Below are 72,089 nucleotides of genomic sequence, written 5' to 3'. Positions count from 1 at the left end.
CATTAGACCAAATAATAATTAGGGTAGGGTGTAAAGGAGGTATAAGAAGGATTGTTTTGCAAACAAATGTAAAATAAAAGACACTTACTAGAGCATTGCAAGAATGATAGTATCTGAGCAATACTCATTCTTATGAGCCAATGCTGCCAAGCATAGTTTTGTCAAGTCAAAATTATTCACTGAAGTTTCATCCTCAATATGGACAACTATGTTAGGGCCCAGCTCCTGCAACCTTCTCTATATCTACAGCTCCATCTATACAGTCTCCACATCTATAACAGATTTGGATTCTTTTATTTGTTGCTTCAATGACTCCTCATAAGCAGCTTTCCCTTTGGTGCTCTTTGAGTGGGTTACTTCAACAACCTTAACCTCATCTACCTTCAACTTTCTTGTAGGTGGAATTAATAATATGTCTCTCATTTTGATGTCCTGCCATTCCACAGGATGGACCAGCTTGTCATACCTCCATCTCACTCTGGACAAAGTGTTGAAGTCTTTGGCCATCAGAGTTACCTTGTGAGCATGGGCTGCTACCAGCATTGCATCTTCAAAATATTTCTCCAAGTAATCCTCTGCCATTTCCTGTAAGGAAAGAATGGCAGTCCTGTTCCACCTGAAACCAAGGTGCAAACTATCACATATGTCTCTCACTAGTCTCTGAAAAGGTGCCTTGGGGATTGCAAAGCCTATAGCTTTCTGTTGCTTCCTGATCTCCTTTAGCACACCTGCACCATGTTTCAATCTCTTGGCCTTTTGGTGGAGTAGGCTCATTGGCTTCCCCTTCCTGCCATGTGCAACTCTTCCCTTTGGAGGCACACTAAATTCCTTGATACTTGCCCCAGCTGCTGCTGCTGCTGCAAGCCCTGGCCCCTTGCCAGCCCTCCTTGTAGTTGACTTGGTTCTTGCCATCACTCTGACAAGCTGCATACAAAGCAATGGAAAGAAATTACAGCCATGGAGAACATGGAATGATACAAGAAGGCAACGACAGGGGTGGATGAAGCAACATTTATAAATTTGCAACAAAACGCGATTTCGACAGTTTGAAATTCCCAACAGCTCACTCTCGCGTTTTCCTGCAAATACGTGAAGTAATATGCTATTACATTCCTACAATGATTTCTCTGTCTTTACAACTAAAAACAATAAGGAGTGTACAACCTTGGATAGCTTAGAAAAACACAAAATCACAATGATAGGGGTGGATGAAGCAACAGTTTTATATTTGCAACAAAATGCGATTTGGGCTGTTTGAAATTTCTAAAGCCTTCTCCTCGTCTTTTCCTACAAATTCATGAGGCAGCATACTGGAACATGCCTTCAGTCATTTCACTGTGTTTGCAACTTGGTGCAAGATGGATTGAGTCTATGGAAGGCAAGAAGTGATCAATCTCTCACTGAACCAGCCCAATTCAAAAGGAATACATATAATATTTATCCTAATATCTAAGCTACATCACATCACTCAGTATCTTATCCTAATATACTATTAAACAAGAAGAAAAGGATATAGAGAGTCTTACTGACCTGGAAGCTATCTGTAGGTGTGCTGATGAGTACCTTGTGCTAGGGATGAACCTTTGCTGCTAGTCAGGATGCTAATGGTGCAGAGTAGGGAGGTAGAGAGGCAAGAGAGATGAGAGGGGAGGGCCTAGACAGGAGAGATTAAACAGGAGGGAAAAGATTAGTGCAAAATACAAACAAAGCAGCTAATACATACCACACGTGTGGAATGGAGTCATTTTTTCACACGTGTGGATGGGACCCAGATCTCTTGGAGTTTGAAACTTGGCACGTGTGAATGGCACTTTTTGCCTTGGAACTTGTGCCAATCATGATTTCATAATCAGATCCATAAACCCTCTTCCCTCCCCGTCTTTCATCCCTGCCAGCACCCTCCCATCATCCTCTTCCTTCCCCCTCTGATCCCTTGACAGTGAGTTGACTGATATCACTTTTACCTCTTGTGTAGAAACTTGGTGAGTGCTTAGTGATGATGATCTTTATGATGATCCAGCTTCTGTTTTAGAGGATCACATACATATAGAGTGTCATACACATGGAGATATTGTGCATGGGTCGGATCATATTCATTACATACATAGATATGGTGGATCATGCTTTTGACTTCTTGAGTGGTGCTACATACGACGGAGGCATGAGTTCACATTTGACTCTACCTGAGGCGGCCGACCTTGAGTTAAGTTCATATGGCTCCTTTAGATGTCGGCACGAACCTGTGTTCTTTGGAGTCAGGACATTTTTCTTTGGATGCATTCTTTGCCATTTGAGGAGCATAGTTTGTGGATATGTGGCTTGACATTCAGGTGCATCTATGGCATATTCTAGTCTTGGGGCAGACATGATGATTCTTTTGTGCCAAGACCACTTGACATTTTGGCTAGGAGTTTTGAGCTTCTTCGGCAGATACCTTTTATGCCAGATTCACAGTGTGGTCCATGAGGAGGAGCTTATGAGTTTTCCTTTTGATCCTCGTACTACTATCCCTTTGGAGTCGAGTTCTTCTTTTGATCCAGGAGCTACTACCATTCGAGCTTCGATAGTTCAGGGCATATTGTTGGAGCTCTATATATGGCTCACTCTACCTAACTTGGTCTCACCTATATATATGTATTTTGTCCTCAATATGAATCAGTCTTTGGGAGTATACATGATGTGTCTCTTGTCTCGACTCTTTCTCTCTACATTTCAACATGGTATCAGAGCATCTGTAAGGGAAGCATCTATGTCTTCTTGTTAAATTCATGATTATAATTTCATGTCTTATAAGATTGTTCTTTGATTATGTATTTTCTACATGATTTTATAGCTTAACTTGTTGTAATTAGAGTTGTTTCTTAATCGCATAGATTGTATTGTGCTGGTGAATCCTATCAAAAAAGTTTGTCAAACAGAGTTGTGAGTCAAAAGTTATGACAGTTCACGCAAACTGCATCTGTAACAGCAAAACAGGTTCCTTGAATAAGCAAACAGGTTTGTGCTGGTGAATCCTATCAAAAAAGTTTGTCAAACGGAGTTGTGAGTCAAAAGTTATGACAGTTCAGGCAAACTTTATCTGTAACAGTAAAACAGGTTCCTTGAATAAGCAAACAGGTTCTTTGTGTGAGCACACAGGTTTCGTCTTCGTCATGCATCTTTGTGAGCACACAGGCTTCGTCTTCGTCAAGTGTCTTTAGCAAACTGCCAAATCTAGCTTTTTCGTCAAGCGTCTTTTTTTTTGCTATTTTTAGCAAAACGACCAATCTAGCTTTTTCATCAAGCATCTATTAATGAATCTTGCATCCCACATCTCTCTATTTTGAGGACTCTTTTCTTATTGACGTCTCTTATCTCTTGCGGTTGTCCTTGTCTATGGTGTGCAGATTTTGTGATTTTATCTTATACGTCTTCTCGCAGATAGATATGGCTATGATTGTTCTCGTCAATGGTTTTCCTTCAGGCCAACGTTCTATTCCTTCTTTTCAAGGCCAAGGGTTTCTCGGTTGGAAAGCAAAGATGTTAATTCTTGAAGGCGATGAGCTCTCAGATGTTGTTATTGGCGATTCTCTATGTCTGTCTCAACCTACTATTCCGGATTCTGACAACGTTCTTATCACGGAAGGCCCTATTTTTTATGCATGGCGTCTTGCTTATATAGATTGGCAGAGGCATGATAAAGCAGCTCGTCGCGGTACATTCTTTCTGCTCTTAGTGATTCTCTCATGCTTGATGTGTATCACTTTCCTACTTCCCATGACGTATGGGAGTATCTTATAGCAAATTTTCAGAAAAAGTCTGTTTTACAGACTTTTTCTCTCATGCTTGATGTGTATCACTTTCCTACTTCCCATGATGTATGGGAGTATCGTATGGGAGTATCTTATAGCAAATTTTCAGAAAAAGTCTGTTACAAAAATACTTTATTTGAGAGGTTTGCTTTCAAAGTTATAGTATGAAGTTGGTACTGCTATGACGGGGCATATTGATTCTTTCAAATCTATTATTAATCAACTTGCTACTACGGGTGATCCTGTTCCACGAAAGCAACTTATTACAATTCTTCTTGATATGATAAAGGATCCGTCTTATGACAACATTGTTACCATTCTTTCTAACAAGGACGGTCTTGATTTTGACCAAACTTGCATATCTTTGATTGAGTATTCTCAACGTCAACAACGACGTAGCGTTGGTCATGATGCAGCTATGTTTTCACAACAAGAGGAGCCTGAGTCACAACAGTTGGAACGGGCCTTTTATGTGCGAAGGCGTCCTTTTCAACAAGGCAACCGCACAGGTGGTCGTGGTGGTGGTAGTTTCTCTTGTCTCAAATTTCCTAACTGTTGGCTATATATAGAATGTCTCTATATATATAGCCCTAGGATCTCCTCTATATATACTCATCTATTGTGTGTATTTCACACACCTTTGGGGATGCATATGACGTGTCTATCTCTCTCTCTCTCACGTTGCCACAACATGGTATCAGAGCTGTGGCAAGGAAAATCGAATTTTCGTCATAGCTGACAAGGGAAATCGAATTAGCAGATTTGGCCCGCGATGTCTTCTTGGAAACGACGATACGATCAATTTTCGTATTCAGAATTTTGTCATTCGGAGACCGTACGACCAAGTTACGATTGATTTTCTGCAGCTGTCCTGGAAGATGACGATTTCTGTCTGCTCCTGTTCTTTGGCTTCTTGGAGGGGAGGAGGAGGTAGAGGAGGCTCTTGTTGTTCCTCTTCTTCTCTTTTGGTGTGTGTATATGCATATGTATGCATACGGTTGTGTATTGCGAATAGAAGAAGAAGCGGTATATGTGTATTACGAATAGAAGAAGAAGCGGTATACTTCTCAGTGTCGGGAGCAGCGCTTTCACAGAGGTAAGTGCTTACGGCTTTCTTTTATGATGGAGATTGTGTGTATATGAGAGTGTGATTATGCTCAGCCTTTCTTCCCCTACCCATCTCTATCACTCCGTCTCCATGAAACATGCGGTCTAAGTACTATGCGGGCAGGAAGGGGAAGAGAGAGGAACAAAGGGCGGGCCGTCTCAAGGCCGAGTTTTGTGATGAGGATTCTTCTTCTACTCTCTTATGACGTTTTTAATACATATCCATACTCCTCTTACCTATCTACATCATCATCTGTGGCATATGAGAAGAATAGCAGTGAAAAGTGTTTTTTCGGCAGGCTCAGGGGGCTGTCTTGCAGAGGGCATAACTTTCAGTAGTAATGTTGGATTTCAAAGATATTTATATCAAAATGTAGCCCTGAATAAGCTCTACAACTCTTGTGTGATGCAAATTTTCTGGTTTGGTCATCTTCATGCTCAAAAATTCGCCGCAAAAACCAGCAGAGAGCGGTTTTGGCAGTTTTGCAGGGAAATCTGATTTTTTGCCATTTTGGGGGTGGATTTTGGAGGTCCTCCACTACTTTTTTGCAGGGGCTCCAAAGAGACAAAGTTGTTCATTTTGTTTCCCTCTACAACTTTGTAGTTTTGAGTTTTTTAAGATTTCTTCTATTTTGAGAGTTATGGCTCTCTGAAAGTGGCCGTCAAAACTGGCAGGCAGTTTGGCACTTAGAAAAATTTTGCCCAGTTTGTTCTGTTTTGACCCAACAGGGGGTAGAGGGTGGTTTTTGGTGTAAATTGAACAGGTTTATTTGTTGATGGCGATCGGCAGAGGTCCGATAGTGAGAATTGTATTCCTGATTGGCATGCATAAGGGTATATATGATTGATACGATCGGTAGAGGTCCGATAGAATTGTATTCCTGATTGGCATGCATAAGGGTATATATAATTGATATTGTGGTTGTGGGTAGAGACCCGTATGGTTATGATATGCTGATGGGTTGCAGGCTCATTTGTTTGTGATCGGCTGAGGTCCGATAGTGGAAATTGTATTCATGATTGCTATTGGTTGTACCCTGATTGTTGAGCACTTGTGGTATGCATGAGCATATGGTTGACTAGGCTGCAGAGTCCGAATTGCATTGTGGAACTCTTCTATGTCGATGTGGTTGTTGTCAAGCAATCACTGCCACGTTTCATTCTCGGTGTGGCTCTCCCGATACCGCACCGCCTCTCGAGTTGACCGCGACATGGTGATATTGTAAAACTTATCCTTCCATGCATCTTTTCCGCCGGACCCGTAGTACCCTGATTGTTGAGCACTTGTGGTATGCATGAGCATATGGTTGACTAGGCTGCAGAGTCCGAATTGCATTGTGGAACTCTTCTATGTCGATGTGGTTGTTGTCAAGCAATCACTGCCACGTTTCATTCTCGGTGTGGCTCTCCCGATACCGCACCGCCTCTCGAGTTGACCGCGACATGGTGATATTGTAAAACTTATCCTTCCATGCATCTTTTCCGCCGGACCCGTAGTGCATGGGTGTTTGGCGCGCCCTTGCATCCCTTTGTTGGGAGTGTGCTCGTTGCCCCGCCGCCTGCTCGTTCATCTTCTCTTCCATCGCCGTCTCCCACTCTATGTCGTGGACTTGGCCGGGGCGATGATTATGGTCAGGGTCTTCGATGGCCTTGCCTTACACTGATCGTGACTTATGCCTCTGTGCTAGCTACAAGAATCACATGATTAAGCTTAGACGTTCATAATGTATTTATTGACAATCCAAGGTATTATCACATGATGGTAATTATGCCTCTCTTTTCGATCGACTGCTGCTGATGATATGTATATGGTTTTTGTTCATCCTGCCTCGGTGATGATCTGATTGTTTTATCTTATGACTTCTAAATCGTTACAGTTACTTTCTCATGGTCATCTCGGTGATGATCTGATCATTTTAAATCTTATGACTTCAGAATCGTTACAGTTACTTTCTCATGGTCATCTCGGTGATGATCTGATCGTTTTAACTCATGACTTAGGAATCGTTATAGTTACTTGCTTATGGTCATCTCGGTGATGATCTGATTGTTTTATCTTATGACTTCAAAATCGTTATAGTTACTTGCTCATGGTCATCTCGGTGATGATCTGATCATTTTATCGTTTTATCTTGGCGGTGATGTTGATCTCTCGTTTGATTGTTCTCACAAGGAAGTTGTGTATTTGTTCTTTCTATGGCTTCGAGGAAGTTCGTCTTGTGCGTAAAGAGGACGTTATTGATGCTTAGCATGCTGTTACTACTAGTTAAAGGTGCCATGTGTTCTACCTTTGCTTGTTACATTACAACTAGTCTCACGGACTTGACAATTATTATTTTAAGCATGCAAGCCTTGGTGATTCTGACAGGTTTGGTGAGTTTGTAATTTTGGTGCCTTGGTATGATGCCATGGTGGTGATGGTTACACATTTTATAGATATATGTATATGTGTTCATTGCATTGATGTAATTCACTCACTACAATCCATGATGCCATGGTGTTGTTCCATGATGATGGTTACATGTTTCGTCGATGATGGTTGACTACGTTTCCATGGATTGTATCCATGATGCCATGGTGTTGTTCCAAATGATGGTTACATGTTTCGTGAATGATGGTTGACTACGTTTCCATGGATTGTATCCATGATGCCATGGTGTTGTTCCGTGATGATGGTTACATGTTTCGTCGATGATGGTTGACTACGTTTCCATGGATTGTATCCATGATGCCATGGTGTTGTTCCATGATGATGGTTATATGTTTCGTTGATGTTGGTCATTCCAAGCTATATGTTTTGTTGATGTTGGTCATTCCAAGCTACATGTTTCGTTGATGTTGGTTCACTTGGCTAGATTGTGTTTCCATGGATTTTATCCATGATGCCATGGTGTTGTTCCAAATGATGGTTACATGTTTCGTGAATGATGGTTGACTACGTTTCCATGGATTGTATCCATGATGCCATGGTCATTGGATGCACCGTGCCTTGGCTTTGGCTCATCAGATTGACTAGGTTTATTTAAGTCTATCAATGTCTTTTGTGGTCGACAATGCAACCATGCAGGTCTAAATGGCTATAATGGTGGTCAAGTCTTGGAATTCAATCTATGGCAACTAACAAGAAATTTCGTCGAGCATATTTCCCGAGAGGTTTAATTTCTCGTCCCGTCAGCTTATGAGGTTTATGTTCACGTCATGTCATCCTGACTACATGTCAGAGGTTTGATTTCTCTTCCCGTCTCAGAGGTTTGATTTCTCATCCTATCAGCTTATGAGGTTTATGTTCACATCATGTCATCCTGGTGGCTACATGCTGCCTGTGGGATGTCAAAGGTTTGATTTCTCGTTCCGTCATCTTATGAGGTTTACTATCCTGATTGTGAATGTCACACGTTTGATTTCTCGGCCTATCATCTTATGAGGTTTACTTTCAAGTACGTCATGTCAGAGGTTTGCTTTTTCATCCTGTCAGAGGTGTCTACATCCTAATTATTGGTTTGCTTTTTCATCATGTCTGGTCATCCTACCTATGGACATCAGAGGTTTGATTTCTCGTCCTGTCATCTTATGAGGTTTACTTTCATATCATGTCATCTTGGAGGTTTGATCCAAGTTATAGTTGTCTCATTATCTTGACTCATAATATTGGAGGTTTGATCTTATGTCGTAGATTTTTCCCATGGCAAAGATATGATTCTAGCTTTCCATGATATCCTTACTAACTAGAATGAGTGTCATTTTCTATTTTAGTGTTTATTTGACAGGTCAATCTTCCAAGTCAACTTCTCCAAGTAACCAGATTCTCTTACTTAATCTAGTTCATTTGCCATTGACTGGATGATCTTCCACAAGTTGACATTGCCATGCATGTCCTTGCGGATGGACTATATTCCTAAGCAACCATATAATAGATACCTTATGTCTATTTCTTTATGTACATCTTTTCGTGTACATCTCATATTTCTATAACAAAATTATGGTTTTCCATTTGTTATGGAGACTTCTTCCATATTACAGGGTTTATGGATCAAGATTGTATTTGGATATTGTTGAACTTCAATATAGAGAAGAGACTACAAAAATATTATTTGGCATTGTCACGAAGATAGACTCGCACCCAACCTACATGAATGGATCAAGACAACATGAAGATGGATGACCTTCAAAGCCTTCATGGCTATTGTACACATAAGAGTGATGAAGTATATATGGGAGTGATGTAGCTCCTTCATGGCTATTGTATATATGGGAGTGATGTAGCTCCTTCATGGATATTGTATATATGGGAGTGATGTAGCTCCTTCGCAGCCTTCATGGCTATTGTATATATGGGAGTGATGTAGCTCCTTTGAATAATACTTTGTAACTATAAAATAATTTAATATAGCGGTAGGTGTATATAGAGCTGTGGGTTTTTCCCTTGAGCCCCCAAGGGTTTTTTTCATCCACAGTTAGAGACCCTTCTTTGAGCGGGGGTGTTGGCTATATATAGAATGTCTCTATATATATAGCCCTAGGATCTCCTCTATATATACTCATCTATTGTGTGTATTCCACACACCTTTGGGGATGCATATGACGTGTCTATCTCTCTCTCTCTCACGTTGCCACAACACTAACAAGCATTGTTCTTGCTGCAATAGGAATGGTCATACTGAAGATGACTGTTGGGCACGTCAATATGATGAAGAACACAACATTACCACAAAACAACCACGTTTATCTAGAGATTCTTCTTGTGATTATTGTGGAAAATCTGATCATCCCTCTTCCATGTGCTTTAAGCGTCGATTTGATGTAGATCGAAATCGAGCATATGCAACCGAGCATCATGATAATGTTGCGCCTGAAACAAGTTGTGTTTTATGTTCAGTTCCCCCAGACAGAATACTTTATGTACGTGATGGTTCACTTTTCATTATTAATTCTGGTGCTACAGGAAATATGACATATGAATCTAAGTGGCTACATAACTATCATTCTTTACCTGTTAAGCGTGTTGTTTATCTTGCTGATGATACAACTTGCCAAGTCAAGGGCATCGGAGATTTATATCTTGGCACCTTATCTTCTTCAACTCGAGTTTTACGAGGGGTTTTACATGTCCCAAAACTTCAACGTAATCTTCTTTCAGTTGCAAGACTTGTTGATCTTGGTTTGTTTGTTGGATTCGACCACACCAAATGCCGCATTGAGAATGATGGATAGATTATTGCAACTGATTCTCATAAGGGCAATTTGTTTGAGCTCTCTCTTAATGATGCTGTAGCAAATGTTGTCACTGCTCCAGGTGATCATGATTGCAAGATATGGCATCATCGCTTTGTTCATGATGATTTCTCAAAGCTTCTTGATCTTCATCGTCAAGGTCTTGTACGTGGCATGGATCTTAAAGCTCATCCTCATATGGGAATCTGTGAGTTTTGTGCTCTTGGAAAACACAATCGTAAACCCTTTCCTCTCTCGAATTCAGTTCATTCTCATGATTTGTTGGATCTTGTTGATACTGACATTTGTGGACCTTTGCCTCCATCGAGAACACAACATCATTATTTCATTACGTTTATTGATGATTACTCACGGTATACAGTTGTTTTCTTGCTTCGACAAAAATTTGAGGTGTTATCTATTTTTAAGCAATTTCACAAGGCTGCCGAACTTCAAACTGGTCGTCGCCTCAAGAAGCTTCGCACAGCGATAATGGTGGAGAATATGTGTCTCCTGAGTTTGAGAGTTATTGTACGGACCATGGTATTCATCATGAACTCCATATTCACCTCAACGGAATGGTGTTGCTGAACGTAAGAATCGCACTATTATCAATGCTATATAATGTATGCTGATTCATTCTGGGTTATCTCGTGTTTTCTGGAGTGAAGCTCTCTTGACAGTAGTCTTTGTTCAGAATCATCTTCCTACTACTACTCCTTCTGGTAAGATACCCATCACAGCATGGACAGGTGAAATTCCTTCTGTATCTCATTTTCGAACCTTTGGATGTATTGCTTATATTCATGTTCCTAAAGGAACACGAGAAAAGCTTGATGCTCCTGGGCTTAAAGTTATTTTTATTGGGTATTCTAACACTTCCAAAGGCTACAAATTCTATGACCCGTCCTCCAAGAAAGTGCTTGTGAATCGTGATGCTATTTTCAATGAACAGCTTATGGGCGGTACATGGTCCATGGATGATTCCGATGATACTAAATCTTTGCTTCAAGCTTTTCCATTCTTGTGTGATGATGAATCTTCTTCTATAGAGCAACTTTCCTCTTCACAACCATCTAAAGAGCAACTTTCCTCTTCACAACCATTGATTCCGAATGTTGTCATTGATGATGTTGACATTTTTATGGATCTGCCTATTGATTTTGAGCATGGTTCTTGTCATGTTTATGATGAAGATTTTGAGGCTAATGTTTTCTCTACTTCTGAAGATCCTGCCACGTACAGTGATGCTATATGTTCTCCACAAAAGGATCAATGGCAAGAGGCTATGGAAGCAGAGTACGATTCTCTTATCTCTAAAGGTACATGGATACTCACTGAGCTGCCTCCTGGCCGTACTGCCATTAAGTGTCAGTGGGTATATAAGACAAAATTTAAAGCAGATGGATCCTTTGACAAAGTCAAGGCACGTTTAGTTGCCAAAGGTTATTCTCAAGTTGCTGGCGTTGATTATCATGAAACCTTTTCACCAGTTGTTCGCATTACTAGTATTCGGGTTTTATTGGCATTTGCTGTTCAATTTGACTTAGAAATTCATCAGATGGATGTGCGCACAGCTTTCTTGAATGGAGATTTGAATGAAGAAATTTACATGGAGGAACAGCCAGAAGGATTTGTTATTGCAGGTAAGGAAGATCTTGTTGCTCGTCTTCATAGGGCTTTATATGGTCTTAAACAAGCTTCACGGGCCTGGTACATCAAGTTTGATCTTTTTCTTACCTCTCATGGCTTTCTCTTGCTCTTCTGATCCCAACTTATTTACCAAACACCAAAATGGTAGTTTTGTAATCCTTGCCCTATGGTGGATCTTGGAGAGCTTCACTCGTGTCTTGGCATTCAGATTCAAAGGGATCGTAGCAAAGGTATTTTATTACTTTGACAGTCAAAGTTTATTGAAGATACTATTAAGAAGTTTGGTTTGGAATCTGCACATTCAGCAACTACTCCTTGTCTTGCGAGTTCCATGAAAAACACTTCTGATGGTGGTGGCCAGCTTGTTACAAATCAACCATATGCTAATTGTGGTTGGATGTCTTCAAGTTGTTGGTTTGAACACTCGTCCTGACATTTTGTTTATTGCTAACTATCTCGGGCAACACCTTGCATGTCCTTCTCTTAAGCATTGGTCTTCAGCAAAGCGCGTGTTGAAATACTTGAAAGGCACTACAGATTATGGTTTGGTTTATCAATGACAATTCACATCCGACTCCATTCCATCTCTTTCTCTTTTGGGTTACACAGATGCAGATTGGGCCAGCTCACATTTATCTATGCAATCTACTAGTGGCAATTGTTTCTTCATTAATGGTTGTCTTATTTCTTGGACCAACAAGAAACAACGTTGTGTTGCAGTTTCTACAACCGAATCTGAATAACTCATTTGGCTTCAACAAGTGTTGACAAATATTTGCCATTCTCCTCTTTCTAGTACACCCTTGCGGTGTGATAATCAGAGTGCTATTAGTCTTGCAAAAGACTATGTCCAACATAACAAGTCAAAACATATTGCTGTGCATTACCATTATGTTCGATACGAAGTACGAAAAGGCACTATCATGATTGAACATTGTCCAAGTGGCCAGATGATTGCAGATATTCTTACCAAAGGTCTCAATGAGTCACGCTTCATTCTCTTGTGCTCAGAGCTTGGAGTTGCCTCGGGTTCACTCTTTCTAGATTAGGCTCTTTACTCTTATGGTAGCTTTGTACATATATCGTTGTAATCTTCTAGACACCATGCACTTTGCACATTTCACAATTGCACACTATGACCTCTTGGTCCTTTTGTATATTTGTACATAGATGCACAATGCACTTTCACATCATTACTTCTGGTTCATATTTTCACATTTGTATAGGGGCTTGGGTTTTTCCCTTGTACTCCCCAAGGGTTTTTTCATCCATAGCTAGAGACCCTTGTTTGAGTGGGGGTGTTGGAGCTCTATATATGGCTCACTCTACCTAACTTGGTCTCACCTATATATATGTATCTTGTCCTCAATATGAATCAGTCTTTGGGAGCGTACATGATGTGTCTCTTGTCTCATCTCTTTCTCTCTACATTTCAACACATATACCATACATATCCCTTTGATCTTGGAGGATATTTGACTAGATTCATCATCGACGGTGGTTCTTTATCTACTCCACTTGCACCAGATCATCATGGCGATATTGCCTTGGATTTTGTATGCCTCGGATTTCCATTTGATCCAGGAGGTTGAATTTATAGCCTCATCATCGGCAGGAGTCCTCTATCCTTTCCATTTGATCCAGGGGCTCATATGATTCATGCACACGTCTACATTCACTCATCATGGATGTGAATTTTTATGGCTTTTCTACATAGCCACTTGTATATGTTTTCATTGGGCACGACCACCCTTCAATTTTGAGGACAAAATCATTGTAGGAGGGGATGGTTTGTAATGAAGTAGTAGGTTTGGGTGCACATGCACATGTGGAAATGGGGCCTAGGCACTTGGGCATAGGGACATTTACATGTGTACCTTTAGGGGACCCTATATGAGGTATATGGATGATGGACATTGTACCTTTTTTATTATTATAGTTTTTGATATCTTTCGATATTGGTCATCTCATGACTCTTGGAGCCTCATGGCTTTCAACCTAGGCCTATGGAAGGCTGTTTCCATCCTCTTGGTGTGGGAGGTTAACTCACTTAGGTATCATGGCCATTGTATAAGATTATCCTTAATCTTGTATTAATCCATGATGATTTGCTCTTAATCTGAGCTTTATGACTCACTCCATTCCATGCCTCTTCCATGAGTGGCGAGAGAGCTACCAAGTTCCCAACAACACAAGAAAGGTGACTACTCTTCACTTGATTAGCCTTGAGCTAGTGAGTGTGGAGGGTTTAGGCTTTCCACTCCTCCACTTTCTTTCACATGCATGTTTTAGCTATTTGCTCTTTTTTCTAACATGTACCTAAATAATAAAAATGCCTTCTTTTTCATATGTACATAAAGATAAAAAAGTGGAAAGAACAAGATTCATTTATTCTTCCATTCTATTTTTTTAACATATATGTACATAAGAAAAAGAGGCTTCTCTCCTTGACATTCAATTTTGTTTCTTCTTTACCTCAACCATTTAAGCAAGAAGAAAATGAAGAAGAAAGAAACCCATATGCATATGCATGTTTTTTGGATGACATGCATGTGAAGAGTAAGAAGAGGAAAATGAAGCATGCCTATATTTTGCTTAAGTATAAGATAAACAATTAGACCTTTCTCCATCTTTTCCTTGCATTTGAATAAGCATCTACATGGCTGTTTTTGTTATCTTCTATCCCTCTTCTCAAAATGCTTGTGAAAAAGAGAAACCCAATGAGAAAGTTGGCATGCTTATTCCTTGTCTTTTCTTTCTTCACATGCTTGAATATTATCCCATACATGTGAAGGAGCATGCCTAGAAACTAATTATTACTCTTTATCATTTTCACATGTCTAATTATTATCTCATACATGTGAACAAAAAGAGGAGGAACGAGAATCATGTCTATCTAACTCTTCTTTTTCACACTAATGTGAAGAAGAAAAGTAAAAATAATATGCATGTATGTTGTTCTTCTAGGTTTTCTTTTTTGCTTTCGCTCAACTAGTCACCTACACATGTATCCTTTTCTTGTTGAGCTAAAATGGTTATTAATTATCCAATAGGGCCAAACGATTAACGTGTATGGGTGTAGCTTTGTCAAATTGGTTAATGCCATGTATTTTCTATATATGTGGGTCGAGTTTAATACATGCTCTCTAGTTGTAAGGTACAATCTTGCTGGTGTTGTTGAGATAGAAACGTACTCTTGACAGGTCATGCTTTTAAAGAGTTTATGTTTCAATATAGCAAGGGTAGTTGTGCTATTGTCCTACTATGCTTATATGGTGTAATCTTTAATAGGAGAACACTATCGAAGTCAAAAAGGGTAGGAGCTTCCCTTAACCTTAGGCAAGTTGCCCTTAAAAAGTGAGAAGAATCGGATTTCACTATCAACTGAATGCATGCACTCTACTAGTGAGCTATACAATCCTTCTTCTTGTAGTTCAGCCAGAAAACTTCTCTTTATAGGTTATGTTTAGGCAAGTTGACTTTCAAATCAGGCCTAATGTTAGTGTTTCCTTTCATAAGAGCATGTGCTCTAGTTATAGGTAGGCAAGACCTTCCATTGTAAGGTTTTTTTTTTACTTAGAAGACTAAGGCAAAACCTTAGTTGCTTTTTGCAGTCACACCAATTCAATAACCATGGAGGTCGTGCACAACGTTATGATCCTTTATCCAATAACAAGAATTCAAAGTCACCACAGTAGGTGATGTAGGCTTGTACATGGCGTTGTGACTAGCTAACGAACAGCCTTAAAAACGGATAAACATGTTTGATGACTATATGAGATCCATACTGCTTCTATGTGGTTTTGCATTGTCCACCACGGGCCAGTGGGTGCCACAGAACCGCCTTTTGAAATGGCAGAAACCATCAACTTCTTTAGCTATTTCCGCATCACAACGATCAGCTTAAGATGACGTCTTGTCTATATAGGTTTTACTCCGGCTCCTGGCAGGCTCGCAAGCGTCACCAAATCAGCCTCTCTGGCCATCACCAACACCAGCGCGCTGCATTCATAAATACCGGTCAATATAGAGTGTATAGTATGCAGGTATTGTTTCAAAAGAAACCCATTTGTCCTTTGTTTTCTCCAATCATATCGTTGAAAACCTAATATTGAAAAGCACTTCAAATAGCCCAACGAATCACCAGGGGATCGCTGCTCGGACAATTGGGTTTCTTTAGAAACAAAGGACAATTGGGTTTCTTTAGAAACAAAACCTGCATACTAGAGCTGCTGCTGCTGCACACCCTATATTGAAGGGTATTCATGAATGCAGCGCGCTGGTGTTGGTGATGGCCCGAGGGGCTGATTTGGTGATGCTGTCGAGGCTGCCAGGAGGTGGAGTAGAAGCTATCCACTTCCAAGGCTACTCTCACATCACAACAATCATCTTGAGATTTCCTCAGCTTCTCAGTGCAGGCCTTATCCGTTACGTTGTTCATATTGCGGCTCCTCATCTCTTCCTTTACGTGAAGGCTACTTCTCCTATCTGTGCTGGCCCTTTCTCGTGAAACTCAATTATCTTCTTGGATTAAAGAAGCAGCCGCTTCACGAAGGGCATATTCGTTTTCTGGTGATGCTGGCTTTTGGTGCTGCATGCGAACCGCGAACGCACGTCGCAAAAGCTCTGCGTAGAGTCCATGCTTGTGCTCTGCATGTTCGTCGGAAGGTGCCACAGCTTCTGCCACAACGTCATGAACCAAACAGAACGTACTGTTTCCCGTTTGTTTATGCGGTATCAATAGACTCATGGTCACTCCCGCTCCAAAGGCCACACATTTATACGTTTTCTACGAGGACCCGACTGGTAACATTGCAGTGTGTCGGTACTTGATATATATTTCTTAATGTCGACTATTGTAGAACCTTTGAAGATATTTGGCGAATTTGGCTATATGTGTTACTAATTACTTGTGTATTGCCTTGAGTGAAGCGAAACAATTAACTTTAATGTCAAGATTCAATACCATTTTTTGTACATTGTAGATCTTGTGGTTATTGTTCCAAGTGTACCTCACCTCGTGAATAAAATCCAAACCAAACTTTCCATTTTCACACTTCCATCTACATTGAATCATATTTCGACCAAGCTAAATAAAACTCTACTTGAGAATTTTATTGTTTCTCAATAGTTTAAGTGCATGCACAATTGTCCAGGCAATTCCAAATCATGTGTGGCACAACTCTTCATTTGGGACTTGAGTTTACAAGACTTGTAAGCTATGGGTCTATTTTCTTGGATTAGGACACTTCTAATAGAAAAAACATTGGCATTAGTATCCACTTCAAAAAAAAATCCCATTCTACAAGTGCCTTGACCTTAAGAGTGTCAGTTGAAATCCCATCCTTGGTCACAAAATGAGGGCCACAATGAGACCCAACTACTCAATCATATCCCTGAAGAAGATACATTTACTCTTTTTGGAGAAGAGTTTGTGCCTCCTTTAAGATTCCAAGTGACTCTTGGACATGTTTCTCATGATCCCTTGCATTCTTAAAATGGACCAGCTTATCATCAAAGAAGATGAGAACACATACAACTGGGTTATGAAGATCTCTATCATCACATGATTGAAAATGGCAAGAGTGTTTGTTGATAACCTAAAAGGCATAATAATGAAGTCACAGTGCCCATCCCTCGAGTTAAACATTATCTGAGGGATATCTAGATCTCATAATATGTAGATTTAAGATTGGTCTTTGTGAATAGGTGGGCATCGTTAAAGTAGTCTAGGAGTGTGCCCTGTGTAAGTAGTTGAAGAGCTCATTGATTCTTGGAATGGGATACTTAGTCTTGATCCTCTGGTGCTACTGGTTGAGACCTCCATAGTCAAAACCAAGTCTCAAGGTCCCATCCTTCTTGTTTTAAAAAAGTATTGGCACATTCCCGGAGATACACTCGAATGAAACACCTTGATTTAAAAACTACTTAATTTTCTCCTTGAAAAGTTTAAAAGCACCACTAGCACAAGCCTAACCAAATGGAGTGCACTTACCTTTCTCTTATCATGGGGAACTAGGATGCTTATACGCCTTGTTGTAGCAAGCTAGCACATGAGAGGTGTTGTCACCATGTGAGTTATCTATGATGAGCTTCGTACGCCCATGGCTTGACGATCTCCAAAGTAGAATCAAGATAATAGCCCTCGCCTTACACACACCCTCTCCAAAGTAGAATCAAGATAATAGCCCTCTCCTTACACACACCCTCACACTCTCACTAGCATCCATGACGATGTTTACGGAGAAATAAAATGACACATACACTCTCACATTGTTAAGACTAGGTGCTAGCAAAGAGGGAACCACTCACCTCTACTCTCCCCAACATATCGTGGGGACCTTTTCGATGGATGAACTTGTGTAGTGTACTCATATGTACCTATTTTTGGGTCCATTTGACTCGGCGATTTTTAGCATCTACATTTAATGTTGAAAAGTGGAAAATACTTAGAGGATAAAGATTAATTTTGGTCACATCTTAGAAATATTAGAGATGTATATTTTTGGTCAAATTTGTAGCTTTTTATGCATGTTTTGTGGTGTCATTTGTAAGCGATTTCTACTCTATACTTAACCATGTTAGATAATTTATAAGAGGAACATAGTGATTAGTTTAGCCTAAAGAAAACTTGTATGGAGGTTTACAGAGTAAATATAACCGCAAACGGGTGCTCGGAACAGGGCCTGGACACCAAATTGACCGTTACTTTTCAGTAACGGTCTCGTATGAGGTAGTAGAAAACTTTATTTGTCAAAGAGAAGTATTAAATAAAGTTAGTTCATAAAAAGAAGAACAAAGTCCGTGTTCGGATAATTTGGAGATTCTGCACGGGGTGGCCGGTATTCGCACGAAACGAATCCGATGCCACTTTCGAGTGATTTGGTTTAAGATCGAGTTTTTAGAAGGGATTTCTTTCTTTATCCTTTTCGAGAGATTTGGTTTAAGATCGTGTTTTTAGAAGGGATTTCTTTCTTTATCCTTTTCGTGCATGATAATATACTAATTCTCGTTTATTGAAAATATCTTTGTTTTCTGACATATGATGTGACTTTTCTCTAAATCTAGAGAAATTTTATGCATAGATCATGGAATAGAATATTGGTATGTCTTAGTTGGTATTAGAGCCTAGGTTGGGCAATCCGCACTTGATTCCGGATATTGCAGGTCTTTGATGACTAATATTATTATCGATTTTTGTGATATAGCTTGGATTTTCTTTCTCTTGAGAATTATTTTGCAATTTGATGTATAGTCACAAGATGGCTGCACATCAAACAAATTTAGTAGTCAACACAAGGCAAGAAGAGGATCTTTTACAATGATTATTGCATGTGGGTGTAACTCCAGAGGAAGTAATTATACTTATAGACAGGAATCAAGAATTGGAGGAAAGAATGAGAGCCATGCGCACTCGAGCCTCCATGAATTTGAATGGAGAAGACAGAGATAACCAAGAAGATGGAGAGATGGAAGATCATCCTAATTTTGATGATAGATAGGGTCAACGAGAAGGGCAAGGATCAAGAAATTTTGATAAGCACAACAAGAAGAACCTGGTGAAGTTCCTCTAAGCTCTCAACCAAGAGTTGTTACTTAGGAGTTGCAGGTTACAGTACAGGCCATGAAAACTGCTATGGGCATAGGCTTTAAATCGAGACATGTAGATGATTTTGACCTCAAACAAGCTAGGAAGAAAAGTTCACTACCAACCTTAAATAGAAAGGGGAAGAGGAGTAAAGAAGTGGAAGCATGTATTGAGAAACTTGAAGATTGTTTTCGAACATGTAACTTGAGTGATGAAGGTAAGGCAAAGAGGAGAATACTTCTTCCTAATTTGGTCCAAGATTAGGTTTTTAGAAAGGACTTCTATCTTTATCATTTGTCGCATGTGGTAATTTACTAATTCTTGTAGGATTTTGTTTTTTGAATTCTTCCAGAGCCTTGAGGTGATTTCTGTGTAGGATAGAGCACGCGCGCGCGTGCACGTGTGAGAGAGAGAGAGAGAGAGAGATTTTGAGATTCGGGTCAGCCGTCCTTAGACAGGGAAAGCCCGATAGAGCATGCGAATTATGCCCTCTCGGAGCCATGTGGTAAAACCCACAGAGGACAAGATTTAGAAGAGGCATACCGAGGATAGCCGCGATGTCAGCGTGGAGGTTGGGGGTGGACGGGCGTTAGAGAAAATCCCTAGATTGGCTAGATCTTTTTGTTGGTGATTCTCTCTCTAATTTTGAGATTTTGTATTGGTGATTATTATGTTACTTTGGATTGTCAATGATTATGGTTTATTGAAAATCTCTTTGTTTTCTGAAGTATGATGTGATTTTTCTGCAAATCTTGAGAATTTTTTGTGCATAGATCATGGAACAAAATATGGGTACGTTTCACTTATAACACTTGAGGTCTCTAAATTCAATAGCACCATGGGTATCTTTCCATTCTCCTTCTCTTGCGAGCATTGTCACACCATTACATTTTACCATGTGCACTACTCCCTCCTCTCACATCAAATCACTCACACACACTTAGTAGGATACATTAAAGAGAAGATTAGAGAGAGAAGCAGTATGGATCTCATATATAGTCATCAAACATGTTTACCCATTTTTAAGCCTGTTCGTTAGCTAGTCACAACGCCATGTATAAGTGTACATCACCTAATGTGGTGACTTTGAATTCTCGTGATTGGATGAAGGATCATAACGTTGTGCGCGACCTCCATGTTTATTGAATTGGTGTGACTGCAAAAAGCAACTAAGGTTTTGCCTTCGTCTTCTAAGGTTAAAACAAAACCTTACAATGGAAGGTCTTGCCTACCTATAACTAGAGCACATGCTCTTATGAAGGGAAACACTAACATTAGGTATGATTTGAAGGTCAACTTGCCTAAAACATAACCTATAAAGAGAAGTTTTCTAGCTGCACTACGAGAAGAAGGATTGCATAGCTCACTAGTAGAGTGCATGCATTCAGTTGATTAGTGATAGTAGAAATCCGATTCTTCTCACTTTTTGAGGCCAACTTGCCTAAGGCTAATGGAATCTCTTACCCTTTTGGAACTTGATCGTGTTGTCCTATTAAAGAAAACACCATATAAGCATAGTAGGACAATAGCACAACTACCCTTGATATATTGAAACATATACTCTTTAAAAGCATGGCCTAGTAAGAGTATGCTTCTAGCTCAACAATACCAGCAAGATTGTACCTTACTACTAGAGAGCATGCATTAAACTTGACCCACATATAAAGAAAATACATGGCATTAACCAATTTGACAAAGCTACACCCATACATGTGTTAATCACCTGGCCCTATTGGATAATTAATAACCATTTTAGCTCAACAAGAGAAGGATACATGTGTAGGTGACTAGTTGACTGAAAGCAAAAAAGAAAACCTAGAAGAACAACATTCATATTATTTTTACTTTTCTTCTTCACATTAGTGTGAAAAAGAAGAGTTAGATAGACATGATTCTCGTTCCTCCTCTTTTTATTCACATGTATCAGATAATAAAGTAGACATGTGAAAATGATAAAGAATAATATTTAGGTTCTAGGCATGCTCCTTATTACTCCTCTTTTCCTTCACATGTATGGGATAATATTCAAGCATGTGAAGAAAGAAAAAACAAGGAATAAGCATGCCTACTTTCTCATTGGGTTTCTCTTTTTCACAAGCATTTTGAGAAGAGGGATAGAAGATAACAAAAATAGCCATGTAGATGCTTATTCCTATTCAAATTCAAGGAAAAGATGGAGAAAGGTCAAACTGTTTATCTTATACTTAAAAAAAATATAGGCATGCTTTATTTTCCTCTTCTTACTCTTCACATGCATGTCATTCAAAAAACATGCATATGCATATGGGTTTCTTTCTTCTTCGTTTCCTTGTTGCTTAAATGGTTGAGGTAAAGAAGAAACAAAATTGAATGTCAAGGAGAGAAGCCTCTTTTTCTTATGTACATATATGTTAAAAAAACAAAATGGATGAATAAATGAATTTAACATTGGTATTTTGTTAGTTTTCGTCGGGCCAATCGAGATTATGATTTTTCCTAGCATGCCCATGGAGAAACTATAAACTCCTAGCAGATTGTTATTCAAATCTATAAAGTTCCCAGATGGTGTTATATCTCATGTTTGAATAGTAGCGACATACTAGAGGGTGTTTCTTCTCCCGGACAGGCAACCCTTGTTTAGTTAGCTTGGTATGTGCTATCCTTGAGAAAATCCATGTGGTGCTTTTGGATTGGGCAATTAGTCCTATTATTTGACTATTTTGGCCCTTGACATAGACAACTCACCCCGCGTTTTTTGCCATTTAAAAATTTTGTCTTTATGTCAAAATATAATTCTAGACACATGTAAAGATACATGCTTTGCAAAACAGTCCCTAATGAAGGCTATACCTAAAGTTTAGTCACAAACTAGTCAAATATTCTATCTTCTAATTCTTTACCCCACCAAAAGTTTTTATTCTATGAGTCTATGAGTCTCATAGACCAGGATGATCATGTATAATTAAGAAAGTTAAGAATTACTATTCGTTGAGTATGTCCTATATCGGCTCAGATTCTCTCATATACACCTATCAATTTATTTATTTCATATCAAAAGAATTGGAAGAAAAACAATAAAAAGTGAGTTTGTGTACTTTCCTGATATATTTGTTGATGTCTTGATTTATTGGGAATCCATGTCTACTCTCTAGACGTTGTAGAAGAGCTTTTTGTAGATTTGGTAAGCCTCTCAGATTTGTTGTCAGGGTTGCAACTTGCAATAGGTATAACTTCATGCATAGCTATTAGAAGATAGTCATGTGGGTACTTAAAATTACCAAAACATGTGCGGTCTACAACCCCAAATGTTAACCTTCTGACCACATTACATTCTGCACTTTATACCGCAACCTAATTAAATATTTAATATGGCTCGAGCTCTTTCTTTCAAGAGTGCTTTATATCAAATTGTTATAAGAACTTTCTTGATTATATACAAAGTTGTTCTCTTTTTGTCTCAAAAATTTGTGCAAATTCTATTCTCTTTAAATTGTATTGTGATTTTTGAGCCAAAGGCTCACAATGGCACATTTACAACATGGGAAATTGAATAAGTAGTCTCATCCCTTGTTTCAACAAAACCTAGCTTTCCATGATTTTTCATATCCTTAAACCACTCACCACCATGATTGGTCATTTGGTTTGAAGCACCTGAATAAACATACCATACATCATCACTGCACATGCCACATAACAAACAACCTTTCGTTGTCCTCATTACTTTTGCTACAAGATGCATAGTTATTTTACTGCACTTTTCCATTTCTCATGTCATTTTTCTTCTTGTAGTAATCTGCCTGCAAATGCCTGGCTTTGCCACAATAAAAATAGCCTCATGTATTTTTTTTTACCTTTACCACTTTCCCACGAGCTCTTTGAGTCCCCTTGCCTCTCTCAACTGGCCTCTTCCACCTATGCGTTGTTGTGGTTCATGGGACTATTGTTGCTGTGACCATAATTTTGATTACCTATTGTAACATACCTCTGAGATTAACCAAGTTATGATTTAAGATAATCCTTAGCTTTGGATGATACATATTTCAATAATAAATTCTAGCAATTTTTAGCAAGAAAACATTCTAAGCGTTAAAATTAAGCGAAACTTCAAGATTGAGTTTTTAATTAGTTAGTATACTCAGAGGAAGCCTTTGAATGTGTAGATAGACATGAAAATCCAAATTTGATAAAAAAGTAAAACATGACCTATTTTTGGAGTCAACTCTCACATATAGATGATTTTGGGGTTGTAGACCGCACATGTTTTGGTAATTTTAAGTACCCACACGACTAGCTTCTAATATCTATGCATGAAGTTATACATGTTGCAGGTTGGAGCCCTGATAGGAGATCTGAGAGGCTTGCTAAATCTACAAACAGCTCTTCCACAACTTCTAGAGAGTAGACATGGATTTCCAATAAATCAAGACATCAGCAAATATATCATGAAAGTACACAAAATCACATTTTATTATTTTTCTTCAAATTCTTTTGTTATGAAATAATTAAATTGATGTGTATATGAGAGAATTTGAGCCAATATAGAACATGCTTAACAAATAGTAATTCTTATTTTTCTTAATTATACATGATCATCCTAGTCTATGAGACTCATAGACTCATAGAATAAACACTTTTGGTGGGGTAAAGAATTAGAAGATAGAATATTTGACTAGTTTGTGACTAAACTTTAGGTATAGCCTTCATTAGGGATTGTTTTGCGAAGCATTTATCTTTCCGTCTATTTAGAAGGTCTGTTTAGAAGCAGATTTTGACATAAAGACAAAAGTTTTAAATGGCAGAAAACTCTACAAGAGTGTAAGAGACGCTAGAAAGCCAAATCAAGCACAAGGTGTCTAATCTGTACACTATACTCTATATGGAAAACGCAGGGTGAGTTGTCTATGTCAAGGGTCAAAATAGTCAAATAATAGGTCAATCCAAAAGCACCACATGGATTTTCTCAGTGATTGCACCTACCCAAGCTACCTAAACAAGGGTTGCCTATCCAGGAGAAGAAGCACCCTCTAGTATGTTGCTACTATTCAAACATGAGATATGACACCATGTGGGAACTTTATAGATTTTAATAACAATCTGCTAGGCTTTTATAGTTTCTCCATGGGCCTGCTACTAGAAAAAAATCATAATCTCGATGGGCCTAGCAAAAACTAACAAAATCCCAATGGATTTCACATGACCTCCAAGTCAATTTTTTGAGAACGTTAATATAACATTATTAACATTAATTTCAAGAGCCATTATTAAGAGTTAGTATCTTATTAACACATTTGTAATTACATCTCTAAATCCTTAATTCTCTATCCTCAAAACTTTATTTAAGTTGATTGAGAGGATTTAATAAAAAAACAAGAAAACGAATTAAGGTAAATCATCTTCATCTTCATTTTCAAGATCATCCTCATCACCATAATCTTCCTCTCCACCACCAGCACCACCATGTGTACCACCACCTCCTTTAGCATGGTCTTCATGTATTTAATAATGAAACAATTCAAAAAAGTTAATGCTCAAGGAAAAACAACATAAGAATTTGAGACTTTAGTGATAATTGAATTTAGATTTCAAAGAGTCGACTAATTTTACAAAGTCATAGTTCCCTTAGGCTCATTAGATATCGGCATCAGTGGTGACCACTCCCAATTATTTCAACCACTTCCAAGTCTCAACTTAACTATGATGATTGGGTAAGATATGGAAATCCATGAGGAGAAATGAACTAGTTAAAATTAGAGATGCATAGGAAAGAAGAAACTTGCAAGTTGTGCAAGAAAATCATTACTTTTCCTCTGAAAGTCATCATCGATAAACAAATGGAGGATGTAGTGTCACTAGTCCTTATGTTTCATCTCAAATTGTGGGTCTTTAGGCATGGTTCTTACCATCGCTTCCACACACTAGGGCATCCGACTTCGCGTTGAATTTAAAACAAAATAGTTTTTTCACGTATTACAAACAATTTTCACATTCTAATCCGTATCTCACACAACCAGGCCATCAAGATATATCAACCATACCTCCTTAGAGATACGTTCACTACTATCACCACATATACAAAAATAACTAGCAACTATAGAAACACAACTATGTTGACCCTACAGTGAGCTAATAATCATTGAAATCGATAACCAAAATCATAACATCCAAAATCATAGGAATCCATAATGACAAGAGAAATCAAACAATATTTGCACCCACATATGTACCCTCAACATCGAATTTCTAATCACACACCACTAGCCTCGCCAAAAAATACATACATATAGATGCTATGTTATTCTATTGGACATCTATTTGGACCACTATTGGATGCTACTATTCTATCAAGATGCAAGATGGATGTTGCTATGTTATCGAGATGGACATCTACTATTTTGGATACACTCCCGTTCTTCGGATGATTTATACCATAAGATTATGATGTTCTTATGACCTTTGTCTGGTAGGAGTAACAATCTTATGACAGTCATTGTAGCTTTGTAAACATTATCAATACAATGATATATATGTATAGGGGCTATGGATTTTTCCCTTGACTCCCCAAGGGTGTTTTCATCTACAGCTAGGGGCCTTTGTTTGAGTGGGGGTGTTGGTGCTGTATATAGCATGCCTACCTAACCCCAGGCTCCAATCTATATATATCTATCTATAGTGTATATTCTATACACTTTTGGGAGCTATGTTTAGAGTCTCTCATCTCTCTCTTCTTCTCCACTTTAACAAGTATACCATCTTTGAATACATGATAATAAAAGTCGTAATTCTTTGCAATGCACATTCGATATACGATAGTGTCAGGGATATTATATTAACTCATACTAACATTATATTAAATCATCATATCATCTACAGTACTTGTATGTGCAATGAGCACAACGTGTGAGCCCAGCCAATGACTCTCTATAAAAAGTATTCAGTGGCAAACATGATCTCATGGACATAAGTGATGTTGATAAGTACTATTTAAAAGTGTATGATGCTTCATGTGTTTGTAAAACGGAATCTACCATGCTTTGCGGTAACCCTTAAGCTAAACACAAAATTTTGAGAGATCTTTAAATTAATATAAGTGGCTCTGCAAGCCATTTCCTACATGCTTTATACTAAGAGTAATTTTTTTCTCAAGTGTGCATTGATGGCATGTCCAGCTATAAAAAATACAATGGATGGTAGTCAAACATATCTATCTTGTGATGAAGTTGAACTATGTGAGTTTGGTGCCATTTCTTCTATCTAAGATATTTTCCTTCAAAAGGCCAAATTGGCCTATGAGACCAAACTGTTACAATGATATCAATGTTATATTTGGTCATGGAAAATACAAATAGCATAGATGAAATACAAATCTAGACTAAGTAGGTACAACATCTGATCTCGGTGATGTGTGATCACCTCAGTGTACTCCTTGTAGGAGAGGCCATGTAGAATGTGAGCCATGGGGTAATCTAAGGCCGCTAAGATGAGAACTCCTAGGTCCACCGGATCCACCGGTGGTTGAGAGAGGAAGGATTGGTATCATCTCGCAATATGTCTCTAATTTAGCTTTGTCACCTAGAGGGAGTCCTTTGTTGTGGTGGGGGGCTGTGGTGGGCATAAGAAAAGCTAGTGATCATGGCCTAATGGGGTGGCGTATAGGGGAGCGAGGATCTCTAAGAAGAAGCACCCTATATATGCCCACCTCCATAGCAATTCTCATGGCACGAGACATGTGAACATCCATGACTTAGGTGGGTCTGCAGCGGCAGATGAAGCCTTCGTTAGTGAGCCTAAGAAAGTGATCTCTATAGATGGCCTTCGTTAGTGAGCCTAAGAAAGTGATCTCTATAGATGGCCATCTTAGTGCCCATCTACTTTGGTGATGTGATCCAGGTATCCTATACGTGTTGTTTGAAGAGGTCTAACCGAGTTGCCCCGTTGATCTCCTCATGTGTATTGTGCAAAAGCGGGAAAATAAGATAATATTCCATAGGTGAAAGCCAGTGCATCTATAGACCATGTAATGTGAACCATTGAGAGACACTAGAAAACCAAGACTCATCTCCTGTCTCTGCCAATCGTTGGGACTCCATTGGTAATTTAACGTATCTATGTGCGCTCATCTCCTACTCACGTGATGTATGTGATGGTCTGAAAGAGAGCATCCACCAACATTGCATTAGAGAAAGGGTTTAGACTAAGAAAAGTACCTTGTTATCTTTCAGAACTATATTTCATGTCCTACTAGGCTAGAAAACTAGTGTTCATACATCATCTAGTAAAGAAAAGAGGTAGACCTTCCATATACCTTAGTCATGTTGCCCATAAAATTGGGAAGAATGGGGTTCATACCATCACCAACCAATTAAGTGCACGGACTTTACTAGTGATTTGGATACCCCTATTATATCATGTGTCATGGTAGTCATCTGCTTAATAGAGGAGTGTGCTCTAGTTTAAGGTGAGACCTTCCACCCTAGGTTTTGTTTTCACCTTAGAAGAATGTGCTCTAGTTAAAGGTGAGACCTTCCACCTTAGAGAAATGTTTTAACCTTAGAAGAATGTGCTCTAGTTAAAGGTGACACCTTCCACCCTAGGGTTTTTCTTTAACCATAGAAGACCAAGACAAAAACTTAGTTTCTTTTTTAAATGTTTAATTGAATAATCCAGAAAGGTTATACGCAAATTTATGATCCTTTATACAATGAAAATTGAATTAAAAATTTTAAAATTTTCAATTAATCATTAAGGCAATGCACAAAATTATGTTCCTTTATCCAATGAAGAGATGGAAGAGGCTTTATCCAATGAAAAATCAATTAAAAGCACTACAAATTTACTAGTAGATGATGTAGGCTTATTTGGGACTAGAGAATGACGATTTGGAAGAGCCTTCCAAACCGATAATCATGTTCGACTAGCTTTTTGAAGAGCTTTCACAACCGATAATCATGTTTGGTGACTATCTTATTAGGGAGTAGCTTTTTGAAGAGCCTTCAATACCGATAGTCATGTTTGATGTTTAGATTGGGTCCATATTCCTTCCATGTGGGGATGCATTGTCCACCAACGGGTAGTAGTTCTCTATGATGACCATGGGGTGCCATAGAACGGAGGTTGGAAATGGCACCTTGTCCACCAAGCAGAAACCATCCGCTTCTTTGGTTATTTCCACATCACAATAATCATCTTGACATGACACCTTGTCCACCCAGTAGAAGCCATCCACTTCTTCCGTCATTCTCACATCACAACAAGCATCTTGAGCTTCCGCCATCTCCTCTCCAATCTCAGACATGTCGATGATGAGACCTTCTTCCTCTGTATAATTATCACAACCATCGTTATAAGCTACATCGTTGATTGTATTCACGACGTAGTCTGTGCTGAACTCTTGTGCTTGAGCAGGCTCCTTCTCAATCCCACACATGTCTACACTGAGACCTCCTTCTTCTGTATGATTAACAAAACTGGGGCTATAAGCCGCATCCTTCATGATATTAACGACGCAATCTGCGCTGATCTCTTCAAGAGCACGGTCCGTAATTTCATCTACACCCATCTGATTTCTTTCATCCACTGATACAAGGCTGACTGTCCCACGTAGCACCTCATCGTCTGGGTTTCGTTGCTCGTCTGTACTAATAGCGGCATCGCTAGTTAGCATGGCTAGGCTCTCGAGAATGGAGACCTGGTTTGAGCTCGTCGTAGAGGACCTGGTCTCTTCATCTGCCAGATATAATGTTTCAGATGCATCACCCTTATTATATACACTATTACAGGTGGAGCCAGAGAGACAGTTATCTGGCGTTCCTTCAACTTGAGCGGGTAGTGCAAGCTGTGTTAAGAGGCTCTCAATACAGGCCTTATCCATCAAGCTGTTAATATTGCGACTGCTGATCTCTTCATTGCCGTGCAGACCATCCGACTTCGCCCCTTCTCCTGAAGCGCAACTATCCTCTTCGAGAAGAGAACTACACACTTCATTTACGTCATCGTACTGTGGTGACGATGTCTCATTTTCTGGCTTTTCATGCTTCGTGCTAAGGCTTTCAGAAGAGCCAGGCTCGCAAAGGTTCTCGGTACAGCCGGCCATGCCTGCGCTCAGTTCAGTAATGTGGATGTTCATCAAAAGGTCGCCTGAGGCCACAACTTCAACATGAACTGCAGAACACGTAGTGTTTTCCATGGTCGCTCCCTTGGACCGCAATATTATGGTCTCACATATTTATACGTTTTCAACGAGCATTTTTTTGAAATGTCAAGAGACCGACAATAGAGACATGCATGATGCGAGTGTGCATGTGATATATTTTTTCTATATGAACGATTTTATATTTCTTCGAATATAGCAATTGTCTTTGGTGCTATTCATGCATAGGAGCAAAAACATACATTCCCGCCTCGAGGGTGGCAGCATGCATGGCCGCTTGGTTTGCATGTTGCATCTCTGTGAACTGGGCAACAGGTGCCCCACCCAACAGGCCTAACATTGTTTAATCGTGCCTAACCACTTCCTCAAAAAAGAGTGAGCTGTCTCCAAGGCGGTAGCCTAGTGGATAGAGCTTGGATCTCTCATTCGAGAGGTTTCCAGTTAAAATCCCTTTGGGGATCAAACCCTAACTAGTGTGCGTTTGTGTGCATGTGATCTTGATGGTGGCCATTCCACACATTAGTCAAGTCATTGCTACGTCCGAGCATTTCCATGTCATTGTCGACCATCATCGATGATCCTATGACAACAATAGTTTTCTATGCTTGCCCCTGAAGCTCAACACTCTCGATCAAAGATGGCCACTTTGATCAACTCAAAGATTGTGACTTGATTGGGATGCCGAGTAACTGACGACTTCACTCCAATCACTCAAACGACTCACTCTTGATCAAAGATGGTGACTTTCTTGGACTTCAAAGATTGTGACTCGATTGAGACGTTGAGTAATTGATAACTTCACTCCAATCACTCAATTAAGCCACTTTCATGGCTCTTGTGGCTTGTCTTTTGCCTTCAAAAGTGGTCAATATTTGGCATGGTGGTACCCACATGTGTAGAAGTAGGGTAAAATTTAGTGTGCCCCTTGATTATAGGGCACGTTCTTCATCTGGTCTACATCTTTCCCTTTGTAAAAGATTTGTTCCTCCTCTTGTTGAATCTAATGTGCAAATTGATACCCATATTACAATAATTTGACTTGATTTCCCACAAAGTCATGATTTTCATGATAGCTTAAATGTAAAAGAGAATGTGATGATGTATATTGATGAATTTACACTCTAGGTTGTACACAACAAATCTAATAATGTTTTGGATAGTTATCTTCAGTCTAGAGGGTGTGCTAATACTCGGGGGGGTTCACTATATGTAAACTCTCTATATCATGTGCATTCAAAGCCCAATTTAAAAACCCCTTATCTGCATATTTTTCATGAATAAAACACACCCTTTTTCTTTTCAATCTGTAAATACGCCCTTCAAATGGTATCCTTCTGTATGTAAAAAATATGTTAAAATGGATTAAAAAAAACCCTTTTGTTGAACCCACGTGCTACGTTTCCATATTTATGAGTGCCCCCCCTCCCCCCGCCCCGTGCTAACATAATACTTTGCATGCAATGGGATATGTGATTATCAGAGACCCGAAAGTATGGCTATGAAGAGTGTGAGAAGGCTTGATCTTGTACTCAAAACTCTCTCTCTTTTGAGGTGGACCTAAGGGAGACAAGATGAGATTTGAACTTCTTGAAAAGAAGGAAAATGATTTTTTATGATGAATTTGGAATGTGGGTTTAAAGCCTTTTCTTGAGAGTGAGAGAGTGAGAGTTAGAGTGGGAGTGTTAATGAAGAGTGAGAGTGTGAAGAGTGTTAATGAAGAGTGAGAGTGAGAGTGTGACTCCATTATGAAAAAGAGTGAGAGTGTGACTCATTTATGAGTAAAAGTGAGAGTGACATTGAGAGTGAGAGTGACATGAATGAGAATACCTCAATGATGTCTAGGAAGTTCAAGATCCTACTATAAGATCAGTTGTTTTGCTACATATACTTTTTTCTATTTCCACTAATAAATAAGGTAGAAGACTCCTTTGAGAAGATTGATTAGCTATAATACCGAAAGATTGATTGCCTATTAATGAAAAATGATTCATTGCTTCTTGAGAAGATTCTTTATATGATTTATTAATTCTCAATTGATGCTAGAAGATTGATTCCTTCTTCATAAATGATATTATAAGGACTTGACTTGGTGTGATGAGATTTTCAAGCTTCCTAAAGATGCTCTAGAAGATGATTTGATAATTATGTAAACATGTTCTTTGTTATGATGTGATCCAAATCTCCTCTTGTGTGTGGTTATATTTCTTATATGTGGGCATTATAGTCCGGAGGCTCACATCAAGCTTGATGGCTATATTTTCCATATCACAAACTGTCTACCAAGGGGATGTCATTCTTAATAACAACTTATATTATGGGCTACCAAGGGGAATCACTTTCGAAATGATAGTCTTTCCTGTAAGAAAATTCCATTAACTTTTTTTTTCTATTATTGTGTTACAAAATTCACTTGAGATGGCATCTTAGTATAAGCCTTCCACTATTCTCACATGACAATAATACACTCAAGCTTGTACCATCTCCTCTTCATTCTCAAACATGTTAATAACAAGACTTCTTTTATAAAATCAAATTCTTTGATTAATATATGTATGCAAATAGGTGTGAGAATTAAGAAAATATATATAATTCTATACACATTATTTTGAAAGCATTAATATGTTTCCCAAAATTACCATGTTGTTTAAAGATTATAATAAATTAAAAGTAAATGTAATTTACTGCCTAAATCTATGCAGTTAAGTAATTAACCTAAATGGATAAAAAAATGAAAGATAATCTGTAAAAGATTTTTCTCAATGCTCCACCCCCTTGTTGTTAATACGGGTATAAATGTGCTCTATTGTGTAAGACCCCCTATATGAGGAGTATTCATTGTGGTGACCACTCGAGCACATGGCAAGTTCAAGTTTAGACATGGATGATGACCAAATGTTGCCAACAGATGGTAATTAGGATGACCTCTATAGATGTTGCACTTTTGCAACTAGGATGCATGCTTGTGTGGGGGCTACATGACAACATTAGTAAGCACTATATAGCAAACACATTGTCTCCCTGATGGTCTCTCAGATGGTCGTGGTGGGAGCACTGCACAGTCCATACAAGACTTTTCTCTAGTCAAGAATTTCACCAACGTGATCACATAAACATTAACATGTTATTAACATTTGTTAATAATTTTCTCAAAACCCATTATTAACGTTGATATAAACATTATTGATTTTCCACCACTTCAAATCTTGCACTAGCCTTACCCATCATCTTTCATTCTTACTATTAGACCATGTGCACTCCAGTCAGGGTGATTGATATTGAATTTAAGATGTTGGACAACGTGCTTTTGGCAAAATGTTTGCCATTCATTTTTTTTGTTATTAATGTTTGTTAATAACATAAAATTTTACATCATCACATAAATTTTAAATATGTGGCTTTAGTTCAATATGGTCTCAATCAAATGTTATGACGAGTTTGTCATTATGGACCAAGTCATGGGTTGATCAGCCGATGACTTGGGCAATTTATATAGACTAGTTTAAAACGATACTAGATCATCATTTTTTATGTACATTATATTTTTACTTATTTTGTAGGCTTATTTGGTGTTTTATGTTACACCAATATAAGTTCCAGTAAAAAGCACTTATATATAACTCTTGATATAAGTGTAACTTTATTGACATTTACATCCATGTTTATATTGTCCATATGGTGGCAGAAAAATAGAACATGTAAATTTTAATCATAAATAAAGCACAAAGAACTACATTACAAACCATCACTTTCCATAATGATTTTGTCCTCGAAATCCAAGGGTGGTCTTGTAGGCAAAGTATAGAAAGCCTCTATACAAAATCTAAAATTGGTTGTGTGATCCCATAGATGCACATATCCCACTTGAGAAATAATTTATAATGGGTAGCTATCATCCGTGATCCCGAGATAATAATCTATATCAACATCTAGATCAAACGGGAAACTGCATAGATGGATTGCCAACCTGAAAAGCATAATATCACCTTGATCACAAATGTAATGTAGTCATGCATCCCTTATCATCACCTAATCTCCTAGGTTAAGTGGGAATCCAAAGAGCTAGCCTTATTCATATGCACATCTGCATGACAAGATGTCTTGAAACAAAGTATGTGCCATGATTGACAGTCCACATGACCGTCAGAATCAAATGTGAAATGCAAAGAATCCTCATCTCGGACAAAGCTAGTCGTGTGTCCTCCATAGGAAATACAATCGAGGTGGTTAATGACACATACAAAAGTGAATGCCTAGACTACATAAGCCATCACATCATATTGGCGCCCACAAGACCTAAATATACACACCTCATAGATTACATCCACATGCGCATGGGTGTAATCATCATACAGATACACATGCTTAGTGTAAATGCAAACCCACAACTCATCGTAAGTTACATGTGCAACAAGAATACAAAAATATTCACCATCAAGTATAGAGCATGCAATGTTATAGTGGGTAACTCCATTATCAAGACTACCATCACATGCATCATCATAGGTATCCCCATCCTCACGATAAGTGGTAGTGTGACACAAAGTTGGGGTTTTGACTTCTGTCACTGCTTAGAATCAAGACACACTTGCATGAAACCTCACAGCCTCCTCACCTCCCTTTCTCTCCCTAGGTTAAGATAAAGATATACATATCAAAGGTGAGATCATAATTCATGGAAGGATAGATGAAAGGCTCACGAGCGCAGCAAGAATTTCTACCAGTCTTGTAGCTCCAAACAAGAGGGCAATTCTTTGTTGGAAGAAAATCTTCCGACTCAGGATTATGTGAACAGAAACATACGGGGAATGTTGGTAAGGTTCATCCGTTCAAATTGGATGATTTGGATGAAACATATTAAAGCAAAAGAATATACCAATCACTTACAAGAGGATAAGACACATGGGATTTGCCTTTTGATAAGAGATTAGGAGGAATTAATCATTATTAAGAAGAAAGAATGGCCAAAAGTCTATAAAAACAGAGATACACAGAGAATTGCAGTTTTAAATCCATATTGACTATGTAAAAGAGGATTACATAGGTACGTAGAGCTTGAAGAGAGCTTTGCGCCTATATAAAAACTTTCAAAAACAGGCAACCGAGCAAAAAGTTATGAGCATTTTACTACCTCAAGACTATAAAACTGCCAAAATTCACCTAAAAGTTAGCAACTTTGGGAGAAATTCTGATTATCAATGAAGTAAAGGATTAAGAAATTAGTTATATGAGTCAAAAGAGAATATAAAGAGCTTCCTAGCCATATGATCAATTTTAGAAACCAACACCCGAGTGATGAGTAATTACCAGTTGAAATTTAGGTATTGGACCACAAAAACTGCACTTTCCCTCTCTTTGCATGAAACCTCAATTTTCACATAGCCTCTTGCCTCTCATCTCCTTCATGATTCAAGATAGAGGGTAAGGGTTAACATTGCTCAGCGGACAATCATAAAGATTTACCTATGGTCCCCAAAGTCTTTCCACATGCTCATTACCGCTAAAACCATTGGTACCTTCAAAAGGACGGCGGCAATAAGGCAAGGGCTACCTTGAGAAGTCATAGGCCCGCCAAGATAATAACTCCTTATCCCACTTATCATGAATCATCAAAGAGGTCTAAAATTGGGCTGAGCATGAGGAGCCATTCACATGTAAAGAGAGTGTTTGAAATAAGGGTTTGAAGATAAGAGAATGGCAAACAATGACACAAAATGCTCAATTGAGGACACTCATTCATTGATTTGAAAGGGAGAGGAGGGCTCCTTTTATAGGTGGAGAATCACCCTCTCTTCCATTATTATAAATTACAACATAAAAATCTTCAACCCTTCAGTGACATAAGGGTAGATGTCACCATCAATTGTCCTCTTAGGCTAAGTCTTCTATTGATTATTAAATTGAAGACTTTTTTACTTTGAAAATGTGATGAGATAATAGCCAAGTCTAAGTGGCATGTAGGTGGAGATCCCACTTACACATGGCAGAATTCTCCTCTTCCATATAGGCATTCTAGAAGAATCTTTCCCAATTATGCACCTACACACACTCCTCCACATGCCTTCCACACTCCCCAACTTGTAGCCTTATGGTGAATACCATATTAATAATACAATAAAAATCCATATGAGCATGAAGGCCCACTTTTATTTTCCACATCACTAGCCTATCTACCATTCCAAAGTATTTATCAAGCACACTTGTGGCATTTACAATGTGTGCACCCTAAATCAAGTAAAACCATTATATTTGAAGATAGAATGTTGTTATCAAGGTAGCCGCCGCATCACCACGCCGTTATTCCATTGTGGGCGCCGCAATCTTCTTGGACAAGCTTCCACCTTATTACCATTGAGAAACCATCAAAATATGCACAAAATTGAAAATGAAAGATATCAATTTTTCATGTCACAGTAGTACGATGATAATCCTAAAAACTCTCCATAGATATGGCTCTCTCTCTACATCCTCTATGCAATGAGCATAGCACCTGTCAATGTCTCATGTACAGAGAGAGTTTCCATACACATCACAAAAGTGAGAAGCATCTCCAATATGTGTGTGTAAGGAATCACTATCATGCACAACACTTTGATCAACACATTACAAACCCTCATGTGCATACCCATCACCACATGTGTAATATGGTCACGTATCCAAAGTATGAACCTCAAGATCATCATAAGCATGGTCCTCATCAACAATGGACTTTGATAAGGCATCTATGCATGAAGTGGTCTCATAGAGCTCACAATCTTAAATTTTCCAATCCGAGCTCAAAAAACCCTCCATAGGCGAATCTAAAACATAGTTTTCCACACTATGAACATCAAATATGTGATATTAGATAAAGTGGGAAAATCTCAATTCCCAGCATGGCTCTGTTTTAACCTAATAACAACTTTTTGATTGAAATTGGGGAAAAAAAAGAAAAAGAAAAATTAGTGTGAATTTTCATGGACATTAGTAGAAAACATACTACCAGTTTTGATTTTCATGGTAAATATGACTCTGTAGATTAGGCATATGGCCATATCAATAGAAAACCATAAGACTCTTAGTTGAGTAGAATATACCCTCGCCTAAATATTTTAATTATTTCCTCTATAAATAATCATTACCTAATTAATGATGTATTTTTTATAGTACACCATCTCTAAATACATGATAATATAAGCCATAATGATTGGCAATGCACATATATTAACTCATACTATTATCTACGTTACTTGTATGTGCAATGAACACAGCATGTGAGCCTAGCTTGACTATTTTTTAAAAGTATTTAATTGGCGAATATGATCTCATGGACATAGGTGATATTAATAAACAAAATTTAAAAGATCATGAAGCTTCATTTGTTTCCAAAAAGGATTGTACTATACTTTGGACTAACCCTGAACCTAAAAAGAAAATTTTGAGGGGTCTTTCAATTAATATATTTGGCCGTGTAGGCCATTTTCGACATGCTTTCTACTGAGAGTAGTTTCGTTCTCAAGTGTACATTGATGGCATGTCTAGCTATAAAAAATACAATGGATGGTGGCCAATCAAATCTACATTGCTATGAGGTTCCACTATCACTACAATAGAATGAGGGTCTAGGAGCGTGAAAACAACAATGTTTTTATAACTAGAAGGGTAGCTAGGTGTGGAGCCATTTTGGCTGCTACAAAAACTAATATTTTTGCTGCAACAACGGGTTCGCTGCTCAGCAGAGAAAATAGCAGTGAAATATTGCTGCTCACCAAACGACATATCACTGTGGAACAACTAAATATCGTTGAGCAGCAATATTGTCACACTGAGGAGCGACTTCTATTTTTGCTGCTGAGAGCAGCGCTCTACACAACAAAAAAAGAGCTGGGGGGCAGACTGGGGAGTCTGCACAGGACTCCGTAGTCTGTCCCAATTATTTTTTTTATTAAATTAAAACAATCACAGTTGCAGATTTATAACACAAACACAAATATAAGAAACACATACATTGTGGAGTCTGCAAAGGACTCCGCAGTCTATCCCAATTTTTTTATTAAATTAAAACAATCACAGTTGCAGATTTATAACACAAACAAAAATATAAGAAACACATACATTCTGGAGAATGCAATTAAGCCAAAAAAATAATTATATTTCAGAAATTGTTGGGTCTTTGGCCATATATACATAAAGTTTTTACAATGAAGAGGTGTCTCTCGAATCCTCATTGGATTTTGAGTGATCTTCATCATCCGATTCCTCGTCCTCTTCACTTGTTTCAAACTGATAATCTAGATCCTCCTCTTCTTCTTCCCCCTAATTCTACATACATGCCATCAAGCGTAAGGTAAGCAAGAGCATTAAAATACAATTAGATCTAGAAGAGAGAATGGTTTAGGCTCACTTACCTCATCTTCTTGAGCTCCCAAAATGGACTCGTCCAAGCATACACCTCACGTATGCATCCACGCCCACAATTGCGGATGGGGGCTCTATACCCATGGTCATAGTCCTCCTTTGTTGGGTCATGCCCAAGCATACACCTCGTGTATGCATCCACGCCCACAATTGCGGATGGGGGGCTCTATACCCATAGTCATAGTCCTCCTTTGTTGGGTCATGCCCAACAACCTCCCTCTACAACAAAATGGAAGAAGAGAAGAAATGTTTACTTATGAAACGAGCAAGAAAGAAGGATTTCCCGTAGGAGCCAAAGTGCGAAGCCCCTCACTTTTTTAGTCGAAAAGCACTCGCCGCCGCCACTTGTTGTTGAAAATAAATTCATGAAGCCACGTGCGTGCCTCCACTCCTCGGTCGTACACATGCTAGCCTTCTCCAAATTATTATTTGCTGCTCTCTTGATATTTTCTCTCCTATTCTAGAGATAAAGCTTGATGCACCTCTTCATCCACTCCTCAAAGAAGCAAAGACCTGCATGTGGCATGGGGAACTTTGACATAAGCACATCAATAACATATTCCTTACAAAGTTCATCTTGTGCTTTCCACTTTTTGAAGGAGTTCACGAACTCTAGGTTTGCAAATACATGCATACAATTCATGACTTTCTTTCGTCGTGCATCCATCATGAGGGCATTATCTGCATCCCCGTTGTATGGTAGGAGGCGTGGATCGAATGGTGGAATGGGTCTCTTGGGGGGATAGCTCATAATGTGTAGATAAAGACCCCTTGTTGGGGAGACGCATCGAGAGACATAGTGCTTCTTTTGCCAAAGATATTGCCAAAGCAAAAGCAACCTACTCCCCCCTCGCTAGCACGTCTACCCCCAGAATCCCTACTATGTCGTGGTTGTGGTGAAGACGAACGTGAGGGAGTAGGGGTGGGTCTAGTAGTAGAGGAAGGTAATGTAGGCTCATCGCAACCATATCGTGATGGGCCTGCACCACTCGGCCCTGTGCCACTCGGCCCCGCGCCTATCAAAGCCGTGGTTTGCCCTAACTGAGCAAGTGGGGTAGATTTCCCCCATGGCATCGACAGGCCAAGTGGGGTAGTCTGCCCCCATGGCATCCATTCGTTTGATTGTAAGCCCGCCTGCATATAAGATTAAAATATAAGAATTATAGAATGCATAAAAGATTAACTTTGTTTATGTGAAAAGGTCTGATGGAACCATACATGTGTCAGTGTAAACTGTGACCAAACTTGTTTCCCATATCGTTCGTTTATAATGGACATCAGATTGGCTACATTGGGATCTTGTGTGATAGGTCGATCCACATTGCTGCTACATACATGCATAGGTAACAAAACACGATTGCTCTAACCCAAGCCATACTTAAAGCTTAGATAAATAATACAACATGTGATATTAGCATATTGTTAAGACCTCTTACAATACTGCTTAGACAAGTAGGGTGGATAGTGCCCCTTTTCGATAATAGCTTTTGAGGACTTTCCACATGCTCCCCACTATTAAATCCAAAGGAAACTCCTCTTTTAAAAGAGAAGGATAGTGAGAAGATCCAGGGATCCTCCTCCACTATAACCACCTACTCACGAATAACCACTCCTACCTTGACATAAGCAGCATTCTAGATGGTATATAACAATGCCTCATATCTCTATGCATAAGTCCATCTCCTAAACCCGACCACCAAGGGTGCAATAAACATGAGGTTGAATGAATAAGGCCACTTACCTCGACAATGTCAAGCCAACCAAGAGAAAACAACAACACAGCTTAGAGAAAAAATACAACCTATCATATCAGGACATTGTTACCACCTCCTACAATACTGCTTAGATAAGTAGGGTGGATAGTGCCCCTTTTGAGTGATAGCTTCTAAGGACTTTCCACACACTCCCCACTATTAAAGCCAAAAGCACCTCCTCTTGTACAAGAGAAGTATAGTGAGAAGATCGAGGACTCCTATGCATAGTGTATGCATAGCGTATGCATACCCTATGCATAAACATTAGGAAAAAAGGAAGCTCATTTTGGGGCCTTTTACGGTTTGGAAAAATAAGCTCTCAACCAATCAACAGAGGGCCAACGTAGCATTGGAAATTCAAAAAAATAAGAGAAAATAGATAAAAGAAACAATACTTTATGTAGGTACAAGCGTGCTACATTAATGTGGACATTGGTTTTTTATTCTCACAAGATCTTTGGACATGAAGATAGAATCTAGTCTGACATTTTCTCTGACAAGGGCCTTCCCGCTTCCACCTTCCTTTGAACTTTGAAATGTTGTGCTGCCTTTCCTTAGAAAGGTCTACCATTCTACACCATTTCCTCATTGTGCAGCAGCCTCTTCTTTTCGAAAACTGCTCCCTTGATCCTGTTTGGCTTAGAGTAAGATGTTTCTTGTCAACTGTCTGTTTGCCCACTTTCTCTTTCTTGAAACTTCACTTTGTTATCTTGTTTACATTACTTTGCTGTTGTTACAGATTCACAAGGTCTCCCCATGGTGAATAAAAACTATGTTCGTTCTTGTGGAAGACGCTCTGTGGATGATAATGCTATGAAGGCAGAATTATACCACACATCCTTACCCCGTCAACCTGCTTCTTCTATTTCTTCAGTAGAGAATTCAAGTACAGTCAAAACGGAAGGAACTTGGGAAAGGTTTAGTGTTTCGAAAGGAGCATGGGTGCTCATGCAACCTAGCAAAAGAAAGATACCCCAGACAAAAAACATTTTCTTGGCGTCATGGAAGGGAAGAGTACGAGATTTTAAAATCACCAGAGGGAAGATATCGGTGAAAGAAGTTTTGATTCAGCATGTGTACATGCATAAAGAACTTGTCTTGCGAGACTATCCAAATGATGATCTTCCGCAACACAGGCCTAATTGTATATTTTTCTATTGTGGTTTTGTTCTTTATGAGGTGTATGGATTTTTAAGATGAAGCTTTCTTTCTTTGCTTATTGACATTCTTGTGTTATTTTATTTCAGATTTATACCCTTCATCATATGAGACATAGCAAAACATCGATTGTATTCTGGGATTTATAGATGTTCTGCATGGATCGATAGTTTTAGGAGAACAATAATACCAAGGTCGATGTGCAACAGAGATAGCTCAATCAGGTATATTTTTTACTGATCATTGGTGTGTTAAGAAAACAAGACCTTCCGGCATGGAATTCAGTGGATTGGCTTCTCCCACATTTTAGTGTTACAGAGGCATATAGGGCCAAGCTTTTCAAAGAAGTACAGAAAGCTCTGAGGCCCAATATTGCCACAAGGATAATAAAAATTTCTTTATGCATGCCTCTCATAGTTTTTGTAGACTTGTTTAATACCTTTCCAGTGAAGGTTTCAAAAACAATGTTCACAGTTAAAGCAACAAGTCTGGCATGCATGCCACAATTTTTGGATAAAGGTTGGGATAAGAAGACATGAAGTTCAGTGTTTTGTGAGGTTGTCCAACCTTCTACGCAACTGAAGTACATGGTTGCATCATAAAATTTTATTTTTTCTTCTTATTATAAGCGCAGTCAAATGCTAGGTACAAAACTAGTCCCAATGGACCAAGATGAAGATTCTTTTGGTGCAAAAAATAAACTTCTTGATATTGATGTTGTTGAGAATGGTGATGTGCTAGTCAATATCTCATTAAGACAATGTTGCTCCCTAGCTCAATTGTGCAATGACATTCTGTTTGAGACAGAAGGTTCTATTTCAAAGGACTTTTTATTTATCTACAACAATAAGAAGGTACACCATCTGACTTATCCTAGTCTCATTAAGCACTGCTATTAGTTTACTTTACCCTATTGTTTCATATTGCTTTTTTGCAGGTGCTCAAAAGAAGAGAGAGTTCAATAAAATGCAAAGACATTGAAAATTTGAAAATTGAGATAACACAGACTCCATAAACAAAGGTATTATATTCAATAAAGTAAAATTTTATACAAAAGTGTTTAATTATATATGTAGAATATATTCTTGACAACCATTTTCTATTTATCTACAGGCTGATCCAGAGGCTGCTCTACATGGTCCAAGCTCACCGTATCATCTTTTTTTGGAGAATCTGTTTTCTGCTACTCCATCTTGTCGTGTACAGTCTCTTGGTGCTGCTCCATTATCTCCTCTACTGCCCCTGGAGCATTTGTTTGCTACTGCTCCATCTTCTCCTCAATAACATCAGCAGGTCCTTGTTCTTGTTGCTTCTCCTCATAACCACTAGGTCCTTGTTCCTGTGGCACCACATCAGCATCATCTGTGTCATCAAGGTGTATGACACCTTCTCGGACTTTAGAGCTCTCACCCAACTCGACAGTAGAGCTGGTACAATAGGTTTGGGGGAGGCATACTTCGAAAAATTCCAACTTGTATCAGCTCAAAAACTATATACATAGTTCGAGCTGAAGCTATCTTCTCTCATCTGCAATGAGATATGATGATTTAGAACACTTTGTACCAATATCAATTATTTTGAAGCTAAATGAAAATTATTTTTTCTTACAAGCTCTGGCTGTCCTATCTCAAAATAGCTTGAAAATATATATTTGGCAGCACTGATCAGCACTCTCCAGCCGCGCAGCTACTTGAATCATCTTGTTGTGGTGTCTGTACACTTGGAAAGATATGTTAGAAACTGTTAATATCTGAACAAAACAAAATTATTCAATAAGTTCAAAGGCATAGCATGAAATGGACATCAGTAGAGGGAACAACTTTCTACCTCTAAATCTAATGGCTCTATTGAATCCAAAAGATTGACATTAGGAGAACAGTGATCCAATGCATCTAGAAGCCTTCTAATACAACTGCAACATATAATTCAGTTATTTTTAGTGTGCATTAAATCAAAATAATGAAGTTTAAAGTTAAAAATAGCACACACACCACTTACAATTTCAGCTCTCTATGTGTGTTTTTAAGAGAGTTGAATAAAAAGGATTGCTTTTGCTGGATGTCAATAGAAGCAAAGCTCTAGTGGTCACTGCGTAAGGAAAAAAGCATTAAGAAATCAAAGGCTACAAGAGTTCTCAATCTTGAAGAAAAATCCTAAAAGAAGCAGTCACCGACATACTTGTTATGGTATGGAAGTAGCAAAATATCGACAACATCAAAATCGTAGTGTCTGAACCAATTGGAAATATCCATGGGAGTTTCCTTTGGATCTCTTAACTTGAAGGAAATGGCAGGATCAATAATATGAACTGTATGCTGTAGAGCGTGGTTAAGCCAGCTTCTCATCATGCTGCATTGGACCAAATAATAACTAGGGTAGAGTGTAAGAAGGATTGTTTTGCAAACAAATGTAAAATAAAAGACACTTACTAGAGCATTGCAAGAATGATAGTATCTGAGCAATACTCATTCTTATGAGCCAATGCTGCCAAGCATGGTTTTGTCAAGTCAAAATTATTCACTGAAGTTTCATCCTCAATATGGACAACTATGTTAGGGCCCAGCTCTTGCAACCTTCTCTATATCTACAGCTCCATCTATACAGTCTCCACATCTATAACAGATTTGGATTCTTTTATTTGCTGCTTCGGTGACTCCTCATAAGCAGCTTTCCCTCTGGTGCTCTTTGAGTGGGTTACTTCAACAACCTTAACCTCATCTACCTTCAACTTTCTTGTAGGTGGAATTAATAATATGTCTCTCATTTTGATGTCCTGCCATTCCACAGGATGGACCAGCTTGTCATACCTCCATCTCACTCTGGACAAAGCGTTGAAGTCTTTGGCCATCAGAGTTACCCTGTGAGCATGGGCTGCTACCAGCATTGCATCTTCAAAATATTTCTCCAAGTAATCCTCTGCCATTTCCTGTAAGGAAAGAATGGCAGTCCTGTTCCACCTGAAACCAAGGTGCAAACTATCACATATGTCTCTCACTAGTCTCTGAAAAGGTGCCTTGGGGATTGCAAAGCCTATAGCTTTCTGTTGCTTCCTAATCTCGTTTAGCACACCTGCACCATGTTTCAATCTCTTGGCCTTTTTCTGGAGTAGGCTCATTGGCTTCCCCTTCCTGCCATGTGCAACTCTTCCCTTTGGAGGCACACTAAATTCCTTGATACTTGCCCCAGCTGCTGCTGCTGCAAGCCCTGGCCCCTTGCCAGCCCTCCTTGTAGTTGACTTGGTTCTTGCCATCACTCTGACAAGCTGCATACAAAGCAATGGAAAGAGATTACAGCCATGGAGAACATGGAATGATACAAGAAGGCAATGACAGGGGTGGATGAAGCAACATTTATAAATTTGCAACAAAACGCGATTTCGACAGTTTGAAATTCCTAACAGCTCACTCTCGCGTTTTCCTGCAAATACGTGAAGTAATATGCTATTACATTCCTACAGTGATTTCTCTGTCTTTACAACTAAAAACAATGAGTGTACAGCCTTGGATAGCTTAGAAAGACACAAAATCACAATGATAGGGGTGGATGAAGCAACAGTTTTATATTTGCAACAAAATGCGATTTGGGCTGTTTGAAATTTCTAAAGCCTTCTCCTCGTGTTTTCCTGCAAATTCATGAGGCAGCATACTGGAACATGCCTTCAGTCATTTCACTGGGTTTGCAACTTGGTGCAAGATGGATTGAGTCTATGGAAGGCAAGAAGTGATCAATCTCTCACTGAACCAGCCCAATTCAAAAGTCTTCCTGCTTGTGGTTGCAGTGGATAAAGCTAAGGAATACATATAATATTTATCCTAATATCTAAGCTACATCACATCACTCAGTATCTTATCCTAATATACTATTAAACAAGAAGAAAAGGATATAGAGAGTCTTACTGACCTGGAAGCTATCTGTAGGTGTGCTGTGCTGGTGATGAGTACCTTGTGCTGGGGATGAACCTTTGCTGCTAGTCAGGATGCTAATGGTGCAGAGTAGGGAGGTAGAGAGGTAAGAGAGATGAGAGGGGAGGGCCTAGACAGGAGAGATTAAACAGGAGGGAAAAGATTAGTGCAAAATACAAACAAAGCAGCTAATAAATACCACACGTGTGGAATGGAGTCATTTTTTCACACGTGTGGATGGGACCCAGATCTCTTGGAGTTTGAAACTTGGCACGTGTGAATGGCACTTTTTGCCTTGGAACTTGTGCCAATCATGATTTCATAATCAGATCCATAAACCCTCTTCCCTCCCCATCTTTCATCCCTGCCAGCACCCTCCCATCATCCTCTTCCTTCCCCCTCTGATCCCTTGACAGTGAGTTGACTGATATCACTTTTACCTCTTGTGTAGAAACTTGGTGAGTGCTTAGTGATGATGATCTTTATGATGATCCAGCTTCTGTTTTAGAGGGTCACATACATATAGAGTGTCATACACATGGAGATATTGTGCATGGGTCGGATCATATTCAAAAAATCATAATCTTGATGGGCCTAGCAAAAACTAACAAAATCCCAATGGGTTTCACATGACCTCTAAGTCAATTTTTTGAGAACATTAATATAACATTATTAACATTAATTTCAAGAGCCATTATTAAGAGTTAGTATCTTATTAACACATTTGTAATTACATCTCTAAATCCTTAATTCTCTATCCTCAAAACTTTATTTAAGTTGATTGAGAGGATTTAATAAAAAAACAAGAAAACGAATTAAGGTAAATCATCTTCATCTTCATTTTCAAGATCATCCTCATCACCATAATCTTCCTCTCCACCACCAGCACCACCATGTGTTCCACCACCTCCTTTAGCATGGTCTTCATGTATTTAATAATGAAACAATTCAAAAAAGTTAATGCTCAAGAAAAAACAACATAAGAATTTGAGACTTTAGTGATAATTGAATTTAGATTTCAAAGAATCGACTACTTTTACAAAGTCATAGTTCCCTTAGGCTCATTAGATATCGGCATCAGTGGGTGGTGACCACTCCCAATTATTTCAACCACTCTTCCAAGTCTCAACTTAACTATGATGATTGGGTAAGATATGAAATCCATGAGGAGAAATGAACTAGTTAAAATTAGAGATGCATAGGAAAGAAGAAACTTACAAGTTGTGCAAGAAAATTTACTTTTCCTCTGAAAGTCATCATCGATAAACAAATGGAGGATGGAGTGTCACTCCTTATGTTTCATCTCAAATTGTGGGTCTTTAGGCATGGTTCTTACCATCGCTTCCACACACTAGGGCATCCGACTTCGCGTTGAATTTAAAACAAAATAGTTTTTTCACGTATTACAAACAAGTTTCACATTCTAATCTGTATCTCACACAACCGGGCCATCAAGATATATCAACCATACCTCCTTAGAGATACGTTCACTACTATCACCACATATACAAAAATAACTAGCAACTATAGAAACACAACTATGTTGACCTTACAGTGAGCTAATAATCATTGAAATCGATAACCAAAATCATAACATCCAAAATCATAGGAATCCATAATGACAAGAGAAAGCAAACAATATTTGCACCTACATATGTACCCTCAACATCGAATTTCTAATCACACACCACTAGCCTCGCCAAAAAATGACATGTCTTGTAACTTTGCCACCAAAAACCTCTCAAATTAGTTTCCACTCAAGACTCACAACACAACCATTAGCTCCCTAGATTTGAGGATGGACCTAGAATGAGGAGGGGGGAATGTTACCTCGAGGTTAACAAAAACATCGACATGTATCAACAACATTCACACGCGCATCTATGACAACTTAGTGGAAGTGTGCGTTGGTCACAAGTGGACATGAGACATCTAAAACAAGCCAGAGGAGCATGAACAAGTAGTGCAAAGTCACTAGAGGAGGATGTACACACATAATGGGCACCACCTAAAAGATCCTTATTCACCCTCACTTATGTGTTGTGTGACTAAGTGGGAATTAGAAACTTATTTCAATCTGATTATATTTCACGAATAATTTCTCTTAATGATGTACTTAAGGGATATTTTCCAAGAAAAGTGAAAGAGTCGACATCCACTAGCCTGGACAATGTGTGGACACCCAAACTTATATGTCCCTTGTATATAAGTGAATTTCTCTAATGAAGAGACATTCCCTTGAGGGTTGATTGAGAGTGTGCTCTTGCTCCTTGTGCTCTAGCTCTCTACCCTATCATCTTTTACTTTTGGTAGTGCAATGCTTGTTGTGAGTGTGTGTGTTGTGAGTTTTTTCCTCTTTCCCTCTTGGTCTTGCCATGTCCTTCTAGGGAGAAAATGAAAGTGGGCTATTGTCTTTGTGCGGTGAAGTATAGTCTTGCAATAACAGGGAGCACCAAGCTCAACATAGACATCTCCTATTGATGACTATTCTCAAGTGGGCTATTGTCTTTGTGCGGTGGAGCATAGTCTTGCAATAACAGGGAGCACCAAGCTCAACATAGACATCTCCTATTGATGACAATGGGAGGTGGGTATTCTCAAGTGCTAGCTTGCATTCGTGCAGTTTCCTTGTAATGAGGTAGTAGGTTTGGGTGCACATGCACATGGGGAAATGGGGCCTAGGCACTTGGGCTTAGGGACATTTGCATGTGTACCTTTAGGGGACCCCATGAGGTATAGGGATGATGGACATTTTACCTTTTTATACTTTTTGATATCTTTTGATATTGGTCATCTCATGACTCTTGGAGTCTCATGGCTTTCAACCTAGGCCTATAGAAGGCTGTTTCCATCCTCTTGGTGGGAGGTTAACTCACTTAGGCATCATGGCCATTGTATCAGATTATCCTTAATCTTGTATTAATCCATGATGATTTGTCTCTAATCTGAGCTTTATGAATCACTCTATTCCAATTAGTATCAGAGCTCTTGGCTTAGATCCGTAGGATTAGAGCCTTCGTCTAAGGTCCTTGCTGAGGGAGTGATTAGAGTTAATCATTTTCAAAATTGATTTTGACATAATTTTCAGATTTACTAATTTCTTGTTTGATAAGATTAGCAAAGAGATTTTTGTTAATCATTTTTGAATTTGTATTAAACAATGTTTTTTTAACCCTAATCTAGTTTACTGTTTTGGTGCTTGAACTTCTCGATCTTAATTTTCTTGATCTTGATTTTCTTAATTTTTGAATTAGAGTTTACAGAGATTTTAGCCAAAATTGAGAGATTTTCTTGCATTATCTTGCTTAAAGAGCTTACAGTTTCAATTATTAATCCATTAAGCCTCTATTTCTATTCTATTTTCCAAAATCTTGAAGTTCTTGGAACAGATTTATAAGAAGTTGGTTTCTTAAGTAGTTTTGCAGAAAATTCCATTGCAGTTTCAAAGATTGCTATGCAGTTTTGAGATTTCTGCGCACATTATTGTACAAAGTGCAGATTGCTATGTAGTTTTCAGATTCCTATGCAGATTATTATGCAGAGTGCAAATTGCTGTGCAGTTTTTAGATTTTTGTGCAGATTATTGTGTGTAGAGTGCAGATTGCTATGCAGTTTTTAGATTTCTATGTAGATTATTGCGCAGAGTGCAGATTACTGTGCAGAATAGAATCTAGGTGCGGATTATTATAACAGTTCCAGATTCTATGCAGAAAATTAAAGATTACTCCAGTTCATTGAAGTTTGTGTAGTTTCTTGAAGTTTGTGCAAAGTTTTATGTAACTGTGCAGAGTTCCTTGAAACAATGACAGTTAGTGCAAAGATTATGAAGAAATTCCATAAAGATTATCACGAAAACAGTGTAGAGTGAAGAACTTAAGTGTTTAAAGCAAGGTTGGTGTAAAACTTTACATCAGTAAGTGATCTTTACCCTAAACTTCATTCTATTATTGATTTTTCTTGTTTCTATGAAAAAAAAAGTGTTTAGCAAGTTGATCTTAGCAAGAAAAGTCAAAGACATAAAAATCCCTCTCACAATTGAACTGAGATAATTGGCAAGCCAATGTAATACAATTTACACCAAGGGATTCTATTGCTATAAAAGAATGGACAGATCTTGCTAGATATCCAATAAACAAGTCAAACAGTTATACATCTTTATGCAATCAAGGCAGTTGCAAGCAAATCTTGATGAATGCTTAGCAAAAATGGTATGAATCAGTCCAAGATTGACAAAGTTACAGAGACAATTGAATGTGTGCATGAAGAAACCAGTGGCATCTATGCAGATAGTTTTTGCAAGCCATCGATTGGATGTATGCTTGTGTGTCACTGATTGACATTAACAAAAAGCAACACAGAGTATAGATTTCTGAAGTTGTGCACAATTATCACTCATAACATGAACTGAATCAAGAAATTTACAAGCATTTAATAGAGTACATGCATAGTGATTAAAGTTCTCTGCAGAAAGATACTACCAAACAATCTCATGCTTTATTATTTATACAAGGATTCATACCAATTAACTAGTAGCAAGATATCAAACCCAAAGTGCAAGCCAACAACCACACAATAAAACAGTTCCCACCACTACATGAGCCTTGGTGTGTTTTGATTGAGATTCTTTGGTTCAAGAACCTAGAACAAATATTTAGAGAAGCTGCCTCTCGTGTGATTGGGAATGCAATCTAGGCTAATGCTGGTACAGTCAATGCAAGGTCATGTGCTCAAGGGTCTGAGGGAGCTGAAAGACAAAAGGCATTGAGGGACGCTAAAATTGTACTTCGCAAGGAGCAGGAAATGCAACACATCTCGCTTCATCACCTTGCTTAAAAGGCTCAACCAACTCCTTAACATCCATTTAATGTATTTCCAAATCAAAGTGAGTTGCAAAAGCTAGTAGTACTCGAATGCTTGTACTACGAACTATGGGTGAAAAAGTGTCATGATAGTCAATCCCTGCAATTTGTGAATATCCCTTTGCAACTAAACGAGCTTTGAATTTATCAAAGGATCCATTTGCCTTTGTTTTAGTCTTGTAAACCCACTTACATTTGATAGGAGTATGATCAGAAGGTAGATTGGTAAGAACCCATGTTCCTTTCGAGATCAAAGACTCATATTCAGCTTTCATGGCTTCCTTCCATTGTTCCTTTTTGTGGAGAGGACATAGCTTCTGTATAAGTTGAAGGATCTTCACAAACAGCCAATACGTGATTAAAGGTTTCAAGATCATCATCATATACATGATTTGCACCGTACTCAAGTTCAGTAGGGAGATCAACTTAGATATCAAGATCATCATCATATACATGATTTGCATCGTGCTCAAGTTCAATAGGGAGATCAACATAGATATCAAGATCTATAGCAGTCTCCTTTGAAACTGTAGGATGAACATCAATAGACTTGTCTCCAATGTCCATCAAAAGAGTGTTGTCATCATGCAAATCACTGTCCAAAAGTAGAAAAGGAAAAGAAGTGAGTAATGTTTTTGTATCATCAGCATCATCTATGGACCACGAACCTCCCATCAATTGCTCATTGAATATAGCATTTCGACTAACAATTACCTTTTGAGAACTTGGATCGTAAAACTTGTAACCCTTTGAGTTGTCAAAATAACCAATAAAAATAACCTTCAAACCTGAAGGTTCTAGCTTGTGTCGTGTCTCTTTTGGGACATGAATATATGCAATACACCCAAAGACTTTGAAATGTGCAACGAAGGAGTTTGGCCTGTCCAAGCTCTGATTGGAATCTTACCAGAAGGTGCAGTAGAGCTAGAAGATGATTTTGAACAAAAACAGCTGTCATCTCAATACTGCTTCTGCCCAAAAAGAGCGAGATAATCTAGAATGAATAAGCATGCATCTGATTGCATTCAAAATTGTACGATTCTTTCGCTCTGTAACTCCATTCTGTTGGGGAGAATATGGAATGGTATACTCATGGTAGATGCCGTGGTTGATGCAATGATCATGAAATAAGTTGGAAATATATTCACCACCATTATCACTTCCAAGAATTTTGACTCTTCAACCAGTGTGATTCTCCACAGATATTTGGTACCTCTTAAATGTGTCCAATGCTTCTGATTTTTGTCATAGCAAAAAGACATTTGTATATCATTAATAATCATCAATAAAAGTAATGAAGTAATGATAGCAAGAATTGGATGGAGAAAAGGGTCCACAAATATCAGTATGAATGAGATCCAAAAGATTATGTGAATGAATATTTGTAGACATTGAAAATGGCTTACGATGATGTTTACCTAGAGCACAATATTCACATATCCCCATATGCGGGTGAGATTTGAGGTCCATACCTCTCACAAGATGATGATGATGAATATCAAGAAGCTTTGAGAAATTTGAGTTAGCAAACCGATGATACCATAGCTTACAATCTAGATCTCCTAGAGCTGTAACAACATTTGCAACATCCTCATTTAATGAAAGTTTAAAGAGATTACCATGTCGAGGAGCAACCGCAATAGTGGTGCCATCCTTTTCAATGCAACACTTTATATTATCAAATCCAACAAATAGACCAAGATCCACAAGCCGCGCAACAAAAAGTAAGTTTCTTTGTAAATCAGGAACATATAAAACTCCTCGCAGTATTTTGGTTGAGGAAGAAGTTCCCAAATACAAGTCACCAATACCCATTACTTGGCAAGTTGTATTATCAGCAAGATAAACCACTTTCTTGATAGGAATTGGATGATAATTGTGTAACCATTGCAATTGATGTCATGTTGCCAGTAGCACCAGAATCAACAATAAAGAGAGAACCATCACGAACATGTAGTACCTTTTCTGGAGAGACATTATAATGAAGTAAATTAGCCTCTTGATGAACATTGTCTTCATCATGAGGATTTTGTTGAGTAGCATAAGCTTGATTTTGAGCATAATGCCTCTTGAATCATCGACTGGATGAATGCCTTGTGCTCCCACAATATTCTTAGGTTGCAAAAGAGGAAGAAACCCTTGATAAACGAGGTTGCTTATTTGTAATACCGTGTTCTTTATTGTACTCTCATGCCCAACATTCAGATACCAAGTGACCAGTTTTATCACAATAAGAACAACGCTTTTGAGGAAATCTCAAACGAGAAGAATTACCTCTTCTTTGGAGGCCACAAGATGTAAATTGGGAGGAGGAGGAAGGGCGTTGCTAAAGGGACGTCTTCGGACAGCAAAGGCTTTCTCTAATTCTGTGTACTCTTGGGCAATCATGACTGTTTCATGAGTTACCGACGTCTGACGATCATGACGTTGAGAATATTCAATCAAAGAAATACATGTATGCTCAAAGTCAATTCCATCCTTGTTAGATAATATAGTGACAATATTGTCATACAAAGGATCCTTCACTGTATCAAGAAGGTGTGTAACCAATTGAGTTCAAGGAATAGGATCCCCTGAGCAGAAAGTTGATTCATAATATCTTTGAATGATTTAATGTGATGATGTACCTGCCTTGAATTGAAGCTTGCCCCCAAAAGATTACGGAGATACAGAATCTCTGTAACAGTTTTCTTCTCAAACATAGTTATAAGATAGTCCTATATAGCATATGACGTGGATAACGGATAAACATCTAGCATGAGTGAACCGTTAAGGGCAGAAAGTATATACTGAGCAGCCTTATCATCACGACGAATCCAGTGTGCATGATCAATTTTCCACTGTTCAAAAATAGGACCTTCGGTAATAATAACATCATTCTAAAGTGCATCAATAGGTTGAGGAGGGCATGCAAGAATACCAAGAACAATATCTGCCAATTCGTCTCCTTCCAAAATTAATAGCATCTTGTATTTCCAACGAGGAAATACTTGGCCTTGGCAAAGAGGAACAGAATGCTGCCCAGAAGGAAATCCGTTAACAAGTATGGTGTTTGCCATGTCGGGTTGTGAAAACACGTACAAGATAAGATCGCAGAACTTGCAGACCATGTACGAGATATGAGAAACGTAGCCAAATTAGGCATGCACCAGATGACGAGCATAAAGTAATCATGTAAATAATAGAACATGAACCAAAATTAGAACTCTAAAAGAGGAGACCCGTGTCTCATGCACGTAAGCAAACTTAGAGGTCCATAAAAGACAAAACTAATAATAAGAAAAAGCACCGCATTAAGAAAAAGCACCACGTTATGACGCAACTTGCACGGTAAGTTTTGTATCTAATTGTAGCTTGTACAACAAGCATCCGTCTGAAGCTTTCATGGAAATCTTTGACGATCAAATCCTACTTAACGACTCAAAGACAACTACCTGTTTGCTCTCACAAAGAACCTATTTTATTGTTTTACTTTTGACTCAGAACTCCGATTGACAAACCATTTTGATAGGATTCACTAGCACTGCACCATATACGCACCAGCACCTGGTTTTGGTTTTAAGGACACGATTAAGAAACAATTCTAATTACAACAAGCGGAGCTATAAAATCATGTAGGCAACATATAGTCAAAGAACCAATCAACCCTACACAAAATTGCTACCAAAGATCAATCTTGTAAGACATGAAATCATAATCATAAATTGAACAAGAAGACGTAGATGCCTCCCTTATGATTAGAATCACTCTAATACCATGTTGAGAGAGGGAGAGAGACAAGACAGGAGACGTAGATGCTTCCCTTATGATTAGAATCACTCTAATACCATGTTGAGAGAGGGAGAGAGACGAGACAGGAGACACCACGTACGCTCCACAAGAATGAATCATATTAGTCACAAGTCACATATATATAGGCAAGACCTAGATTGAGTTAGGGCTAGCTATATATAGCCACTTCAGAATCAGCACGTTTTTTTCAACATCAACGCAAACATTTTCAAGCAGCACGTACTAAGTGCTATGCTATTACTGGACACACACTTCAGCATGAGAGTGAAAATTTCAGTACTTGACTCTAACACAAGAAGGCATGCTACTACTGCTGAGCATTCTTTGCACACCATAGCACAAGCAGCTCATATCTCAGGCGCAGCGCTGTTGTTGGCGTATCACAGGCGGCACGGCATCGCATCAGTGTTTCATTTTAGCACAAGCAGCTCGTATCTCAGGCGCAGCGCTGCTGCTCGTGTATCACAAGCAGTAGGGATTTGCTTAAACATGTAAAGACCACCACACTTCTTAGCGCATGTTGCTACGCAGCCTTGAGCTGGGTGTTTGCAGAACAACACGACTAGAGCAACTAGTTAAACTGGCTACACGATCAGAGCAGTCGCATACATAATACCTAGCACACAAAGAAAAAGGCATTAAAAAAAGAAGAAGAGAAGATGGTGATTATACTAGCATCATGGAGCTTTGCGGCTCTCAACCTTCCTCAGAAAATTGTAGCTTTCAGCCAACAATTGTGAGTGTTGTGTGAGATGAATAAGTGTGAGAGGGAGAAAGAACAACGTTCAGTCACCTTTTAAGTAAACCCTATTCTCATCTACATCTCCACCCTCCATCTACTTTACATCTTAACCCTTCATTCCTTTTTCACATTAGCCCATCCTGCCCATACATTTCCCATTAGATCCCCTTGGCCATTTACACTCCAACCCTTGATCTTTTGACCATTCCACACCCCCAACCTTTGGATTCTTTGGCCATTCTACATTTTGACCCTTGCCACACCTTGTTTGTGCTAGTGGTAGTTCCCACACATGTTAGTATACCATTGAGTTAGAGGTGTTCACATGCGGTGATGGAGTTCATCATCATGCCTTGAGTTTGTGGGTATAGTTTGTGTGTAGTGTGGGCATATTGGTGGGTGATTATTCACAAGTGTGAGGTGTATTACACACTTTAATGATTTTATTTGGGGTTGTTCACATGTTTTGAGCCTCATGGAGGTGGTTTGTGTGCCGTGTGATCGATTTGGTGTATTTTTTTGGCGTTCACGTGCACACTTTGGGTTGTTTTCGTGCATTTTGGGCATTCACGTGCATACTTTGGGCCATTGTAGTGTATTTTGGGCGTTCACGTGCACATTTGAGGCTATTTGGTGTATTTTGGACTTTCACACATGCATCTTACCCCTTTTTCATGCACGGTTGGTCATTTTGAACACATTAGTGCTTTTCCACACGTAGTGTGGGATTCTTGAGCACATTTAGTGGTGTTTCCACACTTTCGGGCTTTGGTGGGATGACATGAGTTTCCATTACTACTACCCCACCTATGATCATCATGCTACCCACCATCTTCATCGTCGACATCATTATGTTTCCATCCCAGATCTTGTATCGTGCGATATCTGCTTATACCCTATTACTCTGGCTTTATGACCGTTATCTTGATTTGCCATTTAAGGTGAGGAGTTACATATCATTTGCCGAGTTCATACATAAATTTGGCACATCGCAGCTTTGACCACTGGATCCTTCTTCACCGACATCACGCTATGATGACACAATATATTCATGTCACATATGGAGGTTTGAGCTTCAAATGTTATTGCCTAGCCAGTGTAGACATTTATTTGATGATGAGGATGTTTGTGCTAGATGGTATGGTGATTTGTTGGGGATCTATGTGGATATTTTTAGATAGTTCGACATTGATTGCATGGGATGTGTATATGGGGATTTGATTGAGTTCCCTACAATTGTGAGCAGAGATGATTATATACCTGAGGATGGGTATCATTATGACGTGCATTCAGTGGATGATAAGGAGGATGGTGATTATCATCATCATGTTGATGATGATATTGATGTTGATACTTGTACACATGGTCATGGCCATACACATACATGTGATGACATTGATGTATCACACCCACATACCTATGATGATGTATCGTGCACACACACACATGATGATATTGATGTATCACACACATATACACATGATGATAGTGATACACGTGTACATCATGCCACTGACACATATGTACATGATGTATGTGATAGTGATAGTGAGAGTGATTTGTGTGAGTCAGATCATGTGGGCATGATCTTGATGGGAGAGATGGCAACGAGCACATTGACTGTTATGAGCATCATAGAGCTACCTATCTCTATTTCTAATGATCGTAGGGATACATTAGATGACCATAGTAATGCATTCCATGATCTTGATGGGCATTTGACTAGTCATCATCATGATTATTTGGCTAGTCATACATCTTTAGTCACATATGGGATTGACACTTCACATGTCGTTGAGCACATCATAGACCATGAGGATCATAACCCGAGGTTCTAGTATTAGATGTGTTGGGATACTCCTCTAGAGTTGTTTTATGTGGAGAGATTTTGGATGTGACCACTACTCCTAGTTTTCATAGCATTCTTGGCAGCATTCGAGTGGATCCAGTTGTGGTGATTGAGCACTCCGGCATAGTGCATGAGAGTAGTGATGAGTTCATAGAGGTGAAACATCGTAGGAGTATGCATATCGATCATATTTTTAGCATACCACTTTTACCTCTTGTGTAGACACTTGGTCAGGCTTAGTGATGACAATCTTTATGATGATCCAGCTTCTGTTTTAGAGGGTCACATACATATAGAGTGTCATACACATGGAGATATTGCGCATGGGTCAGATCATATTCATAAATACATAGATATGGTGGATCATGCTTTTCACTTCTTGAGTGGTGCTACATACGACGGAGGCATGAGTTCACATTTGACTCTACTTGAGGCCGACCTTGAGTTATGTTCATTTGGCTCCTTCGGATGTCGGCGATCCTGTGTTCTTTGGAGTCACGACATTTTTGTTTGGATGCATTCTTTGGCATTTGATGAGCATAGTTTGTGGATATGTGGCTTGACATTCAAGTGCATCTACGGCATATTCTAGTCTTGGCAGACATGATGATTCTTTTGTGCCAGGACCACTCGACATTTTGGCCAAAAGTTTTAAGCTTCTTCGGCGGATACCTTTCATGCTAGATTCATAGTGTGGTCATGAGGAGGAGCTTATGAGTTTTCCTTTTGATCCTGGTACTACTATCTCTTTGGAGGGGTGGTTGCAAGATGAGGGTACTCACTTTCGTTCACTCTCTCTAAAATTGGGACATCCATGCATCTCGTGCGGAGTACCTCGATCGTAATAGTGCCGCGAATTAAAAGACGACACGTGCCTCCCGAGCCTAAATCAACATATCTCGATCGAGATGCCAGCTAATGCCACGCTAGCAGGTCCGGGTTTCCAGGCGTCATCCATGTCACCAATACATGTCACCGCCACCACATTATCTCGATCGAGATATCTATGCCACTCGGATCCACATCAGGGCCACGCTGTATCCCCCTAGGCATATTTGACCAGCACATCTCCATCGTCCACGTATCTCGAACGAGAAATTAACATCAAATCGCGACCATTCATTGTTCGAGGTAATGGGATACAATCTCCACCATCCCCATATCTCGATCGAGATACTGAGATCAAATCTCAACCGTCCAAATATCTCGATCGAGATACAGAGATACAATCTGCACCGTCCAAATATCTCGATCGAGATACGTAGATGCAATATCCACCGTCCAATTATCTCGATCGAGATACGTAAACGCAATCTATACCGTCCATTCACGTACGTTGGAAGATGCGATCTCGGCCGTTTAAATATCTCGATCGAGGTATATAATGAATCTTGACCGTCGACGTACCTTGTCGTGGTAATGACTTTAAATCGTGGCCGTCCATGTACCTCGAATGAGATAGTAATATCAAATCTCAGCCGTCGATCCTTCCCCAACCCTAAAATTAGGTGTGTATCTTGGTCGTATGTTGCACTAACCCTAATATCCAAAGCGTTAATCTTGCAAACCCAAAATTGCATGATGTTACCGAACCTCGATCGAGGTTATAAAACCGGAAAACTTTTTTTTTTGCCTCATTGTCACAAGTCGTTTTCACTCTCCTTGCTCTCTTGATTTGGATTAGCATTAGTGAGCCCATTACCATTGTTTTATAGCTTCATTAGTGCTACTTAGCACTAAGCATTAGACCCTTCACATTAGACCCTTCACATTGGACCTTTGTGTTTGGCTTAGGTTTTAGCATGGAGTCACACGAGGAGGGCCACGAGGAGGGCCGCTCATCTATTGCAGACCTCATCGCGGAGATAGACCGCGAGTTAGCGGCTATCCGTAGGTGTGCTAGAGACACACCGTCTACATTACATATCGTGGCAGACTTGGAGGCGATGCTTGCGTCCCTTCGTAGCCTTCACGATATTGTTTATGTAGATGAGTGGATAGCCCACCATCGCAATGCTCCTGTGTCACATGGCCTGACATATCGTCAGGTCTGTGATCTTGCTTCTATTAGGGATGGAGAAGTTTAGAAAAAATGTATAATAAAAAATTTATTTTCCCTGCGTTGAAGCCCGGATGCTCTTCTCTGTCGCCTTTCTCTCTTCGCTTCTGGACACCGGAACGAGCGCAGGTCTTTCTTTTTGCGTATGTGAAGGAGCGCCCTCTCCTTTGCGGTCTCAGCGCAACAGACTGTAGCGGCGCTGTGAAGTTTGCTTTGCTTCTATCCTCGCAGCACAAAGGCCGGCGACAACAATGGTGATGGCTTGCTTCAGTTCTTTGCTTGCAGCACGACGGCGGGCTCACTACTTCTTCTCCTTCACAGTCTCAACACGACTGCTGGCAGCAGCGAGGGTTTAGTAAAGCTGGTTTCGCTTCCTTTTGCTCACAGCACATAGGCCGACGACGACGATTAGTAAGGCTTATTTGAATTCTTCTGCTCGCAGCACATAGGGGCTGGTCACAACGGCGGTTAGTAAGGCGCACTCCGCTTCTTTTTGCTCACAGTACACTTTGTTTCACTTCTTTCTGCTCTCGCACACAGGCCGGCAACGATTATGGTGCCCTCTCTCTCTATAGTCTCAACGCGACTGTTAACTTCTTTTTTTTAAAATCACAGCACGGCAACTTGAAATGGCCGCGCTTCCTCCCTCTTCAAACAAACGTGCGTTCGTTGGCGCCGTTTCGCATCCACGCTGCGCTGGCGGCGTTTCGTTTCAATGCATGGCGGCCATTCATTCCAACGGTGCTCGTCAATTTTCGGCAGGCTATGGTTTAAAGCCCCTTTAAAAATCAAAGTGGGCCAAGCCCTTCAAGCTAAAGTCTAAGGCCTTGATACAGGCTAAGGTCATGAGCGACGCGTAAGAGCCGTTTGAGAACAGGTGTCGTTCATGCACCCCCCCCTCTGCATGCTGAAGCTTCCATCTCCCCTACTCTGTTTACCATCTCTGGTTTTTCTGCTGAGCCGTTCTTCGCTTTACCCTCTCCCCCCGAGAGGGGGGAACGCTGTGCTGTGATGTCTCTTCAGGACATCGTCCTCGCTGGTGCTTCTTCGTCCTCGCACGCCACACGCGAAGGTGCTGGTCCTTCGTCCCTGGTCCTCCATCAAGTGCCTACGAGGCTCCTCGGTGGCTCACTCTCCGCTAACAAGTCGTCTACTCCGCCCCTCCATCAGCAAATCGGTTCTGGAGGCCATCGTGATTATGAAGGAGCTCCTGGGTCACATCGCGATGTCACCACTCAGGGGCATCTTGGCCCTGCTATCAACGGTCACCCGGCATCGTTCGTCTCACTGATGGTGTCCGGCTCCCTACAGCCGCACGGTCGCTCTCAGGTCATGGTCAATCATCGTTCCCCCCCAGGTTTGATCCTCTGATTAATCTGTCGCAGAACCCGACATTTGAAGAAAAAACTGGTGAGTTTGATGTTGATTCAGATGGTGCTGTAATATGTGATGATGAGGAGTTGGCGGCATGGTAGGACCACCTGTCTTCCCATGCTTTGATAGGTCTTTGTCATGGGGCGAGACCCCCGGTTGATACTTTGAAATTCTGGATTAAATCTAACTGGGAACAGAAAGGGATTAAGGTAGCTTCTGTTCAGCATCTTCCAAATTCTTACTATATGTTCCACTTTGAGGATCCTGTAAGTGCTTCTGTTATCAACAGCGGACAGTGGATAATTAGAAACACCCCCCTATCTTTTTTCAGATGGTATGACTCCTTTGATCCCAAAGGCCCCAAACCCACCAAAATCCCTGTCTGGGTGGAATTGACTGATATGCCCACTAAGTATTCCATATGGGCCAAGAGGATTGGGGGTTCTGTAGGAAAAGTTCTAGGTCAAAAACCTTTTCAAGTCGTCAATCCCCAATGGGCGCATCAAATGCTAATTGAAGTAGACACCGCCAAACCCCTTAAAGAGAAAGTTCCCTTGAAAAACAGAGAGAGTCAGATTATTTATGAGCAAACCCTGACCTATAAGAACCTTCTGAACGCCTGTTTTAACTGTAATAAGCAAGGGCATTTGATCAGGGACTGCCCTGAGCTCCAACATCCTGTCGTTAGTGATAAAACCCCGGCCAAAGATGAGACCTTTGTTCTGCCCCAGAAAAAACATGTGTCCAAGTTTAAAAACAACAAAGCTAATTGGCATATCCCAGCCAACAGATTTGCCCCCCTCCTAGCAGAGGTGCAAGATGGTCTAAACATTCAGTTTCAGGTCAAAGAGGCCCCGACCTCAGCCCTTATAGGTGCTGACCTACCCTCCCCGGGAAGGGTCCCTAACAAGGACCGAGTGATTTTCAGCCAAGATCTTGATTCCCCCATGGAATCAGATGAGGATTTCATTGACAAAACTCAACGTATGGATGAAGCTTTCAAAGCCCAACTTGATGAAGAAGATGCTGCCATGATGAAGAGGATGTCCCTCTCACCTATGAAACATCACGAGGAGGGTGACTTCTCTCCCCTTCTCTTGTGTTCAAAAATGAAGAGGAAAAAGGATAAAAATCAAGAAGCCCTAAGAACCTCCGTGTCCGCGGGTAAACCTGCCAAAACCATTAAAAAATGATGTCTAGTAAATTGCTCTCCTTCAACTGTAAGGGGCTCACGAACCCGGAAAGGGCTGTAGCCATCAGTAGTTGGTTAAAGGTCTTAGCCTTTGATTTTGACCTTCTTAGTTTACAAGAGCTAAAAATCGGTGGTCCTCAGCTGCATATGAACCTCCAAAGAATCTCCAAAAATGCTCGGTGGTTTTTTACCAACCACCACTTTGGGAGAGGTGGGGCAGCTATTCGCATTCACATGAAGTGGGAACATGCTATTTTAGATGCTTGGTCTGATGTTAATCACTGTTGGACTGCGGGGTGAGACTGGGCAACCCTTTCAACTTCACTTTGGTTTCTGTTTATGCCTCGTGCTTGGCCAACTTGAGAGCGTCTACCTGGCAGTCTATCATTAAGATTGTGGGTCCCATTTTGCTTGTTGGTGATTTTAACATGGTTAAATCCCAGGGGGACAGAAATAGGTTTCTGGGTAGAACCATCAGTGGTCATGAAAAGGTTCAATGGGATTTGCTTAAGGTCGATAAGGATCTCTCGGACCTTTCTATGAAAACTGAATTCTCCTGGTCTAATAATCAAAAAGGTTCCTATCACACAGAGCTGCTAGATTGGACAGACTTTACGCCTTGGGTAGTCTAATTGATATGTGCTTAAAGATCAATTGTACCACTGATTCCTCCCTGACCATCTCTGATCACCTCCCTCCGATTTGCAAGCTGTCTTTAGGCCAGGCCAAAGGTAGGGCTGGTTGGCCTCATCTTGACCCCTCCCTCTTCCGTCTCCCGTGTATCCAACAAATGATTAAAGTCTCCACCACTGAGGCTTTCAGTCATTTCTCCTCCCCCTCCAAGGGATGGGAATGTCTTGTCAATAAGGTTCATTCTATCTGCAAGGAGCATAAGCTTAAAGTTTTTACGATTCGGCTGAATCGAAGAGTCCAGATCAGGAACCAGATCCAGGACATATATCTTTCTAAAAAAGGGATTTTAGATCAATCTTTGATCGAGCTTAAGAATCAACTAAGACTTGAAGAGTTGTTGGTGTTGAAAGAACAGTAGAGGGAGAGGAGACACACACAGGAGCAAACCGTAATGTATATTGCAAACCCTAACTATAGAGGGCAGCCATGTCCACACTCACACAAAGCATAATGCACTTATCCATAATCCACACACACACAATGAGTTGTGTCCACACTCTACTAACCCTAGCTAATGTCCACACACTATGACCAGCTGGACACGCGGTCATTTATGTCTCACACATGTTCCTACCTAATCTGCCAGCACATAGCATAGTTGGCTCACACTGACATCGAGCTTGAATCTCAACAGCCCCTCTCAAGCTCATGATGTACTGCCGATGAAGGTGTAGACGAGCTTGGGATATCAAGACTCTCAACACTCCCCCTCAAGCTCATCCCATGTACTCCCAACATAGTCCGGAAGTACTCAAACTTCTCCCTGCTTGGGATATCAAGACTCTCAACACTCCCCCTCAAGCTCATGATGTACTGCCGATGAAGATGTAGATGAGCTTGGGATATCAAGACTCTCAACACTCCCCCTCAAGCTCATGATGTACTGCCGATGAAGATGTAGATGAGCTTGGGATATCAAGACTCTCAACACTCCCCCTCAAGCTCATCCCATGTACTCCCAACATAGTCCGGAAGTACTCAAACTTCTCCCTGCTCTAAGTGGCTTCGTGAAGATATCAGCCACATGCTCATCAGTCTTCACATACTGAAGATCAACTGTACCATCCACAACACCTTTTCTCTGACAAAGTGATAATGGACCTCTATGTGTTTGGTCCTCGCATGAAACACTAGATTCTTTGCCAACTGTATACTGCTCATGTTGTCACAATGAATGACAACTTTGCCATCAAGAGGTTCACATAAATCTGTCAAGAGACTCTTTAACCATATAGCCTCACAAGTAGCAATGGCTGCACCTCTGTACTCAGCCTCTGTACTGGATAAAGCAACTGTAGGTTGCTTTTTGCTACTCCAACTCACCACAGCACTTCCAAGTGTAAAAGCATATCCACTAGTAGACCTCCTGTCATATGCGCTACCTGCCCAATCAGCATCTGTGTAGCCATGTATGTCCAAGCTTTTACCACTCTCATAAAATAAACCATAATGTGTTGTGGTCTTCACATATCTCATGATGCGTCTCACTGCATCCAAATGTGGTTTCCTGGGGCTCTGCATAAACTGGCTCACTAGCCCCACAGCATAACTCAAATCCGGGCGTGTGATAGTCATGTATATGAGACTACCAACCATCTTCCTCTACATAGAAGGATCATCCAATTCCTCGCCATAATCAGCCCGCAACTTCACATTTTGCTCCAATGGTGTACTCATAGGCTTACACCCTGTCATGCCATACTTTGCCAACATATCCAATGCATATTGGCGCTGTACTAACCATGTACCAGCATGATCTTTCACCACTTCAATTCCAAGGAAGTATCTCAACTCACCAAGATCTTTCATGTCAAATTGCCCACTCAAAGCTTTCTTGACATGCATCACATCTGCACCATGATCACCTGTGATAATCAAGTCATCCACATAGATGACTAGTAAAACAATCCCATGCTGTGTCTTCTTCACATAGAGTGAAGAATCTGCTGTAGAAGTCTGAAAACCAAGTGAGATAAGATATTTGCTCATCTTATCACTCCAAGCACGAGGTGCTTGATTTAGACCATACAATGCCTTTTTCAATCTGCATACGTGAGTGGGATATCTAGGGTGTACATACCCTTGTGGCTGTGCCATGTACACTTCCTCTTGTAGATCTCCATTCAGAAATGCATTCTTGACATCCATCTGATGCATTTCCCAGCCATTAGCTGCAGCCATAGCAATGACTGCTCTCACTGTGCCCATCTTAGCCACTGGACTAAATGTCTCATCATAATCCAATCCTTGGGTCTATGCATAACCCTTTGCTACCAATCTTGCTTTATGTCTCTCGATAGAACCATCAGATTTGCACTTCACTTTGTAAACCCATTTACATCCAATAACATTCTTGTCCTTTGGTAATGCAACCAAGTCCCATGTATCATTATGGACCAATGCGTCCATCTCAACATCCATTGCTTTCTCCCATACATGCTCTCCAATAGCCTCTGTATAGCATGTAGGTTCCACATGCTTCACCATAGATGTCATATATGCATAGTGCATAGCAAAATCTTTATATGTCAATCTGTCAACAGGATATCTGACTCTTTGGGATCTCCGCAATGCATGCGGGTCACTCTGTACACCTGTAACTCTAGCATGTGGTGACACATATCTATCCTGTCTAGCACCAGGTGTGCATAAAACAGGTATGCCAAGCTCCTCATCCAAACTCTCTGAACTAGATGACTCATAACCTGTGATTCCAATTCCTTCGACTTTCTTTTTACCTTTATCCATAGCACTACTCCCAGTGCTCACACTCTCATGCCTCAAACGTCCTGACCATGGAACTAGAACTTGCTTGTGGCAAGTTCACAGGCACATCAGCCTCAAGTGACTCAATGACTCCCTCATCTTTTGCTTTGTACCAACTAGCAAGCTCATCAAACACCACATCTCGTGAGATGACCACTTGTCTAGTTTGAGGGTTATAACATTTGTATGCCTTTCGATCCTGTGCATATCCAACAAATACACATTTCTCTGCTTTAGGATCCAACTTCCTTCTTCTTTCATCAGGCACATGTACATAAGCTATGCATCCAAAAACTTTAAGATGTCCAATGTCTGGCGTGTAACCTGTAAGCCGCATCTCTGGCGTGCTTCCATGAATGGCTGCTGTAGGTGTTTTGTTCAATATATACACTGTAGTAGCACATGCTTCTGCCCAATAGTAATCTGGCATGCTCTTTTCATTGAGCATTGCCCTTGCCACTTCACATATGACTCTATTCTTTCTCTCAGCCACACCATTCTGCTGAGGTGTATACCTGCAAGTCAACTGTCTTCTTATTCCATGCTTCCTCAAGAAATGCTCAAAAGCTTTTGAGGTGTATTCACCACCTCCATCTGTCCTCAGACATTTAATCCAACAGCCATACTGCTTTTCTGCAAAAGCTTTAAAATCCATGAATTTTTCCAACACTTCACTCTTCTCTTTGAGAAAGTATATCCATGTCATCCTGCTGAAATCATCTATGAATGTAACATAGTATAAACTGCCTTTGATAGATGGGTTTTGTGCAGGACCCCATACATCACTGTGCACGATCTCAAGTGGCCTGTTACTCATATTTCCTTCTCTAGGAAACCTCAACCTTGCCTGCTTCCCAAACTGACAGGCTTCACAAACATGCATATGTCCATCATATTTGAACCTAGGCAATCCATTGACAATGCCTCTTGTTTGCATGTTCTTTAATCTCTGTATATTGACATGTCCAATCCTCTTATGCCACATATCAATATCCTGTACCACATTTCTGCTCTTGGAGAACATGGCCGATTTTAGCTCAGGAATTCCAGCATCCAGCTTAAACAATCTTCCTTCTTTCTTGCCTTTAGCAATCACTCTACATCCATGTTTAAAATCTTCAACGAAGCATCCATGCTCGTTGAAACGGACCTGTAATCCCTGTTCCACCATTTGACCAACTGAGGCCAAGCTCTTAGTGATCGAAGGCACATATAACACATCTGACATAGACTTTGTCTGACCATTATGCATGACCAATGGTACACTTCCAACATGTGTAATGACATGTTGGGTATCATCACCTGTTTCCACATAGCCTTTTACATCCATAGGCTTCATATGCTCAAACCATTCACCATGACATGTCATATGGTTTGATGCTCCTGAGTCCATATACCATGTGTCATCATTCTCAGCATTTGTCGTCATAGAACCCACAACATGCTTCATGGCAAACAAATGATTTGCAGTTCCATCATTGCTACTTGATGCATAGTTACCACCATGTTGTGCATAGTTTCCACCATAATGACCACCACGCTGTGCTCTTCCCCCTCTCAAATCATTCTGTTTGCGGAAACAATCTCTCGCCATATGACCATATTTGCCACAATAATGGCATTCCACATCTTGCATAGAATTTTGTTGGCCTTGCCAACGTCCTCTACCACGGGGGTTACCACGACCTCTTTGAGGGGTATATCCACGACCACCTCGAGCACCATATGAAGGCTGAAAATTCTGTTGTGGAGGCCTATCCTACCATCCACGACCATTACCACCACGTCCACGTGATGCAAATCTCCCCCAACCTCTAAAGCCTCTCTGCGAGTAGAAAGCCTGATTTCTGCCATCATCATGGCTAGTAGATGCATCCAGAAATGAATCACTGAGCTTGATTTCCTCAACCAACAAGAGTGAAACTAACTCATCGAAGTCGGGTAGACCTGTACTCCTCACTGAGATAGATGTATCAAAGGATTTGTATTCCTTGCAAGACCACGCAAGGTAATATCCACCAAATCATCATCAGGCATGGGGGCATTTATTGTGGCCAATGCATCTGCAAACTTCTTGATTTCTTGCACATAATCATGTATGCTCCTTTTATTCCTTGCCAAGACCACGCAAGGTAATATCCACCAAATCATCATCAAGCATGGGGGCATTTTATTGTGGCCAATGCATCTGCAAACTTCTTGATTTCTTGCACATAATCATGTATGCTCCTTTCACATTGTGTATCTGCTGTCGCAATTGAGACTTGCGAGCACTCGTATCTGTATCAAACATCTTGACCAAAGTATCCCATGCATCTTTGGGATTCTCAGCATCCTGAATGTGTAATAAACAGCACAAGGCTCTGATACCATGTTGAAAGAATGGTAGAGGGAGAGGAGACACACACACAGGAGCAAACCCTAATGTATATTGCAAACCCTAACCATAGAGAGCAGCCATGTCCACACTCACACAAAGCATAATGCACTAATCCATAATCCACACACACACAATGAGTTGTGTCCACACTCTACTAACCCTAGCTAATGTCCACACACTATGACCAGCTGGACACGTGGTCATTTATGTCTCACACATGTTCCTACCTAATCTGCCAGCACATAGCATAGCTGGCTCACACTGACATCGAGCTTGAATCTCAACAGTTGGCAGCTAAGACCACAAGATTGTGGTACAGAGAGGTGTGGGCTGGGAAAATTGACACACCTCACCCTAAGATGTTTGCTCTCCTCAAAAGGAAAAAAGTTAGGGATCTTATTCCTATGGTCAAGAAGCCCAATGGTCATTCAGTTGCCGATGATGTGGAAAACTTGCGGGTCATCAAGGATCACTTTTCTAACTTGTTCTCCACAGCCCAGCCTCCCTCTCAGGAAGTTACTGCTGCTAGGGCCAAGATTGCTCTCATTAGGAAAAAGGTTGTAAACCCCGAATTAGCTCTCAAGCTTGACGCCCCCTTCTCTGAAAAAGAGGTCAAGGAGGCTATCTCTCATCTCAAAAAGAGGAAATCTCCGGGTGAAGATGGGATACCTAATGAATTCTTTCTTGCTTTTAAAGATGAGCTGACCCCTCACATCCTAAACATCTGGAGGGAGGCCATGAAGAAAGGAGGTTTGGCTGAAAGGACCAATATGGGGGTCATCAAACTGATCCACAAAAAAGATGAGAAAGAAGATCTTGGAAACTGGAGACCCATAACATGTCTCTCTTCCCTCTACAAAGTTTTTGCTCATATCCTCACTAGTAGAATCAACCCCTATATGGATGAATGGATCCTCAAAGAACAAAAGGGATTCATCAGGGGTAGGTATATTCTTGATGCTATCATTAGCCTTTGGGAGGGCATGGAGCATGCTGAAAACTCTGGGCAGAACTACATCTTCCTCAAAATAGATTTTGATAAAGCCTATGATAGAATTGATTGGTCCTTCCTCTTCCAATCCGTTCAAGATATTGGCCTCAACAGGAAGTAAAAACTAGTTCGCAGCGGAATATGAGCTTCATTCCGTTGATTCCAAACATGCCATAAAAGAAGAATTCTGACGGACTGCCACGTAAAGGGGTCAAGAGTGTGACATTCTCCAAGGAGGACTTCTTTTCAACTGAGAGGGGTGTTCCTAATTTTCATAAAAGCTTTGTGCAGAACACTTAAGAATTGACTCGTGTCTGGGCAGGAGAAGAAAAGATGGGGGATAGTTTCAAGCTTGGTTTTGCAGCGAGGACAAAGAGCATTTTCATGACCTATCTTCATAGCCTTGTCAAGGGTCCAGGTTGCTTTATGAATGACCAGCCAGGCCAAAATGGCATGTTTCCTTTCTTGAGCGAAGGCCCATATTAACTTGAAGCGGAAGGCCCATTGATGCTTGTTCCAGGACAAGGACCATCTATTGTTAAGTTTGAGAACAAGGTTGCCAGCATGAAAACCATTAGGCAGCTTGCCAAGGTTGCTAGAACACCCCCACAAAATAGCTTTAGAAAAGTTTTTGCAGTCACAAATCAGCCCCGGGGGAATGGAAACCTTGAGAGAATTACTCCTCTGCATTACAAGCTCAATTCCACCCCGAGGCAAGATGAATTTGTTTGTGATTTGTTCCCTGTTTAACATTCCGGATGAATCACATAAGTCACCCCACACCTTAATACCAGCCTTGAAACAAGATAGGCTGATCTGGACCTGATCCTTGGAGATCGGAGCTACAAGATGACCAAACCAGACCGAATCTGCAGCATAGCAATACCTCCCTCTCTTAGTATAAGTTTGAAAGCAAAAGAGCTTTTTATAGTTCATCCAAGACTCCCACATCCTACAGCATAGTTTGCTACCTATTGGGGAGAGATGGGCCTTTGAAAACAGCACTTCATTAAGCGAGAACCCCTTCCAAGATCTTTTACCTTTGAGCCAAAATTTACCAACATCCCTTTTGATCAAGTCAGCCCAAACATCATTTGAAAAGATGGCCCTTTGCACCCATTTAGCTGCGAGCTTCTCAGCCAGCAACCCAATATTGATAATGCCAAGACCCCCCTGCTCTTTATCTAAGCAACAAACCTTAAAAGCAAATTTGCTGATCCTCTTCCTGTCAAGGGACCCCCCCACAGATAATTACCCATGATAGAGTTAAGGGATTGGAGTTGGGTCTCTGAGGGCCTCCAACAGGCCAGGAAGTAAACGACGGAGGGGATGATGAAGTGATTGAGGACAAAGGCTCAGGAGGCAACCCCGATGTTAATGTGGCTCCATTTCTTGACCTGAATCTTTAGTTTATTAAGCACATAGTCCCACCTTTGTTTAGCAGAGATGTTAAAGCCCCTGGGGATACCAAGCAACCTAAAAACAACACCCTCGGGGATAATCTTACAGCCATCGGCAAGGATCGAAGGAGGGGACACTCCTTCGAACACTCTGAAGCTGGTCTTGGAGTGGTTTATTTGAGAGCCACTGGCCAGGCAGAAGGTTTCAAGGCAGGACATGAAGTGGGCTGCAGTCTGCACTTCATTCCGAAGAAGCACATTAGTGTCATTACCAAAGAGTTGAAGGCATAAAGGGTCAAACCTGTTAGGAATCTCAATACCCTTGATATTGTTGTTGGCTAGTTCCTTGTTAACCAACCAACCCAGGGCATCCGCAACAATAGCAAAAAGGAGGGGGGAAAGGGGACAGCCTTGCCTGATAGATTTCCTAAGAGGAAAGGCTTCAGTGAGAGACCCATTCACTGCAACCTTGGATGACGCATTACCCAGTAAAGTTTGGACATACTTAATGAACTTCCTGTTGAGGCCAATATCTTGAACGGATTGGAAGAGGAAGGACCAATCATTTCTATCATAGGCTTTATCAAAATCTATTTTGAGGAAGAGGCAGTTCTGCCCAGAGTTTTCAGCATGCTCCAGGCCAATATCTTGAACGGATTGGAAGAGGAAGGACCAATCATTTCTATCATAGGCTTTATCAAAATCTATTTTGAGGAAGAGGCACTTCTGCCCAGAGTTTTCAGCATGCTCCATGCCCTCCCAAAGGCTAATGATAGCATCAAGAATATACCTACCCCTGATGAATCCCTTTTGTTCTTTGAGGATCCATTCATCCATATAGGGGTTGATTCTACTAGTGAGGATATAAATTCAAGTTCTTAAGAAAGTTGAACCAGACATAGAAAAAATGAAGCCAATGCAACTCCTTCAATTGGGTCAATAATTAGGATACAAAGGAGGTGCGAAAAATTCCAAGGAATGCTAAGTCCTTTTTTTAGGAACCTCTAAAAAGAATATGGTCTCACCAAAAATCACAAAGGTACAATTGGGAATCACTTTTATGTTTTGTCTTCTAAACTCTCAAATTGAATAAAGTCCTATTTATTATATTTAAAACTCAACATTTTTCTCATACAAACTTGGTAAGCTAGATTTGTACATCTCTATATTCATAAATCTCTTTGAAGAAGGTATGGTTGGACACCCACAATTTCTCAATGCCAATTCAAAACCTCTTAAAATTAAAGTATAGCTTTGGGTCTGTAATATTGTGTAGAGTATATGCTCATAATATATGACTATAATATAAGTAATGAGTGAAAATTTTGATAACACTTAATTTGTAATGAATATGCATGTTGTTGTTGTGTAAATATGTGGGTTTATTTTGTAAAATTTAATCCTTGTTTTCTCATTATCCTCGTCCTCTTAAATTGCATGAGTGATTTTTCTTGAAACTTTGTTGTGTGTAGAGAATGGCTAAATCCACAAGATCCAATGATGTTCTAGTGCCATAAGTTTTAGATGCAAGAGATTTATGAGGTTCTTGAGGTAGCCATGGATAAGCTACAACAATATCAAGCCATGAAATCATGGGCCAAATTGCAAGCACCCATATCTCTACCGTTTTCAAGGTACGACCTCTGCTATATTAATAAGCTCAGTAGTCTCCTTAATGGCTCACATGCAAGTCCCAACTATAAAACATTATTCTCCATTACTATGTACAAAGCTATTTCCATGTGGGAAACCTTTGGAATCATCATCATCATTGAGAGGCAAGGGAGCTCATTACACAATGCTCCTCTTGCATCTTTCATTCGATATGAGTTTTCTGAAATTTTCTCTGAATGGAGACTTGAAGTTTTTTTATATTGTATGAGCTATAGTTCTATTTGTTAGCCCACTCTTTGACACATATTTACTATCAATGGATTTTATGTTGTGGATGTAATACAATTTTGTCTCAGATTTGAGATCACAAGTGTTTTCATAATTTGTTCTCCGTTGTGCACCCTACTTTAAGGGGACTCCCTCTTGTGGTTTTCTCTATTGTTGGAGTGCACTCTACTCTAAAGGGATTCCCTTCTAAGTTTTTTGTGTTATTAGAGTGCACCCTACTATAAGGGGACTGCACTTGTGTTGTCTCTATTATTAGAGTGCATTGTACACCGTACTCTAAGGGGACTCCCTCTTGTGTTTGTCTTTATTATAGCAAATATACCCTACTCTAAGAAGACTACCTTTTAAGTTTTTTCTCAAAATTCACCCTACTGTGTGGGAACTCCCCTCTAAGTTTTTTGTGTTACCGAATTGCACTCTACTTTAAAGTGCACCCTACTATAAGAGGACTCTCGTATGTGTTGTCTATATGATTGGAGTGAACCCTATGTAGCATATATTCTTGAGTGTCAAGATATCATATTGTGCTTCGGTATATTTATCTCTTTCTAGAAGTGAATCAAATTTTACATAAGTTGGCATAGTATTTTTTTGTATATTTGTCCCTTTATAATGAATCAACATTTTTATATGCTCCAGAGAAATACCACATCTTTTCTTGAAAAAAAGAGGTCTTGTTAGTGGTAGAATTAACAAATCTCTTACACAATGAATAACACCTATATAATATCTTTTCCACAAAAGAAGGCCTTGTTAATGGATACATGTCAAATCTCTTACTACACATAAGAAATGACCCCATGGGCATATCGTATAGTGAATCAAAATTTTTATGAGTTGTACATCAATATGTTAAAGTGTAAAATCTCTTATACTAAATCAATAGCACCATTACAATATATTTTGCACAAAAAAAGTCCTTATTAACATCATTTATGGTCATGAGATCATGTTCATCCACTGAATATTATAAAGAGTGCTTATTTGTCATCGTAGGCAGGATTGCTGATGATGGTGAATCTAGATCCACAGGAAGATCTACATGACTATTGAGCATTAATCTAATTGCCTTTTCTCTCACCCACCATATGTAAGTGTCTGTATAACATGAAGTTGAAAAATACAAAGAATTATGACATAAATCTTAGTACATATTGTCGGGAGGCTGGGAAAAGAAGAAATGCCTCTATAGCTACCTACCCAGCAGCCTTGGAAGATACAATAAACACAAGGGGCACCACCACAGCATAATGCTGGAAACAAAAATCTCTCAAGACACCACACGGATTCAAGCCAGAATATACACCAACACCTTCAATTCACACTAAGAACCATTTCCCCACTCTCTAAACACCATATGCACACACCCAAAGCTTGTACAGTGGAAAGAAGAGTTACTTAAAACT

The sequence above is a fragment of the Cibotium barometz genome, chromosome 46 (assembly GCF_041138505.1).
Source record: "Cibotium barometz isolate CiBa-2024 chromosome 46, ASM4113850v1, whole genome shotgun sequence".
Lineage (NCBI taxonomy): Eukaryota > Viridiplantae > Streptophyta > Polypodiopsida > Cyatheales > Cibotiaceae > Cibotium > Cibotium barometz.
This window is presented reverse-complemented; position numbering follows the sequence as displayed.